The sequence below is a fragment of the Mytilus edulis genome, chromosome 13, assembly GCF_963676685.1.
Source record: "Mytilus edulis chromosome 13, xbMytEdul2.2, whole genome shotgun sequence".
NCBI lineage: Eukaryota > Metazoa > Mollusca > Bivalvia > Mytilida > Mytilidae > Mytilus > Mytilus edulis.
Window position 1 is genome coordinate 4932878 of NC_092356.1, and position 72089 is coordinate 5004966.

Genomic DNA, 72089 nt, shown 5'->3' on the forward strand with positions numbered 1-72089 from the left:
ATTTCACTACATTTAAAATGTCTTTAAACACCGTGAACTGTCAAGTGTCTATTTAAAGTACACTGATATCTAAATATTTTGTCTTAAGTTTTGAGCTGCTGTGCTTCTTTACCAGTATGTTGACTCATGTCTTCCCGCAAGTTTTGTGTCTGAAAAGAAAATTTTACGGACGCAATCACGAGTTGGTTGACCGTTATGGAATAACCGTTTCACAAATGATATCGGATATGTTCCTTACGTCGTAACTACAATCCCCTTCCCTTTCATGAATTGACCTACCGAATTAGACTGTTTACCGGATTTGTTATCGCATAAGCAACAAGAAGGGTGTCACATGTGGAGCAGGATCAGCTTACCCTTCCGGAGCACCTGAGATCACCCCTAGTTTTTTGGTGGGGTTCGTGTTGTTTATTCTTTAGTCTTCTACTTTGTGTCATGTGTGCTGTTGTTTGTTTGTCTTTTTCATTTTTAGCCATGGCGTTGTCAGTTTGTTTTAGATTCATGAGTTTGACTGTCCCTTTGGTATCTTTTTTTCCTCTTTCACAACATATAGCACATGCGTTTGTTCACTGATATGTGTTCTTATGTGTCCTTGCTAGTCTATTTTGATAATAAAACTTTTACCACAAACATAACATTCAAGAGGTCTACCCCCAGTGTGTATTCACTTTTGTTTGCGTACCCTTTTCTTCGTTATGAAACCGTTATCTCCAACAGAACATTTATCAGATCTTCATGGCTCCATCATGCCTTCTCTTATGTCTCTTTAGGTTTCGAGACCAACCAAACTCTTTACATCAAATATCATATTTAAAAGGTTTATTATATGTATTATGTGTCATTTTAAGTGATGTTATGAAAAAGTTCTTTATTAATACATAAACTCATTATAGATACCAGGACTGAAATTAAGTATTTGCGCCAGACGCGAGTTTCGTCTACATAAAGACTCATTAGTGTCGATCGAATCAAAACACGTTACCATAATGTTGTTCACTAGTATGCATTCGCATAAGTCGTTCTAACTGTTCCTTCCTTTATAAAACCTTTACTTCATACATCACAATCTCCATTTTGACAGGAATTGGCTGCAAACTTGTATATCCCGTAGTCAAACGGTTTCCAACTTTTGAAAGAAGAAGATATATAAGTGACCCTGTTTCTATGTATTAATCACCGTTGGAAAATGAAGGATCATGTGAAAAAAGGACATGAACGAACCAACAAACGACGACCTATAGTTGTTAATTTCTGTGTCATTAGTCTCTTGTGGAGAGTTGTCTCATTGACAATCTTACCACATCTTCTTTAGAATAATTTTATTTAAACAATCGATAAGTTTGCACGATAGTTTCTGAGCTGCCGGGCAAGGTAAACAACATTTCCGTAAAAGTAAGGATGTGCTATCCCGTTTGAAATAAGTTTTCTACAAGTTAAACCAAACTTCAAAACAAAATCTTTATGTTTATGGAAGAATTTAGTAAAAGAATATAAATGGACTTTTGTAAAACCGAAATATTTAAATCTAGGAAAGGACAGTCATTACTGTTTAAATTTATCTTAATTAAGTAAGTTCCTTTTGGTAAATTTTGCGAGTATATTTAGAAAGTTCATGATTATTTACTGAAAAAATATCCTCAAGATAACGGTAGGTATTGTTGATTTTATCAATTGAAAGCTATTTAGACGGCTGTTTACTGACTTTGGTCATAAACTGTGATTCATGAGAGTGTACAAAACAAGTCTGATATTTAATGAGCGCAATCAGTGTACCCTTTACACAAGATGGCATGAGAAGATATCAAGCCAAGATCCGTGAGAAAAGACCAACTAATTCCATGTTGATGAGGAGTTGAAAAAGAGAACGTTGCGCTAGATAGAGCACACACTGAGGAAGCCAACGAATAACATAGCAAGGCAAGCCTTACAGTGGAACCAACAAGGAAAGCGTAGCAGAGGCAGACCAAGATACACGTGGAGAAGAAACGTTGCAGCCGAGGTGGAAAAAGAAGGATACATTTGGCATGATCTGAAGAGGCTAGCAAAAAAACCCAGAACAAAGTGGAGAAATATCCTTAGTGGTATATTCTTCTACAAAGATCTAACAGAACTCCGACTCGGACGTCGCCCCATGTTCAAGAATATTGGACATTTCCAAGCGAGATAACCAAAGTTGTTTCAGAAATTTTTATAAAAACTCGGATAGTTTTAAATTGCTCACCAAGATATAATTTTATTATGACACATGATATCTCGTATATGTATCTAAATCAAGTCTCCATAATTTTTGTAAATTAACATTACCTCGGTTTTGAATGTATCTGTGTTATTCTATTGTTTATTTTTTTATCGAAATATATCATGGCCACTGTATATCAAATTCATAAACACAATACATTATTTTGATACATTTTTTTTTGTATCAAATCTCATAAAAGAGGGATGAAAGATACCAGAGGGACAGTCAAACTCATCAATCGAAAATAAACTGAGAACGCCATGGATAAAAAAAAGGACAAACAGACAAACAAGAGTACACACGACACAACATAGAAAACTAAATAATAAACAACACGAACCCCACCAAAAACTAGGGGTGACTAAGGTGCTTTGAAAGGGTAGGCAGATCCAGCTCCACATTTGGCACCCGTCGTGTTGCTTATTAAAATTCGATAGAGCTTTCAATAACAGTTACCACTTTTCATTTCTAAATAATGAAAGTTGGCAAAGCAGACACTATAACAAAGTCAACCTTTCTACTATGTCGATCCATTTGTATACTGTACATACCATGCATATGACATCTGTCGAACGGAGGTTTTGAGTTAGCATTTCAAAATGCAGTTGACAACAGAAATTTATAACATTTTTTTCTTGATAATTAGATTGTTTCATCAGTTTTCAATATTATCTGTTTTGGTAAAATTAACTGCGACGACTTTATGACTTTTTTTTTTAAAGCATCAACCCATAGTCAAAGGTACAATAACCACAAAAAAGAAAAAAAAATATGAATGTTCTTTTCAAATGGCAATTGATAACAGTAAATGCTGACCTAAATTTTTTTTGGGGGAAATCATATTTCGAAATGTAGAAAAAAAAAAAGCTGCAAAACGTCTGAAATTGTAATAACAGATGATAAATTAACTAGCAATTTGACTTATTTATCTATAAATGTCGTCTTCTGATTACAGTGTAACTTTTGCAGATCGGTTTACGTCGGTGAAACGAAGGGAGGCTAAACAAACGTTTGTGCGGCAACAGATATCAAGGTCAATGCCAACGACATTCTATATATACAAGTATTTAATCAGCCTGATAATTCAATCGTTTCTATGGCAGTTTTATATCGAAAAAAAAATAGACCACAAGACTAACAATCCGAAACTCGCAACCCCTCTCCGTAGACACAAAGATGACTACTGGATTAAACAATTGGGAACTGCGACACCATATGGTTGCAATGACAAAATTGATTGTATAGGTTTTCTATCTAGTCCTTCCTGTAGCTCGGTCAATGTGATAAATATTTTTAACTCTACTACTCGACGTAGACGCAGTCATGGTCATCGTCATTATACATCACCTACTTTGCTTGATATCTCTATTAATGACTTGCTGCCATTTACTAGCATACAAAAGCCGTTAGGTATTCATCACATTCGCACGAAACTTTATTCATTACCCCTTTTAAAACTTCATTCTCTGTTCAATTTATGTTTGGGAACCACTGTTTCAATCCTTCATTCAAACCAATACAAACTTACAGCTATCATTTCGGATATTAGCCTACTTTTCGCAGATGATATTGTTTTACTAGGGAAAACTGAAGAAGAATTACAAACCCTATTAGATATTGCCAGTGAATTTGTTTCTAAATGAAATCTACAGTTTAATGCCAACAAACCAAAAGTCTTAGTGGTAGGGAAAAGACTTAACGCAAATAAAAAATGGTTTCTAGGGGATGTTTTAATTGATGAAGTAAACGAATACAAATACCTCGGAGTTTATTTCTCAAGAACGTTAACATTTAATCATTATATCGAGAAATACCTAAAGGAAAACTTTGAAAAGAAACTTAACTTTATTATTCGCGTCTTAGGAGAACACAGCGATTTTAATCGGTTTAATTTTGGCTGTGCTATGTGGATTTCGGTTATGCGTCCATCCATAATTTGCTCATGCTTGTGGTTTATGGTACCCCACGTCAAAATCCAAATGCCAGACAGCTGGCAGTACAACGTCGCAAAAGTTATAATAAACTCTAAAAGAAACTTTCCAAAATGCTCTGTGTTATCGGAATTAGGGTGAGAATCTTTAACAAATTTCATGGACCGTCAAAGGATCGCATATTTTGTTAGGTTAGACACTCTATCTAAAAATGAATGTTTTAATTATATAAATGGCATACATTGTGTTCCTTTCCACTGGACTGTACCATTATATACATGGACACGTTAATATATAAACATTTAATAGGTTTTTTGGTATTGATGCTTATTCTAGAAAAGCGAAGCCTATGTGATTACCGTTCTTTTTATGTAACACAAACACGACAATCGTATTTATCAAACGTAGATGATTTTTGGGCCTCTCGTCTTAAATTTCTGGCTAGAACGAATTGTTTTCCATTGAATGCTGTTTTATACCGCATGAAATTGAAAGATAGTAATGAATGTGAAACGTATTGTACTGAAGAATCCGTCTTACACGTACTGTTAGAATGTCAAGCATATATTGTTATTCGAGAACGTTTCCTTTCTGATTTGCACGATTTTCCTCTTAATGCAGTTACCGGCGTATTTTTCTCAGAGTTGCCTCGCTTTAATAAACTTCAATTTATTATCGGCGATGATATCGGAAAAAAGGTTGATAAATTGGGAAAACAATATCTGACCAATATCATTACAGCTCACAAAAACATGAGTTGTCGCATACTTATGTATTAAAGTTTGAAATTGTGTCAAGTTTATGTGAATATGCATGTATTTTTAGGAAAAGTCTATGTTTATATGTGTAACAGTTTTAAAAATGTTCAGGATATCGCAAGGTTCTTTTAAGGTTTCTTTTATTCACTTATTTAACCATATGTTGGATTTTAATAGAAATAGTTTTACGAATATATTGACATTTTTAATGATAGTGATGTTTTTATTTATGTACTGTTACACTGTATTTATTGTATTTATAGTTTGTATGACGCAAACACTGATACCCTGTTTGTGTTTGCCCCCGATGTAAAGGGGTAGTTTTATCAATAAATATATATATATATATATATATATATATATATATATATATATATATATATATATATATATTACATTCATCTGTAAACCAGGGTTTTTCCGTTGTAGTTTTACATTGTTTAAAATCATCAGTACATATATCACAGTAGTTCTTATGTCTAATTTCTGACTTTGTAAACTGTTTAAAAATATCAGACAAAAGTTTATTTGATTCATTCACGCAGATATTGGTGTCCCTATTTTCCTCTTTATTGGTCAACATATCCTCAAACTGCTGGGTGTTAGACAACAAATTCTCTCTGACATCATTTTCGCCCTCGTTTCTTCATTTAAAAGTACTATAAACATGATTACTACATGAGCATTGGTCTTTGATCAAATTTACAGTATTGTCCCTAAATTGAACTGACGATGGAGCGTGACATGAAAAACTAGTAAACATTCCTACGTTAATACTTATCAAAGGTACCAGGATTATAATTTAGTACGCCAGACGCGCGTTTCGTCTACATGCTCTTTGCAATCTTAAACATATTCTCAGATAATAATAAATAGTCAATTACACTACAACCATTTTTACTATCAAAAGTTATTTTACCACTATTTTCGTCAAAACGTCTGTTACAAATGCGTAACCCGGAGGATTTACATAATTGTAAAATTCTTTGTTTTGTTTAACATCACACTCCGCTGATCCCTACTCCTTCCACAATTGACCGTTAACAATTAAATAGATTATTGCCGAAAATATATGCCTTCTTATGATTTTCCGCTGTTGTTTCATTATCAACTCCTAGGAGTCGAGATTAAGAATTGAACGATGGACAGTTAGTGCGTGAATTTTTCTTGCTACCGGAATGGAAGGTATTACGAGACGTGAATAATCAAAGTTTATTGATTGCGGTTAAGACAATCCAAACCTAGTAAATGTCCTTCAATCCCGTAGAGTATCGGATTTGTCCTCTCTATTTTAGCAAGTAAATTTTGCCTGGTCATAATCATGCATATTGATACACAGGTAACTTTTATCTATAAATAGCCGAATCTTCTGGAGTTTCGTAAACAACAACGTTAAACGATATATAATACTACTTCAACACGTGGCTATTCTAGTGAATGAATTAATCTACAAAGCGAGAGCACTTTCCATTTTCCTCAGCTAAGAGTTGACTTTAGCCCTTTTTGAAAGGCTAATGCTTGTATATCTATAATCCTTAAACTAAATGAAATCAATACTGAACTCTACGCCAGGTCGGCTGTTGACCTCAATTTACTTGAGAATGCAGACGCATATTTAAGTGCATCGGCAACACATTTGCTTGAAAGGTGAACCAAGTGGAATTAAGATCTAATAAGAAATAAAAGGACGACCATTTGATATTCTGGGGGGGGGGAGGGGGGACAGGTTATCTATTTTCTGCACTATTGAAGCAAGATTTTTCCTTTTCATAAAACCAAGGGACTGATTGTTTATTTTCACAACTATATTTATAATATTCGAAAACATACAATTTTTAAATTATTTGTTTATTATAAATTATAATACATGTATAAATTAGTCAAGCCATTATGTACCATTAAATCAGAATTAATCATCTTACTCTGCAGAAATGAATCTTCTATAATCTGAGCTGCATATACATGTATTGCATACATACACAGTTTTAAAGTTTAGTTGTTTCTAGCCCTTTTTAAAAGTATTGGCAAACATGTTTCGCCGAGCGGAGCGATGCAAAATAAATTTTGAAGGGTTTTGAAGCCACTGAACCCCACAAAGCTATAGCACAAATGATGCAAAATCATGCTTTCTGGGTGTTCCCCAGACCCTTTCTTAATCTGAAGATGCAAGTTCTGTGTTTATAATTTTTTGACAATCTTTTGGTCTCAAAGCAAAATGTATAGATTCAGTACTGTAAGACTAAAGTTTCTAGGGAAAACATCAAAAGACCAATATGCATGATAAAGCAAAAATATAATTCACATAGTTTAGTCTGTGGCTTTAGTAGAGGGGCATAATGTTTTCTGGTCTGTGCGTCCGGTCGTCCGTACGTTCGCCCGTCTGTCCCGCTTCAGGTTAAGTTTTTGGTCAATATTGTTTTTGATGAAGTTGATGCCAAATTAGAGTTTTGACCCCAATTTCACAGGTCACTGAACATAGAAAATGATAGTGCAAATTTTAGGTTAAAGTTGTTGGTCAAGGTAGTTTTTGATGAAGTTGGAAGTCCAATCAACTTGAAACTTCGTATACATGTTCCCTATGATATGATCCTTCTCATTTAAATTGCCATATTAAGTTTTTACCCAAATTTGACGGTCCAATAAATATAGAAAATTATAGTGCGAGTGGGGCATTCGTGTACTATATAGACACATTTTTATTTTTATTTAAACTCATGATCAAGTTAATTACAAAATTACTAAATTACAAAAGGAATGACACACTAACAGAATACAGAAGGGCATCATTGAACAAAAGACGAATAAATAAGAAACATTGATCCCGAAAAAATTAATGGCTACGTCTGTGGGACAACATAACTTGCTTCTTGCAAGGCACTCGACGTGAACACAATTTGATATGGAGACAAGCGTTTGATTTTGAAATTTTCACATGAGGCATTTGCCTCAATGAAGTTATGGCCCTGTAATATAAAAGTGAGGCAAGGGTTACTGAGACAATATAACTTATGTTAAATGATACCTCATGTTAAATGAATTCAATTTTAAGTCATTTCAAGTATATTTAAATAATATTTAATATACTTTTATAAAAGATCTGGGAAGTTTTTTTTTTTGGCTAAAACAACATAAAATAAGTGTAAAATACACGTTTGCAACGGTGCCTGACGCGGGACATGTATATTTTACAGTTAAAGTGTAAGGGTTGGACATTTTTTATGTCGTATTCTCCAAATTAATTGTCTATTATGAAATGATTGGGTAGATCCTATGGATGAAAGCTTTATAAATGTATTTGATGTGGGACTTACCAGTAAAAATGTACATCGAAGATTTTCATTTGTTGTATGTGTAGGTTGCATAACGTCACAGAATTATAAGCCGGGCTATTCAATTAAATTTACTATAATAAAATTGAGAATGAAAATGGGGAATGTGTCAAAGTAACAACAATTCGACCATAGTGGAGACAACAGCCGTAGCCTACCAAAGGTTCTTCAAAGTAGCCTGAATCTCCCGCACACGAGAGAAAGACAAACAAGCATTGTTTATCCAACTCGAGTTAAAAAAGACAAACAAGCAATATGTATCCGACTCGAGTTTGGAAAGACAAACAAGCAATGTTTATCCAAATGTTTGACACCCATCAAGGGAAGTGAGGGGTTCCAAATCAACCAAAGGCTACAAATGAGTTTGAAATGACAACGAATTTATGAATGACGATCAACAAATGGAGACATAAAGGCCACCCAGCAGCTGGCAGGTTGCAGTCGTGGCTTGAAAAAAAATATTCAATATAGCAGTCCGGCAAAACAGACACTCTAGTCAGATATGGAATTTGCATGCAAACCGTTAACCCAGGCTCCCAAAAAATACGCCCGTTTTTTATTCATCATGTTCATTTAATGCTAGAAATGTTTGTTTCTAATAGCCAAAAAAAAAAAAAAAAAAAAAAACCGGACAAGATTATTGTTTTCATTGCATATATATACAGCCAGACTTGTTGTTTAAGGCAAAACTCAGACTGCCTCTTTAAATCAAATGGTTCTTACCTTAGAATCAAAATATATCTAGAGCTTACTGACTGAGGATCATTATTCAGCTATGTTATTATTAGACTGGGGCGTGTGGGGTTAAAAATTGCTTTCGTAGGTAAATAATTTTGATGTGGAACTTTTTTTCACGAGAGTGTACTAATATAGTATTTCTTTCTGTTTAGTAAAATTGTGAAATAGAAGTCACTATGTTCTTAATAAATCCTTTGTCGCTTTGATGGTGTCATGCTTTTCAACTCAGCCTTAGCAATGTGTTACATGTACTTACAGTAATTTGAATTTCAAAATGACTTGAGTAACGCTTTTTCGACGCACGGGTCAACTGCATCGTTTCATGACTTTGACATTATCAATAATATATTTCAGTAAATACGAGCGAAAATATCTTTATAAGTAAAGAATTGTCGCATAAAAATTAAATACACGGGGAATAGCAAAGTTCACAGTCTAGTTTGATTAATCATTTTACACCCCCAAAAAAGTGCAAACAAAAGGGGGGTGTACGCCCTCTACGTACCCCCCCCCCCCCCCCCCATGGATCCGCCACTTCAAGCACACATCTATAGGAAAGAAATTCTGAAACAGAAAGAAGATATCATTAGAAATGACCTTGCAATAACCTATTGAAACCAAGATAATTACGTAGCAGAAATAAATTCAAATATTGTAACGTGACCAAGGTGAGGAGCAACACCGACACAGACGGACGAACATAACCATACTATGATACGACAATGTATTCTATAACAAATGTAGCTAGAAACGCCTGCTCTATAGTCGGGTTGTTGTCGCTTTGACACATTATTCATTTCCATTCTCAATTTTATGGGAATTCCCATAAACTAATTTATAATACGTTATCTATTTACAAGAATTTTTTTTTTTAGTTTATTCACAAATTTACATTACTTCAGATGCATTGACAACGTTAGCTTCAAAGTTTAAACATATAAACTTTAAAAACCAAGTCCTTCCGTATCTTTACTGATTAAAACAATCAAGGAAAATCCTTACCGTCGTGAGAATACCACAGCTTCTAGTATCTTGACCAACTGACCTTTATCATAGAGTTTAATTACTTTCTCTTTAGACAAAACAAATAGCATAGCTAATTTCTATTACCCTACACACAAAGACATCGTTACTTTTCTTGATCATTCTGACAGTTCAACTTTAAACTGCAGATAACAAGCGATAGCCTTTCAAAAAGTGCTATATTCGACTCTTAGCTGATGAAAATGGAAAGTGCTCTCGCTTTGTAGATTAATCCATTTACTAGAATAACCACGTGCATCAATCAACAAATTTTACCACACACGTGAGGTCACAGGTTATGAATAAGTATCGTTTAACGTTGTTGTTTACTTCAGAAGATTCGTCTATTTATAGATAAAAGTTACTGTGTAAAATCTAATTGGTAAAAAAGAGACGACAAATCCGATACTCTACGGGATTGAAGGACATTTACTAGGTTTGGATTGTTCTAACCAATCAATAAATTTTGATTATTCACGACTCGTAATATCTTCCAATCAGGTAGCAAGAAAAATTCACGCCCTAAGTGTCCATCGTTCAATTCTTAATATCGACTCCTAGGAGTCGATAATAAAACTAGCCATTTGTCAAATAAGCCTTGCGTCATTAATTTTCTGTGTACACAAATAAACTAAAATATTTCTATATTAAAAAAGTATTGGTTATTTATATTTTGCAAAAAATGCTCCTGTTTCTTTTATTTAAACTTATCAAAGTAGTGTTGAGTGGAAACCGTTTTTCAAAGAGTCCTATTCGTCCATTATTTGTTTGGTAATTGTTGGCTAATTTTGTTTAGCCTTTTTCTAATTATTATTCATTACTTCAATTAATAAATTAGTATACATGTCTTAATATTATAATAAGATATATAACATCTAAACCAGCAGTCAATCTTCACAGAGGTAATTTGAGGCAAAGAGACTTCGTGACAAAGAAACGGCGGGAATCGAAATCAGAATTTTTGATGTGAGAATTTTGAGTTTTGAATTATGAATTTTGAATGATCCTTCTCGGCTTTCGTAAAAATGTAGTCATCTACTCTGTTTGCCTACATTATCACATTCTATAGCTGATGTTTATTATTAGAAAAATATATTTCACGGTACCTTCCCCTCCTTCTTTTTTCTAAAAAGAGAATGTCAATACACAAAACAATGTAAAAGGCAAAAGAAACAAATCTCTACACGTGCTACGAGACAAAACAAGCCACATCTTTCAGAAGTTAGAATACGATGTAAAAGATTTGATAGCCATATATAGTACACAATTTGTAAAATTTCCTCAGAGAAGGTATTGGCAAAACTCTGGTTAGTTTGTGTATGTATTATATACGTTTTCAACTAGTCTCATATTTCTAGTAAGTTAAGAGGGGGTGGGGAAACAAATCTTTCGTCTAATCCTGTTACATTTTGTGAGTATCCCATGTCAGGAACGTTGTCGTACACATGTATATTATATCGACGTAATGTCCCCCCTCCATTATTCAGAGAATTAAGTGTTAACAGTAGATCTTTGATTGCTTTTATTGTATTTATTTTTTTTGTCTTTCATGGAATCGAGACGATTAAGAGTGAGACATATGTTTGGTGACTAGTCTATTTGTCCGCGAAGACTATATGTATGCATCACGAATTTGTTTTGTTTTTCCTATCCTTGGGCTGCTGTTCCATTGACGTATGTCCCACATCTAAATTTCCTTCTATTATCACAAAATGGAAGTTCCTACATAATATAAGTTTCAAATGGAAAAACTATTCTGGAATATTATTTCCACTGGAATAAATATTACAGTATATGTTTCTAACGGAATAAATGGTAAAGAATATTTGTTCCAACGGGAACAGATATTATGACATTGTTTATAACAAAGTTTCCAGTGGAACTTCTGTTAGGCGGAACAAATATACGTTGACACTTAATTTTCCGTGTACACTACTGGCTGAAAAAAATTATATATATAAATCTGATAGCACTTACATGACATAATTTTTATGACGCCTGTCTCAGTATTGGTGACGAATAAACACGTCTACCTCTAGATGTTTTTCTGTTATTTTTGTAGTTGGATTGCTGTCTCATTGACATTACCTCATATCTCATTTATTAAAGCAGCACTTAATTTTCCTAGTTCACAAGCTGGCTGAAAAAAGTATCATAAATATCCTGTTACAAAACTTTGAAATTTCTTATCCCAGGAATATATTACCTTAGCCGTATTTTGCACAATTTTTTGGAATTTTTGGTCCTCAATGCTCTTTAACTTTGTACTTGTTTGGCTTCATAACTATTTTGATCTGAGCGTCACTGATGAGTCTTATGTAGACGAAACGCGCGTCTGGCGTACTAAATTATAATTCTGGTACCTTTTAACATATAAATCTGGTAGCATTTCTGATAGCAGTACCAGTTTTGCTTTGAATCAAACATAACGGATTGATATTTTTTTCTCCTTAACTTTCAGTGGCAAATACTTCTTAAATATTAAACACATTGATTCAGAAAATCTAAGGGAAACGATATGACATATGTGACTACTTTGACACTTTGCTGTGGTGTTTTCTGAGTGATGAAAGAACCAATTGTCCTGAAACGCAAACACGCACTTGCTTCAAATGTGTTTTAGGTGTCAAACAAAAAACAACAGAATTAAAGGGTACACAATTTTGTGAAAATAACGCAGACGTCCTTGCAAGCTCTACATAAGTCTTACTAATTATCTTGAGACAAATAAACATGAGTGCAAACTAAAAGAACAAGAAAAGGAAACAAAAACACAACCCTGTTTGCGTGATTATATTTTTTAAACACCATGGACAATAACACAATGACGGGGTGTATTAGGACAAAGCCACGTAATATGTAACAGAGGAACACAATAAGGCATATATAGACAAAAACATATTAGCAATAATAAAAGACAAAAATACAAAATGTATTATAGAACAATAACACAATGACAGGATGTTTAAGTACAGAGCCACGCCATTTTTTACAAACAAATAGGGAATAATGAGGTGCTACAATATAAACCATGATAAAGAATAGAAAATAATGAACAAACAGTATAACGAATAAAAAAATGAAGAACCCCATCCACACCCTCATACCACACAAATGAAAGAAAAAAGAAGTATCAGTCCATAAGACAAGCAACCCGACGACACCACATAAATGAGAATTTACTCTGATTTTAATTTGCAAAATACACATCCGACAAATTAATAAGGAGACACATATAATTAAAATTTAAAAAAAAAAGTTTTCAAGGATATGATGAAGTCTATCTTCAGTCATGGTTTTCTCTGAAACAGAAAGTGGATGTAAATCAAAGAACATTATGTCTTTGTAACATTTCTCTAAATTTATTATAAAATTGATTTGTTGTCACAGATGAAATTAAAGCGTTTATCGCCCAATATACAGCAACCCAACGACATACTACGATGTGTAATTTATTTTGAATTTTTTTAGAACCATAACATCCGTATATGTTTCGAATAAACAAACTATTGAGGACATACATATGACTAATATTAAAATTTCCTCTTAAACTAGTGATATATGGTTTAAAAAGATATCATGAAATATATTTTTAACTTTTTTTTAGTTTTCAACTATCAATTGGTGTTAATCAATAAAACAATTGTAATATTTCATTAAATTTCCATATCAAGTTACCCTTTTGTCACACATGAAATAAAAGTGTTAATTTACCCCAAAACATGTACATAACAAAATGTGTTAATTTTGTTTTTCTGTACATAAAATGAATATTCATTTAAGTTAGATTGATAGTAAAGAAAACAAAAAAATGATACTAGTTATTTTGAATAACTAAATGCACAAATAGATTCGAGTTTGAATCAACTCATTTTCTAAAAGAATTATTCATGTTTATTTATGTTAATTTCTTTATCACGTCAAAAAGAAATGCATTTCCGTCTCTTTCATTACAAACAAGCAGAATATTTTCAGTTTTGTCAAAATAAATTCCAAACGGCTCATTCAATCCATCTGATTCAGTAAGAAGTTCTTTATAATGTTCACAATCATCAGATACAACTATTACAGTGTGTGTACTCGCATTAGTCACATAGACATTCCCCTCATCATCTGTTGTCACACCTTGTAAATATTGAATTTCATCATTTTTATAAACATTCCACATTGACTTTCCATCTAACGAGCAGCAGTATATTGATGTATTGTCAGAATTATAATACAACTGTACAGATCATGACAAGAAAATAAGTTAAACTAATAGTAAAGAAAAAAAATATACAAAATGTTATTAAGATTGATAGTATAGAAAACAAAAATTAATAGAAATCATTTTGATTGACAAATACTCAAATAGATCCAAGTCCAAATAAACTCATTGTCTGATAGAATTATTCATGTTTATTTTTGTTCTTTTTCACGTCAAAAAGAAAAGCTTTTCCGTTTATTTCATTACAAACAAGCAGAATATTTTCTTTTTTGTCATAATAAATTCCGCGTGGCTTGTTCAATCCATCTGATTCAGTAAGAAGTTCTCTATGATGTTGACCATCATCAGATACAACTAATACAGTGCTCTTCCTGCAATCAGTAATATAAACATTCTCTTCATTATCTGTTGTTACACGAGTAAAATCTTGAAATCCATCCATTTTAAACTTCCACATTAACTTTCCATCTAACGAGCAGCAGTATATTGCTGATGTAGACAAGTCTAAACAGATCAACCTGTCTCTGTCTACTGTAATATCGTAGATATCGTCTGTAGGTACCGGTATAGTACGTATTACTTTACCTGTCAGGTTCATCACATATATTATACTACCAATAACAACGTACAGGTTATTATCATTATATGATATTCCCCAGCAGTTACCACTGGTGTTGATTGTACTGGTGACAGAACGTGTAGATATATTTATTATCAGTATGGTGCTGTCATATACACAGGATACTGCTACAGTGTTACTATCTATCTCTGTTATATAATGTGGTGTATCGGACAGAGGAATGTGATGGATATCAGTACCGTCTGAATTACAAATAATAAGTCGTCTATTAATATTGTCGGTAAACACTAATGTATTGCCTGTTTTGATACAACTATTAATGACCTGACTTTCATTCTTTGACATCTTTATATTTATCTGTTTACGTAAAGTGACAGAAACAGGAAGGTTGTTTTTGTCAGATGCTTGATCATGGGTGAATGTTTCTTCTTTAATTGGTTCATTTTCTAAAAAAAATAAATAATGAAGTATTGAATTGATTATAACAACAATCGATTGCTTAATCTATAATGCAGTTTATCGCTATTTATTAAAATGAATTGAATGTTGTAAAATTTCTTATGCTTTGCACACTATATATGTAATGTTTAATTTTTCACGACCTCACATTTTCTCTCAGATGTTAACGATTTAATTGAGTGTTATTTTCACTATTGACACATCAAGCTTAGCATGATTCAACGACATCATGAAGTAAAAGGAAAATTAAAAAAAGTTTATAAATGACAGAAATAGAAAAACCTTTGAGTGTAGAGCATACATGTAGTCTTGTATTGGACATACCAATGCAGTGGAATAATATATGTGTGAATTTGTTTGGCCTTCCAATTTTAAATCATGAGCCAAACAAAATGTCAATATGATTCCTTTGTCCTAAACCTTAACCACGGACAGAAAAATGGACAGAAAAGGGTGGACTTTTCTTTACGAGTGTTTGTTGGTTGTTTAACGTCCGGTGGCAAATATTTCATGCATGTTCAGAAAGAGAACACATAATGATAAATACTACATTGGAAAGTAGGTTATGTAACGGAGGCCGTACGGGATGAAGGTCGGAGAAATTAAGACTGCCACTAAAAATGAGGGTTAATTGAATAGGGACAGAAATACCTTGTAAAATGCCTTATACGAACCCCTCGCAGAGTTGTTGCAAGGGTTCTTAACGAGCAGAGAGCATGGCACTCTATTAACACGAGTATTAGATTGAATGTCCCCATTCACACCGGACGTGGCAGCGTACTTGTACATCCCACACCTTTAAACGAACGCTCCGCTTAGCCAAAGTGTTTTGCTGTCAATCGAAAGACATCAGATGTGACAACAATTATATTCCCTAGTCACCCTTGAGGGCTCTTTAGTTTGAAAACCGCTTTCAGGATCGGCTTACCGTTTCGAAGCAAATGACATAACCACAGGTTTTGTTGGGCTTCGTGTTGCTCAGTCTTTAGTTATATAGTATGTGTTTTGTATGCTATAGTTTGTTTTAAATATCTTGCCATGGCGTTGTCAGGTTATTGTTGACTAATGAGTTGAATATTAAAAAGAAGATGTAGTATGATTGCCAAATAGACAACTCTTCACAAGAGACCAAATGACACGGAATGTCCATTTGGTATCTTTCGCTTCTCTTATCAACAAGCCTTTGAGGGATCCGTATTTGGCATGTTACAAGGCTACACTTCTGACATCTGACCTCTACCTTACGTCGAACTTCGTATTGGGACGCACGATTTTATTTCGAGTCCGGATGCTTTTAAGAATCAAATATAGAATATCGTTTGAAGCTATTTCGATTAAACATGAGAACAAACCATATTATTCAGAAACTTAAATTTCTGTCCTGCACAATGTTCTTCATCTCTTTCTCCAAAACGTTTAGTGAAGCACTTCTTTTCCGTACTCTTATTGTACATTGTGCATAATATTTCCTTGTTACCATTTATTCAATAACAATTAATAATGATATAATAGCATACAATTCCAAATTCAATTTCTGCTGTTTGTATGTCCCATTATGTTTACACCATTCACCACCAGGGGAACAAATTAATACATATTAAAGGTAAATCATGTAATAGTGGTCGGCCGGGATGATATTAATTAAAACTGTATAATGACCTCAATACATGTATGTCTTGGTTTATTTTTTGCGTAAAATTGCTGTCTCAATGATTTTTACTCAACATGTTTATCATGTTTATTCATGATAGAAAAACAGATGATCGTCATGTATTTTTTTTATATTGATATTTGTCATTGGTGTTAATTGTATTGCAATATTTACGAAAGAATATTTAACAGTTATGTGCTTGCAAGTTCAAAAACAAAGGATGCTATTCGTTTATCTGCATTGGAAACACTCTGTTCCCGATAAGATTTACATAAATGGCGCGTCGACAGAACAAGCCTTTCTAACATGTACCATCCATTAAGAAAGCTAAGCTATTGATTGATATAAAATACAAACAGCAATGTTCCAGACCATATGAGTATTTGGACCGTACGCGTACGGTCCGGACCGTATACGTATACTCGTACGGTCCGACCATACGCGTACGGTCGGACCGTATGAGTATACGCGTACGGTCCAGCTGATGTTTTGGGATCATATTGGTTAAATTTAAATAAATATTTATCAAAATCATTATTTTTAGTTATACAAATTGATTTTATTACATGTATATGGATGAAATGAGTAAGCGAACAATTGAAATTAAATGTGTGTTTATTTTTATATCCGTGATTCCTATTTTGGTACTCAAGGTGACACTGACTTCCACAAAGAACGTCATATTTTTTTTACAGTAACATAATTTGCTTATGCACGTTGCTTTGTATATTTTTTTGTAAAGTTCCTTAATATTCTAAAACGATTGTCCTCCCACTCTAAGTTTACTTCCGATAACTTCAATTTTAATTAGCATACTTGGCTTCAATATATGAATTACTGACATGCTAAATACAGGAGATTAACAGATTAAATATATAAACGTGATTTTTTAAAATAGTTATAACATTATTTTGTTTTATTTCAATTACTATTGAACTTTTTACATTAATTTGAGATGTAAGCTATGTTGATCTGTTATATACATTTGTATCTGATAAACGTGACCAACTTCTTAATATTAGTAATATTAGTCAAAAATATACTGGATCTGAACATGAATGAAACATTTGCCCCTGGACGTTCGGCTACAAACAAAATCCTGCATTTTTCTTTGCCTTCTTCAAATTATATTAAAAGTATACTATTCCAAGAAGAGAACTTCCCATACATGTACTTTTTATTTTATTTTTAGAATAAAGAATATGAATCAGTCATGTGAGTGTTGGATGATGCCATTAAATAGTTTTGTTTAAAAAAAACCCATCACAAACTACTGACTTAAACATGTTAAAAGTCACTTTAGCATGTTTAATGACGGTTCATTATTATGGATACAGAGAGGAAATAAAGGCACGCTAAATTCTTAGATATGGTATAAATACACCTTGTCGTCGCTATTTGTCTGCCATTACTGGATATCACACAGGTTCCCATAAAATTTTGACGTCATAAAACAAAATATCTAACGCCACAATGGAAAAGTCATTGTTGTATGCTTCAAAAGTTCGAGAGGCCGGGTCAGCCAGGATTAGCGATAAGGTGTATTGTGTTTCAAAGTTGGTGTCATTTTTATCATACGATCCGTCCTCACATAGAAATAATATTGGTTTACCATGTTTACAATGAGGCCATATACATGTATATTTACATGATAAAGTGTAAATAAGTTCAGTTTTGGTTGATGCGGTCAAATAATTTTGTTAAAACAACTATCACTCAGTCTGATATATCGAAACCACTGAAATGTATTTACAATTCAATATTTTGAATAAAAAAAGGACTTGAATGACTTGCTGATATTCTAAATTGATGTGGAAATTTTTTTGTAGCCAATGTGTTCCAATATTCATTGATATTACTGTCATTTGAATTATACAATCCATCGTAATATGTATTACTATAAGTGATTTAGTATGCGGCTATATATATATTAAGATTTACATAACAAAGTGTAATTATGGTCAGTTTTGGTTGATGCTGTCACATATGGTCAGTTTTGGTTGATGCTGTCAAATATGGTCAGTTTTGGTTGATACGGACAAATAATTTTGTTATATTCACGAGTCAGTCTGAGATATCAAAACTACTGAAATTAGTTTACGATTCAAAATTTTGATGAAAAAGAGGACATGCTGGCACTATAAACTGATGTGAGCATAGTTTTATTTTCCAATATTGCTTTCATTTATATTAAACAATACATCCTGATATCAAAATATAGGTGATTTACTTTGCGGCTATTAAGATTGACATCATGTACATAATAAAGTGCAAATATTGTCAGTTTTGGTTGATGCGGACAAATTATTTTGTTATACCAGTCAGTCTGAGGTATGAAAACTACTGATATTTGTTTATGATGCAATATTTTGAATAAAAAGAGGACATGCTTGCATTCTAAATTGATGCAAATGAAATTAGGTAGCATTGTGGTCCAATATTTCTATCATTTCTATTTTCATGATTTTACAATCCATCCTTACATAAAAATATTACAGATTTACTATTTGACTATAAGAGTTACATAAAAAAGAGCAAATATGGTCAGTTTTGGTTGATGCGGTCAAATATGGTCAGTTTTGGTTGAAGCGGTCAAATATGGTCAGTTTTGGTTGATGCTGTCAAATATGGTCAGTTTTGATTGATGCAGACAAATAATTCTGTTACATGATTACATGTTACTGTCAGTCTGAGGTATGAAAACTACTGATATTTGTTTCTGACGCGATATTTTGAAAAAAAATAAAAAATGATCATTGATTTCCAATATTGTAGTTATTTATATACTACAGTGCCTCTGGACCTAAAATTATAACTGAATTACTGTGCAGCTATTTAGATTTACATAAAACTAGAGGCTCTAAAGAGCCTGTGTCGCTCACCTTGGTCTATGTGAATATTAAAGGAAGCAGATGGATTCATGAAAAAATTGTTTTTTGGTGATGGTGATGTGTTTGTACATCTTACTTTACTGAACATTCTTGCTGCTTAAAATTATCTCTATCTATAATGAACTTGGCCCGTTGGTTTCAGTGGAAAATTTTAGTAAAAATTAATAGATTTTATGAAAATTGTTAAAAATTGACTATAAAGAACAATAACTCCTAAGGGGGTCAATTGACCATTTCGGTCATGTTGACTTATTTGTAAATCTTACTTAGCTGAACATTATTGTTGTTTACAGTTTATCTCTATCAATAATAATATTCAAGATAATGACCAAAAACAGCAAAATTTCCTTAAAACTAACAATTCAGGGTCAGCAACCCAACAACGGGTTGTCCGATTCATCTAAAAATTTCAGAGTAGATAAATGTTGACCTGATAAACAATTTTACCCCATGTCAGATTTGCTCTAAATGCTTTGGATTTTTAGTTATAAGCCAAAAAATGCATTATACCCCATGTTCTATGTTTAGCCATGGCGGCCATCTTGGTTGGATGGCCTGGTCACCGGACACATTGTTCAAACTACTAACCCAAAAAATGATTCTGGCCAAGTTTGGATTAATTTGACCAAGTAGTTTCAGAGGAGAAGATTTTTGTAAAAGATTAAGATTTACGAAAAATGGTTAAAAATTGACTATAAAGGGCAATAACTCCTAAAGGGGTCAACTGACCATTTCAGTCATGTTGACTTATTTGTAAAACTTACTTTGGTGAACATTATTGCTGTTTATAGTTTATCTCTATTTGTAATAATATTCAAGATAATAACCAAAAAGAGCAAAATTTCCTTAAAATTACTAATTCAGGTCCAGCAACCCAACAACGGGTTGTCCGATTCATCTGAAAAACTTCAGGGCAAATAGATCTTGAACTGATAAACAATTTTACCCCATGTCAGATTTGCTCTAAATGCTTTGGGTTTGAGTTATAAGCCAAAAACTGCATTTGACCCCATGTTCTATTTTTAGCCATGGCGGCCATTTTGGTTTGATGGCAGGGTCACCGGACACATTTTTCAAACTACTAAACCAAAAGATGATTGTGGCCAAGTTTGGATTAATTTGGCCCAGTAGTTTCAGAGGAGAAGATTTTTGTAAAATATTACTAAGATTTACGAAAAATGGTTGAAAATTGACTATAAAGGGCAATAACTCCTAAAGGGGTCAACTGACTATTTCAGTCATGTTGACTTATTTGTAAATCTTACTTTGCTGAACATTATTGCTGTTTACTGTTTATCTCTATCTATAATAATATTCAAGATAATAACCAAAAACAGCAAAATTTCCTTAAAATTACCAATTCAGGGGCAGCAACCCAACAACGGGTTATCCGATTCATCCGAAAATTTAAGAGCAGATAGATCTTCACCTGTTTAACAATTCTACCCCATGTCAGATTTGCTCATAATGCTTTGGTATTTGAGTTATAAGCCAAAAACTGCATTTTACCCCTATGTTCTATTTTTTGACATGGCAGCCATCTTGGATGGTTGGCCGGGTCACCGGACACATTTTTTAAACTAGTTACCCCAATGATGATTGTAGCCAAGTTTGGTTTAATTTGGCCCAGTAGTTTCAGAGGAGAAGATTTTTGTAAAAGTTAACGACGACGACGGACGACGACGGACGCCGGACGCCAAGTGATGAGAAAAGCTCATTTAGCCTTTTAGGCCAGGTGAGCTAAAATAAGCAAATATGGTAAGTTTTGGTTGATGTGGTCAAAAGATTTTATTATACGACTCAGTCTGAAGTATGAAAACTACTGATATTTGTTTTTTTGACGATCAATGCATTTGAATGGGAACATATAGTTGGAACTCCCCCCCCCCTTTTTTTTAAATTGCTGGATCTGCCCTTGCATACTGGCACTATAAATTGATGCGAACAAAATTATTTTCCAATATTGCTGTAACTTGTATAGTACAGTCCCTCTTGACCTAAAATTAAAACTGAAGTACCGTGTGCAGCTATATAGATTTGCAGAAAGAAAGAGCAAATAATGTCAGTTTAGATTGATGTGGTCAAAAGATTTTTGTTAAACAGGTCCGTCCGAGGTATGAAAACTACTCGTACACAGATATTATATTTGGTTAATGCGGTCAGATAATTTTGTTATGTGATAACGAGCCATGCTGACTCCCAGAATAACAAATGTAAAACAATTCAAATAATACCCCCCCCTTTCCCCCCACCCCCATAATACTAATTAACGGCCTAATTTATGTACAAAAAATGAAAGAAAAACAAATATTTTATGTTACACATCAACCAAAGTAAATCACTGAATTTCGGGCTCCTGACAGGCACATACATGCAGAATATGGCGGGGTTAAACATGTCACCAGTCTCTTGCCGATTATAAATCTGAAATAAAACCGGCAAAATAGCTAAACTCGATATGATATTAATCGCTATTTTGCCGAAGCCTTTATATTAAGACAAATATTTCTTAAAACTTATAAATCAATTCTAGCCGTAGAATTTATAAATCAATTTTAGCTGTAGAATTTGTAAATTAATTCTGGCCGTAGAATTTATAAATCAATTCTAGCCGTAGAATTTGAAATCAATTCTAACCGTACATTTTGTAGAACTGTTCTAGAAGTAGAACTGACTGGTCAGTTCTAGCTAGAACTGTCTAAAACTGTTCTAGGGTAGAACTGTCAGGATCAGTTCTAGCTAGAACTGTCCAAATCAGTTCTAGGTAGAACTGTCCAAATCAGTTCTAGGTAGAACTGACCAAATCAGTTCTAGCTAGAACAGTTCTAACCTAGAACTGACTACAAGGTGTCAGGCTGACAGTTCTACATACTGTTCGAGAACAGTTCTCCTGACAGATTTTGACAGAATTTATGAGAGGTTAGAACTGATCTCCACTGTACGGGGGTACATTCGGTTACGTACAATTCTTTGATACATGGGGAAAAAAAGGAAAATGTGTAACTAAGTGGAGGTACTTTCCTTATTGCGAATGAATCTTAATTTCAATGAATCTATTCTAGGTCAATTACCAATACTATTCCGTGGATTATTTTCAGCCAGTTCTGTATTTAGTTTCGCCATTACCTGGAAAAGAAATGAGTAACTTTATTGAATGCAGCAAAAGAAAACATGAACAATTAAACGATAACGTTACGTGATGCAACTACATTGTCCTCTTTAGTTTCAACTATACACACATTATTATTGACAAGCGATCTCGAGATAAATTGATCAAACAAACTATATCATACAGGATTCATACTGATATACTTGAGTTACTTGCATAGACAAAAGGGAGTTGTGTCTTTCGTAGACATAAATGCCGTGTTGAAGGCCGAACTTTGATCTATAATTATTTACTTTTAAACACTGTGACTTAGATGGAGATTTGTATAATTGGCATTCATACCACGTCTTCCGATTTCTACTAACCGTATCCTACAGAAACAAAACTAAACATGTTAACCAGAAAAACCACTAAGCGGTATTTCTATTTGAAAAACGAAATCAAACCTCGCTACATGTGCATGTGGATGCTCCGCGCCCGTTACAGTTACAGTCATATTTTATTGGTTTTGTTATGAATAACTGGACTTAATGACTTGATTGTCTCTGTAAGATGTATTTGTAACTGTTGTAGATTCGTGACGATTTATATGTTTACATTTGGCGTTTTGTTATTTTTGCAGTTTGTCCTATAGATGTGGTTCATTTTGTTTGGTTATTTTGCTTTTTTCTCGTTAGAATATACTCGACATCTCAATTTATTTATGTACACATACGATGGAATGACAGTTAAACATGCTTACTTATTTGCCGGCAATTTAAAATGTTATGAAACGATTAAGTATTTTATTCTTATACAAAACACATATCACAAGTTGGTATTCGTCATGTTGGACAGACATGTAAACATGGTGCAGCTGAAAACACTAATTCTGAAATTACAACGATCATTAAAATGTTAATTATGTTAAAGCCTAAACTGACATCAAAGTTTTTTTTTAATTGATATGTTGCATTTAAGTTTTAAATATTGGCAGGATAACTTGGTGGCAGATCCGTGATATATATCGACTAAAATGGATTAGGTACATATAAGAAAATTGGACGAAAGATACAAAAAAAAATTACAACGCAATAAAAACAAAGAAAAGGACCGAAAAACAAACAACAGTATCATTATTAGTATAGGAAATTATATAGGAAACACAACATAGAAACCCAAAGATTAAGAAATACACGCCCCATCAAACATCCCAGATCGTGGTTACTTCGGAAAGGTAAGCCGATCCTGCTTCACATGTGGCACCCGTCTTGTTGATCATATAAGTACAAATCTGGAGATAAGTCTTATTCGGGGAAAAGAGGGTCTTTAAAAATATTGTGAAACTGTTTACTCGCGTAGTGGTTTTAGATATATTGATGATGTTCCTTTTATTAACAATTCAAACTTTGCAGATTTGGTTCCCTTAAAATATTCTCCAGAAATTAAAGAAAGGATTGACACGGCTTCCTCCGCCTCATTTTAAGACTTATAACTCGAATTTGATTAATCGGTCATCTCCGTACAAGAATCTTTGACACACGATACAATTTTAATTTTGATATTATAATGTTCCCCCACCTTAATAGCAATAAACCAACTTCACCTGCATATGGGATATACATTTCCAGACTCATTCGATATTCAAGAGCGTACAGCTGCTTCTCAAACTTTGTTTTACGTCAACAGTGTCTAACAGAAAGTTCGTGAACCATGGTTATATGTCAAAGAACGTCTGGTCTTTTTTTTCTAAAAAGATTCATCGGAAGATACATGTACCAACACCTTGTTGATAAATATTCCATATCAACTTCACAAATAATGCATGGTGATCTTGAATCATAGTTTCTAGGTACTGATGTTGTACATCATCTTAATTACGTGTTGTAGTTTTCTTTTAATTTGTCGTTGTATATTTTAAATCTTTACTGTTAAGTCCATTGTTGGTTTATACTTTTGGCGTGGCTAGGTATTTATACATCCCGCCATTGTGCTACGGTCATATTTGTACTCTAGTCTTTCATTGTACATTGTCCAAAGAGTGCCTTTATGTCTTTTTTGTTTTTCTTTTGTTAAAATAGTTGGGTTGTTATTATTTTTAATTTTAGCTCACATGGCCCAAAAGTCCCCAATGAGCTTTTCTAATCACTTTGCGTCCGTCGACCATCGTCGTCTGTTTACTTTTACAAAAATCTTCTCCTCGGAAACTGCTGAGCCAAATTTTACCGAACTTGACCATAATCATTTGGGGTTTTTAGTTTTAAAAATGTGTCCGGTAACTCCGCCTGCCAACCAAGATGGCCGACATGGCTTGAAATTTATCATAGGGGTACAATACAAGTTTTGTCTATTATTTTGAAAAGCGTTATAAATAGAGAAAATCTGACAGAGCCAAAATGTTTAGAATGCTGAGCTCTAATAGTTGTCCTACGTCAAAACGTTCAGGTTTCTTAAAGAAGATATTGTCCTGAAATAACAAAATTTACCCTTTTTCATTGTTGTCTACTATATCGAAAATTATAATAGATAAAAAGACGTTTTAGATTGCAATAATGACCAGTAAGACGAGTTTTACAAATAAGTCGCCATAGTCGAATCCATATTAGAGTTGTTGCCCCTTGATGACGATTTTTTTGCGTTTTTGCCTTATATCTTAAAAAATTACAATAGATAGATAGAAACTTAAATAAGAAAAAAATGATCAGCAAGACACGGTGTACAATTAAGACAATCATGGAAAAAATTGTCTGGTGACTCCTTATTGGAATTATTACCCATTAATGACATTTTCACCATCTATGTATTCGTCTTGCCTTATACATGTATAAACAAGTATAAGTTTGCCGATATACTTAGTAGACTGTCACTCTTTATAGGAGTAAATACTTTTAAATGAGGATTTTTAACTCTCTTTTGTGTTTTGAGCAGAAACCAAAGAAGATCGATAGAAGTTAAACCGACTAGAAGATCAGTATTTAAAAACAAATATTATATATTTATATTAAGAACACATTGTTTTACATTGCACAATAAAAACGACGATAATCATAAGATCGAAAAGAAGATGAAAGTATGATATATACGAGAAAGTTACACATATATGTATTGATTCGGAGAAGATGTCCGTGTAGTGTTTTATTTCTGCTTCAAATCATGACCACTCCTGGAAGAATGTTATGAGTAGCCCTTACATGTTATAACTAGTGCTTTACGTACATGTATATACCGATAACACAACTCAGTGGTTGATGACATGAATGAAGTATTTACAAGGTACAAAATATATACGTTCATTTACATTTAAACGCATGATTCAGTAAAAAAATGTGTAAGGGTTCCGCGGAACCCAGGGTCTCGCCTACTTTTGCTGTAAAACACAGGCTCAACAAAAATGAGGAAAACAATCAATAAAATATTCCTTTTGATACTATCTTTTGATTGTAAGAAGCTTTTGTCTAAGTTTGGTAAAAATCCAGGATAGTTTATGAATCTAAAAAATGATTTAAAAACTTTAACTACAGACTGTATGTAATGTTAACTGGAAGAAAATCTAAGTCCATTTATAAGTAAAATACGGGAAAATTTACTTCTGGATACTATCTTATGATCATAAACAAGCTTCTGTCCAAGTTTGGTAGAAATCCAGTATAGTTTAAGAAAGTTATTAAAATTTCAAAAACTTTAACCACAGAGTGAATATTTGTGGACGCCGCCGACGACGACGGAAAGTAGGATCGCCTAGTCTCGCTTTTTCGACTAAAGTCGAAGGCTCGACAAAAAGCATTATGATAAATATTAACAGAAAACTTCGAAATAATAATAAAAAGCATGCTTGGTGATCCAGGAAATTTTACATATCGAACAGGTTTTAATTATGGAAAAAAATCCGTGATAATTTTTCGTTAAAAAGGATGAATCAACAACATTATGACCATTCAATTAATATTAATATTTTTCAAAAGTATTAATTCAAAGATGTTTTATAAGCTTATTTTGACGAAATTGAAACAAACAATGAGTGATAAAAGCGAATTGGCATTTCTTTCTTTCGCGTTTATAAATGAATGATTGTGCCTTTATCCAACAGGTAAATAGTGAATACTAACATCGTTATAATACATATTCAAAAGTACAGCTATGAGAATATTACATATCATCACAAGTTATTGCAATTTATAGTCACACATATTCATAAGTTACTACCATGGGATCGGTGCTACCTTCTATCCATTAGTTGGTGCTTTGTTATTTGCAAGATTCAATAGCACACCTATTTGATAGTAGTTATCACTTTGTTTATAGAATGAGTTTTGAATCACGGTTCATTATCAATACAGCAATTACATAAAACATTTCCGTGGTTATCGTTAGGTATATGTTGTAAAGATTTGGTTTAAAAAAAAAGGTTTCGACTAATGTCAATCGCTGTTACTCAAATGAAGGGGGACAACACAGATAACTTACAACACATATGGTGAATATCGAATTCTAATAATACGATTAATCAAAGTATGTGTTTACAGAGTAGTAAAATTACTTTGAAAACCATTATCTGATGATAAAGAGTTAGGTTTTGACGATAAAGTGAAAAGTAGATTAATGGAAACAAATTAAACGAAGTTTATTCGCAGAAGAAAAAACAACATTGAGATTGGTTGGTTACTTTTAAAACATATAAGTATAATGTTGTTTAGAAACGAAAATTACTTTAAATCACTGATATTTAACAAGTTTGATGTGTCATTAAACATGTAACAGATAAGCTATATTAGTTTACATGTTTACCAATAATGAAAATGAGGAAGAGAGGATATGTTCAAAACCTATTATATTTATTCATATTTCATGTCATATAAGTTGATGATACTGATAGAGGTCTTTATTAATATTTAAATTCATTCTCTATTAATACAAGCCTTATAATAGCTATTAATGAAAGCCTTATAAAGGCAACCTCAGGTCAGGAAAATACAGGCAAACCAATAAAATAGCACACACATGTGTACACTCAAACAAAATCCTACTTACTGTATCAGCATGCTGTAACCAGGTATTCTCTACGTAGTCCTTACTATGCATTTCTCTATGCTCACCACAATAGTAGCGTCCTGCTACACAGTTATCACCTAGTTCTTTATAAGTAATTCTGCCTTGTTTGTTAGAGTAATCCCCATTTCTGCATTTTGCTTTTATATCGTAAGATATGTTCTGGCTTAATTTTTTCTTTAACGTTTGAATTTTTCTACATAGTTCTTCTAAAATAGTGTCATATCGGCTGTACTCGACAACAGCTAATCGCCATATTTGTAAGGCTATAACATTCTTTGAGAAACAGATACATAACTTTCTGACTCCGGTTTTATCCAAATTGACCAATGCCTTTCCTCTATATAAAGTTGTTTGCCCATCTTTCTCTTCACACACTGTATATCTTGTAATATAATAGAATAGAATATGATTGAAATAAGCAAGGGGGAGAAATTTAAATTCAAGTATCAACCATGGTGAAGAACTAAAACTACTCTTTTCACTTCCGAAACTTTTCTGAATAATATCGAGAGAAGTCGATTCCGTTGTAATCATGCATGGCATATAGTATGAATTTTGTATCAGACTTGAATCGTTGTTGGTAGCTGTTAACTGGGGTTTTACTATAATATCAAATTTTTCCATTACATGAAGTATGTGAGTTTTATATTTTCCAAACTCTAAGTCAGGTTCTTTTTCAAAAAGCCTATCGATAATATTATCTGATAATTGTCCGGTCTTTTCCAGATTGTGCCAATCAGTTAACTGTACTATTTCAATATTTCTTTTTTGTGGATGGTTATCGCATACTAGGCACCTGAAACACTTGACTAACCAATCTGGCTGTAAAACGATATACTCTTTTATGTCAGCGAAAAAAATAATGTTCCCAATTTTATGCTGGTAAGTTAGGAAAGGAAGAAGTTCATTTTCTTTGATAGAAAGCATTTCGGCTAATTCCACACAAGCCTGCCATGACAATATATTCTGTTTCGACTCGTCTTTCAACACGCTTAACGCATTTTCAAGTTGAATCCAATGCATAGGCAGTTCCTCGGTAAAATACATCATCTTTTTTGCAACATCAGAAATTTTGTTTTTCAATTTGTTAAAGTCGCTTTTAAGAAATTCTGTATTAGAAATAAAGAAGACGCCTCTGTTGTGATTAGCTTTATCTTGATCTCCAAAACATTTTTTAAATTTTTTGATATATTCTTTTTTCCTATCTTCAACCTGAAATAAAAATCAAACATAAATTGAAATACTTTTGTTATACATGTTAAAACAATGTAACACATATTACTGTGAGTGTTCTAAACATCTTATCATCAGAACAATTCGATTTCACAGAAATTAATTTCTAGACTTTCACAAATAATTACTTCAAACTCTTCAAAAGCTTTAACACGTTCATCGACAGCAAGACGCGGGAATGTACATGCTCATGCAAATCAAACCTAATTGCAAAATTCAAAGGACAACATACTGGCACCCTAAATTCATGCAAACAAAAATGTGTTGTTATTGTATTGCAATATTGTTGTCCATTGTATTAAACATTGAATCCTGACCAAAAAAAAATATGGCTGATTCACTATGCAGGTATATAGATTAACAAATTAAAGTGCACATATGGTCAGTTTTAGTTGATGCAGTCAAATAATTTTTTTGTAAAAGTCAGCTACATGAGCATGATGAGGTATCAAAACTACTGAAGTTTTGTTACGTATCAATATTTTGAATAAAAGGACAACATGCTGGCACCCTAAATTCATGCAAACAAAAAATTGTTGTTATTGTATTGCAATATTTCTATCCATTGTATTATACATTGAGTCCTGACGTAAAAAATATGGCTGATTTACCAAGCAGGTATATAGATTTACAAATTAAAGTACACATGTGGTCAGTTTTGGTGGACATGGTCAAATACTTTTGTTGCACAAGTCAGTAAGAGGTATCAAAACTACTGAAATTTTGTTAGATATCAACATTTTGAAAAAAATGAGGACATGCTGGCACCCTCAATTCATGCAAACAAAAAATTGTTCTTATTGTATTGCAATATTGCTGTCCATTGCATTATACATTGAATCCTGACATAAAAATATGGCTGATTTACTATGAGGGTATATAGATTTACAAATTAAAGTGCACATATGGTCAATGCGGTCAAATAATTTTGTATAAGTCAGCATGAGGTATCAAAACTACTGAAATTTTGTTACGTATCAATATTTTGAATAAAAGGAGGACATACTGGCACCCTTAATTTATGCGAACAAAAATTTGTAGTCATATGTTAAAATGATGCTTTCATTTTGTATAGTAAATTCTATCCTGAAATTAAAATATTGCTGATTGTTGCTACATAGATCAAGAACATATAACTAACAAGGACGTATAACTAACATTTAAAATGCATCCTTTCATAGAATGATAGATATACATATAAATAAAGTGCAAATATGGTTGAATTTGATAGGTATTGGAATATATATTCAGTGCCCGTTATCACTAAACCAAGATCGTTTTTTAATTTATAGATTAGGAGATCACAGATTTATTTGTGTTACAAGCAACGTTTTATGCGTACTTTATTTTCAAATATTTGTATTAAGTCCTGTTTATATAACGGTATTAATTTTACCTTATTTTCGATGTTTGTACAACGAAACAAAGATATTAAAAAATATTTTTTTAAATCGATGTAGAGTGGTCCTGGTTAGAGGTTAACTTAGTGTTGAGCAGACCAGTCAAAAGTTAACTAGGGAACAGGTCTGATTTCGATCGGATTTGTCAAAGCAAAAGTTAACTTATGTTAAATTTTGTGGCAGGACTGGTTTCGAAGTTAACTTATGTTAACTTTACGGCAAGACTGGTTCGAAGTTAACTTATATCAATAGCGGACCTGTTTCGAAGTTAACTTTTTGGCAGACATGAAAACAGTCCTAGAACCAAGTCTGCTTTTCAAGTTAAATAGATGTTGGTCCAAGGACTGGTCAGAGCAGTCCTAAATCCGGTCACAGGTTAACTTTGACCAGTCCAAATGACCGGTTATCAATTAAACTTGCTGTACAGGTTAGTACTGCACCCATCTGTAACTGTAACGGAATCCAACTGAATATTTATATGACCAATAATAAGTTCACAAACTAATATCAGGTTGTTTTCGTTAAAAAAAAGTGTCAATTCAGATATATTCTGAAAATACTTATACATGTCATATAATGATGATTCTAATATGACGTTCTTCAAACGCTTTTAGTACACACCCGTGGTAAAATATAAATATAATGATACGTCAGCTGAAATCAACGTCATGGATTTTTTGGGCTGTTCTAAGCTTACTCCCAGAACTAAACCAGAATCTGAAAGGCCTAAGCGGAAAAGCCAATCCTTCTGTATGTCAACATGTCCTAGTGGGTATGGATGTCAGCTTTTTGTACGTAAAATTCCTCAATTTATATGTCGAAAAGATACAACTACTTTTAATCTGAACGGAAATGTTTATGTAAACAACCGAGCAATAAGTTATTTAAAATTTTAAAACTTTCCATGTTCAGACTGTTAGGTAATGTAATCTACCTCCTTAAACTGGAATTTGAGAAAAGCTACTAAACAGTACTGAATTAATTATATTAATTATATCTGAACAGTAGTGCATCTACCGTAGTGGGTAAGTTTGATAATTGGCTAAATAGTCTATTGTTTACGATTGTGTTAAGCTCAAAATGACGTTAAAGAATTCATATACTCGTGATGGTACCGTTCGGAACTCACATACAGGATCAATTGACACTATACGTAAAAAGACACTATACCATGTAATAATCTGTAAGGTGGACTGGACAACGTACGATTTGGTCCTAAATTAAAAAATGAAATGTAATGTTGAATTTGCATGTTAGTGATAGTAAATTGCCGAAATATAATACGCTTTGTCTCACAGATCCTTATGAATCATATAGAGCACGTTTACTCCCTCAAAGGTTAAGTGAACATTCTTTCTTACATTTTATCATAATCTATGTTTCGAAAAAAAAAAAAAATATGTGTGTTTATATTCAGAAATGTCAAAACATTTCGGAAAGAACACAATGCATGTATCATTATACTGTACCTCCTTTTCTGTCTTGTACTCGTCAATATGAGTGCACACTACAATAACAGGTGGATTTAAACCATGTCCCGGAGAACTGGTACGTAGACAGTGAATACTGTCAAACCAAAAATCGATGTATTCTAAAATGTAAAGAAGAAAAAACTGAACTTTGTTTTCACCGTCTATCTTCTATTAACACGAATTAATGTAAAATTGAGAATGGAAATGGGGAATGTGCCAAAGAGACAACAACTCGATCATAGAAAAAAACAACAGCAGAATGTCACCAACAGGTCTTCAATGTAGCGAGAAATTCCCGCACCCGGAGACGTCCTCCAGGTGGCCCCTAAACAAATATATACTAGTTTAGTGATAATGAACACCATACTAATTTCCAAATTGTACACAAGAAACTAAAATTAAAATAATACAAGACTAACAAAGGCCAGAGGCTCATGACTTGGGACTGGCACAAAAATGCGGTGGGGTTAAACATGTTTGTGAGATCTCAACCCTCCCCCTATACCTCTAGCCAATGTAGAAAAGTAAACGCATAACAATACGCACATTAAAATTCAGTTCAAGCTCCAGACTTCAATTAAACTGACTGAAAGATTATGATTTCATCATATGAACATCAGGCACAATCCTTCCAGTTAGGGATTTAGTATCATACCATCATAACATATATGAGAAGAACATAACCCGTGTCATGCCAACAACTGGTTTTTGAATAAATGTGTTTAGTTCCGATGCAAAGACCCTATAAGTGAATCAATATTAACGCCAAAATATGAAATCTTTAATGACCTGAAAACAGTATCGTAACTATATCCCATCTTAATAAGTCTATTCAAAGGTTTTGTTAGTTTTTGAGGTGAATACTGACACCTTTATGCTTTGTAAAGAATATTTCCATAAAAAATTGGATGTGAAATACCTGAACGTATAAGAAGTCTGCATGTTGAGCTATATTTACGAATGATGTCATTATACCGATGATAAAATTTAGTAAATGTTTTGACTAGTTTGTGATATAGAAAACCCTGGTGTAATAATTATTCAGTAATACATAAATTTCTCTCGTTAAAATCTAAAACATTGTTACATACACGAGCGAATCGTACAAGTTGAGATATATAAACACCGTAAGATGGTGACAAGGGAACGTCACCATCTAAAAATGGATAATTAACGATAGGAAATGAAAAATCATATCTTTTATCATAAATTTTAGTATTCAGCTTTCCGTTAGTGATATAGATATCAAAATCGAGGAAAGGGCAGTGGTCATTGTTAGTATTAGCTTTATTTAAAGTAAGTTCAACAGGATAAATTTCTTTAATATACATACTGAAGTCGTCATTATTAAGAGCCAAAATGTCATCCAAATATCTAAAAGTATTATTAAATTTGTTTATCAGATGTTGTTTCGATGGGTCTTTGCTTATTTTTGTCATAAATTGTAACTCATTGCAATACAAAAACAGGTCCGCAATAAGTGGTGCACAGATAGTCCCCATTGGAATTCCGATAATCTGACGATATACGATATCCCCAAAGCGAACAAAAATGTTATCTAGTAAAAATTCAAGGGTATATATAGTATCAAAGCATGTCCAATTGACATAAGTTTTTTTTTGTTTATTGCTACTAAAAAATGACCTAAAAGAGATTGAACATATATATTCACATTTTGACTTTTTAAATGCCCATTTAATAAGGTGTGTGCATTTGTTCTTAATGAGAATGTGAGGTAATGTGGTATACAGGGTAGACAAATCAAAACTTTGAACAGATTCAAAATCACCAATATAAGCATGCAATTTATCAAGTACTTCCAACGAGTTCTTGACACTCCAAAAGTAATTAATTCCACTATTTTCGAGGGCCTTATTTGAGCAATTTATTATCAGGTTTTTAATTGTACCAAGTGTGCTGGTAAGTAGAATATACAATTCAATAGTGGAACAATGGCTTGAAGACGAAATAAATCTATATTTGTAAGGTGTTTTGTGTAGCTTCGGAAGCCAATACATAGTTGGGACTTTCATTGTATTTGGCTCTGCTTGTAAAGTGGTAGCTAAAAGTTTATGTTTGTTACAGATGTCGTTTTCTGAAAATGGAGTCAGTTGGAATGTTGGTGAATTGGTGATTTCTTTTTTCAGAACCTCAATGTAAAATTTACGTCAAATAATAATAATATTATTAGCAGCTTTATCGGCCGGGACAAACACAAATTTCTTTGCTTGTTCTTTTAGTTTATGTTTGATACGAGAAATTGGTTTATTGTGGTTATTGTTAATAGTAAAATGTTCTTTAAAATGTTGAATACGTATATCAACTATCTTCATTACTGAATTAAAAAAAGAGTCCAAAGATTTTTTGTCAGCTTTCCCGTTTTATCCATTTCATACAGTAAGTATGGAGTGAGTCGTGGATGATATTACGACACTCATTCCAATTAATAATTGACGGGGGGGGGGGGGGGGGGATTTTTAGGTCCTTTACTGAGGAATGATTTTAACTCTCGGTCTTGAACGATATTAAGATCTCCTGTTATAACATGGGAAATGGGTCCATAAGTATATGGAGAGGTACTATAATTACATGAAGTAGGTGTATTTTCACTGATATTAACATCTTTACACAATTGACTATAATTAAACACAAATATCCGGGTAGATTTCTTGTAAATATAACAAATAAGAGGTAGCTCAGTATTGTCAAAATATCCAGGAATTTGTTCTTTAACAGAATGGTCGTTAAATATTTACAAAATCAAAACCTTTATTGACATACTTTTTTTTAATAAAATATTTTATATGATCTTCAGGGCGATCAATTTTGGGAAATAGTTTAGAATAACAATATGCTATAATAATTTGAACAATTTCATACTTAGGACTACTATATGAAATTGTGTTGTAATCCTCCAAAATTTTATTTAACTTATTAACCGGTAATGGACAGAGTTTTGTTAACAGATAATGTCTGCCGTTGGTTTTTGAAATAGAAATTAGGTCCGAAATATTGGTATGATTGGTCCGAAATTTTCTTTGATTGCGATTTATTCTACGACCTTGAGAACGGTTTTTACGAACAGTTTTAGAAACTATATCCAAAATGTTAACGGAATCGGATCTAGATATACTACCAATTCCCATGATATTATCATTAAGACCGAGAGGGTAGACTGTTTGTAATTTTTTAATCCAATTTAATTCAATTATTTTTCGTGATCGTACAAACTTTGAATGCGATTCACCAGGCTGCTTATTTGCTACTTCTAAAGGTTGAACTGCTAAATATTTAAAAGGATGGTTGTGCTTCTTAATGTGTTGGTAAATGATACTTTTGAATTTATTGGGTCTTTTAAAACGATACAGATGTTCTTGAGTGCGGTTAGATAAATATCGTCCAGTTTCTCCTACGTACTGAATACCACATCCCGGTTTGTTTCATGTGAGTAAATAAATAATACTTTTTGTTTTTCAAGTTATATCAGTTTCAAAATTCAAAGAAAATGTGCGACCATTAAACGTGGACCTTACCGTATTGTTGGTGGAAAGACGGGGACATGTAAGTCATTTTTTGGCATGACACTTATCGATAGAAGGGTAACCAAGATTTTTGTTGTTTAAAATGTTAGCGATGGTAGTATTTTTAGATAACCGATTTTGAAGATTGAGACGTGTAGATACCCTTTGAACAAGTGTAGTATTTAATATTTTCCCATTTCTAAGCTTCATAATTGTTTTTTGTTAGTGAATTATTTATTTTCTTCACAATGTTTATTACTTTTTAATTCTCATGACTACTTGGCATTTAACAATCGTATTTTATTATATTCTAGTTGGGTAACGTTAGTGTGACACACACAAAAAAAGAAAAAGCGTCCTCCTGACCCACAGTAAAACCATTGCAAAATTGGGGCGTTAGTTTGGCTTAGCTACAACTGATGGAAACGTTAAATCCGGTGCCTCGTATAAAGACAGTACCACTGTTGCAAAGAGAAAATTTCGTGTAACAATCCAATATACCCGCATGTTCACGTCGCAGTCCACATTTCAAAAATATTCATCCCGGATGGCCTGCATTACACGAATAAGCTACTGCATTTATTTGTTAGTTGGTTCTTGAACATGTATGAAATAATTTAAACTGTTCTAGGAATAACACATGTAACAAAAAAATGACTCAAGAATATGAACCTAGGATTAAAAGGATTAACGTCTAAATATCACAACTGTTTATTCTATAATTTCAGTTATATATAAAATAAGGAAAAATCAATTCAGTATTGTCCTGGTTTAATAAGTTAAATGTGTTAATGAATATTGTTTTCGATTAGTCCATTTTGTTTTCAAACAGAAAAAGATATCTATTATTTACAATACATTTGCTATGTTTGTATGTGTATTTAAACAGGTAGATACAATGATAAATTTACTTATAAAAGTCTACAGATTTATTGAACGCTACTTACAAAGATAATAGTCTACGAACAAGATGAAATACAATCGTATTGACTAATATTTAGTTACAGTTAATTTAAATATGTTAACATTATGTTAATAACTGCTGTTGTCATGGATTCGAATATTCTAACATAAAATTGTTCTACCTGAAAATATAGAAATGCTATATATCAAATTTGTAGAAATTGTGTAGACTTTTTCCGTTCAGCTACAATTTAGATGATTGCGAGTAAGCAATGTATTGTGTTAACCAGTACTGGCTACAATTATCAAATGGTAATAACTATACATGTGTTATTTTGTTATTGACGGAGGTCTTAACATCTTACCTTCAATTGAATCAAAGTTTGTATTATCTTCTGTAGCTGCTATGTCGTCAGATATATTTGTAACAAGAAGATAAATGGCATGTGGATTCAAAAACGTTTGATGTGTGGCATAATAGTCTTTCTGGCCAGCAAAATCCCAGATGCCACATTCTACCAATCTCTCAGATGTCATTTGGTCTTGATCTTTCTGAACTTTTACAAGAATTTCATCCATTTGCTCGAAAATCTTTTTCCTCATATCGTCAATTTTTATTGAATCTGCGGATTTTTGAAAATCATTAGTAGACAGGATAACACTATCTTTTATAGGTTTGTCAATATTAGATTTTTCTGCAACCGAGGTAGCAGTCTCCGTTATGTTAACTTTGTTTTCATTTGTCGATGATTTGTCGATTGAAACAGTTGCAGGCTGGTTCTCTAGTTTTCTTTCAATTTCAGACAGCGGTCCTTTAGACGGAATTATGTCTTTTACGTTGGTCTCTTTTTCAGATGGAATAACCTGATCAGAAACTAATTCACTTTGTTTTTGTTCTTTATGTAGGGTATCTAGTATCCTGTTTATTATTTTCTTCCTCTCTGTTTCAACTGTAATAAGATATTTGACAATAAAACATGATTAAAGATATAAATGTTGTTGGTTTTTCAGCAGAATGCGTAATTACAAAGCTTAGACGCACTAAGAATATTGGGCATGTAGGAACTATGTGCAAAATTAAAAGAAACAAGTTGAAATAAATCTATATAATTACGTAGAATTGTTTTCACAATAAAAATATTTGACGACATTTACACCAACGTAAATTTCAACTAAAATTGCGAAATATTCACATAATTTCTTTGAAGTAAGCATTTTATTAGACTAATTTCTGTGTATTTCCGAAAAAACATTTCGTAATGAGGAACTTATCAATTAGGATAAAGACGCCGATAGAAAAAATCACTATTGCTATACATGATACATATATTATTATCTTTGTTTAAATTAGACACAACTGTCCTTGTAAAGAGTACAACAAAAATGGCTATTCATGTATACAAACCTTGAGAGCTATACCTAACCGGAAGCTATCACCAGTAAAATTGATATTTTTATATAAGTTCAAAAAACTAAATTTTGGAAAAAACATAGTTTGCTAAAAAAAAAACACCTCAATGTTGCACTTTGTCAATACAGCTGTTTCTCAAAGCACGCCTCTTTTGGGGAGATTTATAATATTCATAGATATGTTAATTTGTTAACGTACTGGTTCCAATATATGATCTCTGTGTTTCATCTCAACATCACTTGGGAATGTAACCAGTATAGAAAAAAAAATGGTAGCGCCTACATTTTAATTCTTAGGAACTCCCAACATGGAGGTAAGGGTAGTATAGAATTTTAGTATAAGTTTAAGGGCATATCAATGTTGAAAAAGGAAGCACAGCCCTATATTTTGACCTCTGAATAAAATAGAAATGCATGAAACATTCTGTTCTGGGATATTATTTTTCACGAAACGTCATAGTAAAAGTGTCACAGTTTTAGCCGCAAAGGGAATTCGTATGGAAATTGCATTGTCTGTATTCATAGAATTGCAACCTTAATTAGTAATAAACTTGTTGTTTTGCTATAAATTTTTAAATAGCTTATTAAAAAAAATGTTGAGTATAGATCTCAAACGGACTTGTATAGAACAGAGGAGATATTGTATTTTTTATATACGTGCGCTCCTGTAAGTTTTTTGGCCATGCATAACGAGTATATTAAGACCTATTACCAGATGGTTATAGTGTTATTCATCCTGTAGTAATTGGAAAAATACACACTTCGTGACATAGTTTGCGTCTAGAGCATACATGTACACCATACGTTTATCTATAAGCTTTAACAATGCTTCCGATGTTGTGCTTTTAAAAAAGCAATTAAAAAAAAATGAGTCAGAGACATTCAGTAAATAGGAACGTCTGATAAAAATCTTTAGCAACTAACTGTAAATAAAATCTTTTTTTAAATTTTATGTTTTTTTTAAACTTTAAATCATGCTTGTCGTAGAGTCCTGATAAATATCTAGTGACAAGCATGGATGTTTTTATTTGACGTTTTGTTAGAGGAAGGCTTTGTACACGATCATTCCTCAGGTTTTGATTTTCGTTTTTCCTTCACTTTATTGTAAAGTTTTGCCTGATTACTATGTACTGCTAAACAATAATGTATGGCCAACTCCCATCGCTTATTCATGATTTATAATGTATTACAATATTTATCAAGGGCATGGATGAAAAATAAAAGCAAAAGGAAATATAAAAATTCTATTTTAATTTAAAACCTTTAGATGTTGTCCAATGACTTATTTTGTATGATATGTGTGCTTCCAACATTACTAAAGAGGGACATTTATTAAGGTGCCTGGCTCTACAACAAACATATTTTTTTTTGTACATAAATAAGGCCGTTAGTTTTCTCGTTTGAATTGTTTTACATTGTCATTTCGGGGCCTTTTATAGCTGACAATGCGGTATGGGCTTTGCTAATTGTTGAATGCCGTACGGTGTCCTATAGTTGTTGATTTGTGTGTCATTTTGGTCTCTTGTGGAGAGTTGTCTCTTTTGCAATCATACCACATCTTCTTTTTTTACATAACTTTTTTATAAGATGTGAAAGTTAATCTTCATAATCCTGGTACCTTTGATAACTATGCATGTAAAGCATTTTTTTTTTAAAGTACTATTTAAGCATTATAGAAAATCTGCAATGAAATTTCCATGAAAAATCAAATAACAAATTCAAATATTTATTGCTATAAAAACTTTAAACATTAAGTTTGTCTCCAAAAGACTCATCAGTGACGCTCGAATCAAAAAATGGTTATAGGGCCAAATAAAGTACGAAGTTGAAGAGCATTGAGGACCAAAAATTCCTAAAAGTTTTGCCAAATACAGCTAAGGTAATCTATTCCTGAGGTAGAGAAACCTTAGTTTTTCAAAATTTCAAAATGTTGTTAACAGTTAATTTATAATTATGAACATATCAATGATAACTCAAGTCAAGACAGAAATGCTGACTACTGGGCTGGTGATAACCTCGGGGAAATAAATCCCTACCAGCAGTGGCATCGACCCAGTGGTTAAACGATATAACTATAATTCACATAAATAATACACAATCACTCATTCACAGTAAATAGTCTAGTGTCCCTTGTCCTCAGTTCTAATGACCTTTTGATGTAGGACCCCATTTTTTTACTTGTGATGGTCGTGATGGATTGAGTATAAAAATCTACTTTTCTTCAATAACACACAAATAAAACAAATTATATTAACATAATCAGATAAAAGGAACTTTATTTCACTAACTAATCTAGAAAATTGCTACATTGTCATTTAGCAAGACAACTAGAGTAGAAAAAACACCAACTTCGTATAACTTACAAAATGCTATACACAAATAGAAGGGTAGATACTAAACAAGTTGAATTTCCATATGTAATCGGGAGTAACAATTGTAACTCACCTCTACCAATGACCCATTTACCATCAGTTGTTCTTATTTGGCACTTTTTAACAATATCGATTCCATCCGTGCTATGTACTTTCATATTAGAATCTCCAACTAATCTACGTACAAGGCTAGACTTGCCAACCCCATCTTTACCAATAACTTGAATTCTAACATAACGTCTTATCTCTGTTCTATCTTTGATTAAATTGTCATTCCTGTTTGTTACTTTTAGACTTTTTGTATGTTGTTTCTGGATTTCTAACAATGATACAAAATAACACAATCAAGATATGTGATTTGAAACTGGACATTTTTTGTAACATATTTCAGACAATATGACATGAGCTCATTTACCATGAAATTAATTAATTATCACCACAATTTCGTCTTTTCAGTTTTGTGAATGAATAACGTGAAGGAGAGACGAATGGTACCAAAAGGACATTTAAACTGAAGTAACAACATATCTTGAGCAACATGAACTTCACCATCAACTCGGGTGTTATCAGGTGTTCCGGAAGGGTGAGCAGTTCATTCCCAACATGTGGCACCTGTTGTATTGCTCACATTAGTACACACCTAGTTAATTATCTTATTTGGTAGGTAATATTCAAGGAAAAGGACATTGAATTGTAATTACAACAATTGGAAGATATCCGTCGTCATCTGTAAAACAAATATTCCATGTTGTAGTTGGTCGACATACTGACCCATAACATAGTTGTTGCAAGGGTTCCTAATGTGGTAAAGGCTAGACAGAATCTCTACACAAAGCATCGGACTGAACATCTACGTATATCTTCACCATGCATAATCAAATGGATGTCAAACTTTGGCAAGGGTTTAACAGCCGGTCGGAATAGAGACTAAACATGATTACATTGTTTTATTCCCAGTCATCCTAAGAGGTCTATATAATGTTAACGTACTTACCTCTACAAAATTGGATTCCTGGCCGCTTAATTATATAAACAACTATACACACAGCAACTAAAATAGATCAAATGTCACGTTTAGAATAAAAGTATGTAAATGGTATTGTATTTCAGAAAGAACCGTATCGCTTTAAGACATAAGCCGGATTTACTACTACTTTTCTATAAATTCATCTCAGCATGTTATCAATAATCAGTTAGATATAACTTATGTGGACACACTTTTTTAGTGGGTCACTATTTATAACCAGATGTTGACCACAAAATGATAAGCTATAAACTTATATATCTCTGTGTCTTTCCTCCTGGCTTCAATGTATTTCTGAACAATAAATATGAAGAAGAAAAATTGTTATCTTAAGAAAAAATATAATACTAATAATAATAGTATACATATTTAGTTTTTTGCAATATTATTGACAACTTTCCCTGCATTTATATGACATAATTGTGTTCCTCAACTTTATTGTGTTGTCTTTCTTGTATTTAAACTTAAAATAAATACAATAAATAATGATTAAAAGTATTGATACATTTATACTTCATACATTTTTTATTAGTGTTTTATTACGTTAGATAATTTCTTTCAATGTATTGAATTCTTTCAAACTGATGTGAATTTAGGGAAAACAAAAAATTACCATAAACGATTATCCTAACCGTGACAAATTATCTGGTCTATGCCATTAACCTTTTTAACCCTTTTTAGCCCTCCCTTCTATTTAAATTTGGTATTTTTTGTAGTTTTGTATCAATTGTTTTTAATTTTACGTCGGTTTTTTTTCTAAACCATATGAAAATAAACATATTCTACTTAAATGTTAATGGCTGCTTACTTTCAATTTCAAATTAACTAATCACAGCAAGAAATGAATAGAAAAAAAAATCCAAAGATTTAAAAAAAAAAAGGAAAAAAAGGAAAGGGCCTTTAACACTTCTTGTCCTTCAGTACTAGGATCTATGCATGATGGTGCCATATCCCAACATTTACAATGATTTCCAAAATTCCGGTAAAACAAGAGGCTGTCATTATGACGGCAACTCTGACGGCAAACCAGATTTCTTGCAGAGGTCGAACACAGAACAGCCCAGAAAGTATAGACACAACATTTAAGCTTAAAACAGTTCTTAATTTGAATTGTGATTGAATATTTGACATATCATAGGTTTGTGACACAAAATCGGTGTGGTCAAAAGAACTATTTTTTATCAAAAAACACTTTGATAACCAGAAAACAAAAAATAATAATATCCCCTCCAAATGACAATCTCCCTTCTTTCTTCAAAACAATACAATGTGTTAAGCAAGGTGTTGTCTTCTCTTCCATCATACCCATTATTGTTTGACAATATCATAATTATGTCATCCTTTTAAGTGTGTAATAATTGCTAATGTGCAAAACAATTAACAAAGTACATACTATAAATTACATTAATAACTTAATCCCTTTAAAATATTAACATAAATTATAATATAATTACAGTAATTTTTTTTTTTTAACGTTAGCAAATACATTCTTCTAAAAACCAACATCAATATTTCGTTGGTTTTGGTTTTTGAAATTAAAAGTACAATTATGTTAAGTTAAGTAACAGTTAATATAGGAAATGATATTTCCACCTCCGGCATTGAGTTTCAATTAATATAGGAAATTATTATTTCTTCTCCGGCAGTGAGATTCGAACACACGATCTTTCCACCTTGGGTTAGTTCAAAATACCCCTGCACCACTTTCATCGTTTGCAAATTGTTAAAATTGAAGAACTTAATAAGTCTACTTCTTAAGACGTGCAAAAATACACATATGAAGATTCTCACCCAGCTTATTTTAAAAAACTAGAGGCTCTAAAGAGCCTGTGTCGCTCACCTTGGTCTATGTGAATATTAAAGGAAGCAGATGGATTCATGACAAAATTGTAATTTGGTGATGGTGATGTGTTTGTACATCTTACTTTACTGAACATTCTTGCTGCTTAAAATTATCTCTATTTATAATGAACTTGGCCCATTAGTTTCAGTGGAAAATGTTAGTAAAAATTTACAAATTTTATGAAAATTGTTAAAAATTGACTATAAAGAACAATAACTCCTAAGGGGGTCAATTGACCATTTCGGTCATGTTGACTTATTTGTAAATCTTACTTTGCTGAACATTATTGTTGTTTACAGTTTATCTCTATCAATAATAATATTCAAGATAATGACCAAAAACAGCAAAATTTCCTTAAAACTAACAATTCAGGGTCAGCAACCCAACAAAGGGTTGTCCGATTCATCTAAAAATTTCAGAGCAGATAAATGTTGACCTGATAAACAATTTTGTGAGATTTGCTCTAAATGCTTTGGGTTTTGAGTTATAAGCCAAAAACTGCATTTTACCCCATGTTCTATTTTTAGCCATGGCGGCCATCTTGGTTGGATGGCCGGGTCACCGGACACATTTTTCAAACTACTAATCCAAAAGATGATTGTGGCCAAGTTTGGATTAATTTGGCCAAGTAGTTTCAGAAGAGAAGATTTTTGTAAAAGACTACTATTTACGAAAAATGGTTAAAAATTGACTATAAAGGGCAATAACTCCTAAAGGGGACAATTGATTATTTCAGTCATGTTGACTTATTTGTAAATCTTACTTTTCTGAACATTATTGCTTTTATAGTGTATCTCTATCTATAATAACATTCAAGATAATAACCAAAAAGAGCAAAATTTCCTTAAAATTACTAATTCAGGGCCAGCAACCCAACAATGGGTTGTCCGATTCATCTGAAAATTTCAGGGCAGATAGATCTTGAACTGATAAACAATTTTACCCTATGTCAGATTTGCTCTAAATGCTTTGGGTTTTGAGTTATAAGCCAAAAACTGCATTTTACCCCATGTTCTATTTTTAGCCATGGCGGCCATTATAGTTTGATGGCCGGGTCACCGCACACATTTTTCAAACTACTAACCCAAAAGATGATTGTGGCCAAGTTTGGATTAATTTGGCCCAAGAGTTTCAGAGGAGAAGATTTTTGTAAAATATTACTAAGATTTACGAAAAATGGTTAAAAATTGACTATAAAGGGCAAAAACTCCTAAAGGAGTCAACTGATCATTTCAGTCATGTTGACTTATTTGTAAATCTTACTTTTCTGAACATTATTGCTGTTTACTGTTTATCTCTATCTATAATAATATTCAAGATAATAACCAAAAACATCAAAATTTCCTTAAAATTACTAATTCAGGGGCAGCAACCGAACAACGGGTTATCCGATTCATCTAAAAATTTCAGGGCAGATAGATCTTCATCTGTTTTAACAATTCTACCCAATGTCAGATTTGCTCTAAATGCTTCGGTTTTTGAGTTATAAGCCAAAAACTGCATTTTACCCCTATGTTCTATTTTTAGCCATGGCGGCCATCTTGGATGGTTGGCCGGGTCACCGGACACATTTTTAAAACTAGATACCCCAATGATGATTGTGGTCAAGTTTGGTTTAATTTGGCCAAGTAGTTTCAGAGGAGAAGATTTTTGTAAAAGTTAACGACGACAACGGACGACGGACGACGGACGACGACGGACGCCGGACGCCAAGTGATGAGAAAAGCTCACTTGGCCTTTTAGGTCAGGTGAGCTAAAAATGTGTACAGATCACAAATTTTTGTTGCCAAACGATGATTTTTACGCAAATATAGAAGAAATCCACTCATTAGACTGTCATTTGTATTGAAATATAAATGTTCATTCATTCAAACAAAAATGTTTTCAATTTTAGCATACCCCAACACTTACGAAATTATGTTTTGTACATGTAACACATATTACAACTTAGCCAAAACAATCAGGATATTGTAGTGAGTGTTGTCTTTTTTGCGATAAAATCTGTAAAAAATGACTACGGATTTTTAGCGTATTTCAAGTTTTTAATTGCGCTGATACACTAAAACTACACGTTTAACTACCTTACAAGAAATAAGTTTTATTTTAATACTATTCTTCAAAAACTCACTACCTACTTATTAAAACAAAATCATAATTCCCCTAAAATGAGCAGTTTGCTATGCACTTCTTCATGTCTTTTTTTAAATATTCTTTAGAATTCGAAGAAGAAAAATAAAAAAGAGACGCGAGATACCAAAGGGACAGTCAAACTCAAAAATCGAAAAAAAAACGTGACAACCCCATGGCTAAAAATGAAAAAAGACAAACAGACAAACAATAGTACACATGACACAACATACATGACATAGACAACTAAAGAATAAACAACACGAACCCCACCAAAAACTAGGGGTGATTTCAGGTGCTCCGGGAGGGTAATCAGATCCTGTTCCACATGTGAAACCCGCCGTGAAATATATTTAAGAATACTTACAGTATGATAATAACAATGTCACTATCGATATGGCTGCTTTGTTGCGATCTACAATTATACGAAGGTTTTTAAGTGTAACTGAGCTATATTTGGATGTTACAACATATTCATGTTAATTTTTAATTAATGAATAGTTTTATTTCATTGTAACCGACCAGTTAGAATTCTACTTTGTCAATATAATCTCCCCATTACGTCAACTAATGGTTATAACCGTAACAATGGAAGACATTGTAGTGATGACGCGCTGTCAATTCAGCTTTTGAAAACCGAATCTTATTCGAACACGCCTACTATATCGTTATGACTCAGCCAGTTTGCTCATTTGAATTGTTTTACATTTGTCATTTCGGAACCTTTTAGAGCTGACTATGCCGTATGGACTTTGCTTAATTAAGACCGTACGGTGACTCATGGTCTCCTCAAAAATAAATAACCATTCTTTGGTTCATACAAGAATGATCATTAATGAAAACGAAACTTTAAAATGTGTATTTTGCTGTATTGGTAATATATATTATATATAAAACAGTTCCGTGAAAGTTATCAAAGGTCAGCTTTGATATAAGAAGTTCATGAAACGACGACCTGTCCAGGTATTGAGCAGTTTTGAGACATCAACATGATCATGTTAACTTGCTTTTTTCCTATAAACTTATTCAGTAAACTTAAAAAAACCAACCAATCAACAAATAATCACATAACATGTCTGCAGTATACGTAAAAGAAAGTACAACACGAATCTGTATATTTTATTTTTCAATAACGGTCGACATTTAAATAATATGTTCTGTACAATTGCTTCAACAGTTCCTTGAAGGAGCTGTTAAGTATCAACTGCCTGCAACTAGTGATTGGTAAACTGATTTCATGAAAAAGAATGTGACAATCATTGCTTTACGGAATCTAGTTCCAATATTAAATCAAACAAACATGTTGTAATGCTGAGAAATGAAAATGAGAATTGTAATAATTCTATTCTGATATGTTTCCTGATATTAAAAACAAACTTCACCGTGTAGAACGCCACTTGCGGGGTGTCGGCTATGTTTGACATGGGGTGGCAATTTTGAAGCGACGAAAAAGTAACAAGGTAAGTTCAAGCATCAAAATTTCTTATTTCTAGAACTCTCAGTACCATATAATGTATTGCACGGAAGGAACCGCAATATAATCTATTTCCTGAAAGCAGAAGCAGTCGTTTTCAGTGCTCAGTTTTCTCAAACACCTCGCCCTAGTTTTCCGTGTTGCAGATTTTGAGGCTTTATATGCAAATTTCGGTATAAAAAACTACTTTACACAGTCATCCCCCGTATCATTTATATAGAATTGTATTCCTCTCATTGACTTATACCAAATACCAGTTTCTTAGTTAAAATTAATTGATTTTAAAACTGTTATTCATCAAAATATAAAGTGTCGCTCGGGGTGTCAGATTTTGTGTCGCAAGGGGTAGAGGCTTGTCATGCAAACATTTTCTTATAAATCGGTCTCTATCTGATACTTTTAATTCAAACACACCTACACAAATATGAACATAAATGTAACAGAAATTCAACCTAGAAAAACAAAGGTTACATCAAATTCTTCAAATGTTATTCAATTCCGGTTCGTTTAGAGATATGTATATAGTCAGAGTAGACCTTCAAAGTAGATATGATATGATAGATGTGTAACAGAAAACGGATAGTTCTAGCTGGGCGATTACGACCGAAATAACTGTCTTGAATCATTTTTTCTTGTAAACCTGTTTCGTTGTATATTTGTGTACAAGTCGTTGTTTTCTCATTGACAATTGTAGTATCATCGTCTTCAGGATTACTTGAAGTTGTGTTGTCATTCGCTGAAAAAGATGCCGGTGAGTGTTTCATTGGAGAGAGTGTTCTAATTCTTTTAGGAGTAATGGATTTTTACGGCGTGCACGAGTGCTTTTTAGATGAACCTGGTGATGAACTATGATGCATTTTGGCTGGTGGAGGCTTCGGGCATATCTTATACTGAGGACTATTTTGTGATGTTTTGGTTTATTGAGTCATAGCCTTGACCTTTTTTTACCATGATATTGACTGAAAAGGAAAAGAAATCGTTTACCAGCTTGAAAACTAAATATTTTAAGCCATTTTCTTTACTATGAATGAAATCAAAAGCACATGTTTTATAAGACCAAAAACAGGCAAGATGAAAAACCCTTATTTTGTCATGGTAAAGTAGATGTGAATGAAATCAAAAGCATATCTTTTATAAGACCAAAAACAGGCAAAATGAAAAATCCTTGTTTTGTCATGGTAAAGTAGATGTGTTTGAAATAAAATGTATCATATGAAGACTAATTTACAAGCAAATATGTATTTTTTTTATGACAAGCCTCTACCCCTTGCGACGCAAAATCTGACACCCCGAGCGACACTTTATATTTTGATGAATAACAGTTTTAAAACAAATTAATTTTAACTAAGAAACTGGTATTTGGTATAAGTCAATGAGAGGAATACAATTCTATATAAATGATACGGGGGGTGACTGTGTAAAGTAGTTTTTTATTCCGAAATTTGCATATAAAGCCTCAAAATCTGCAACACGGAAAACTAGGGCGAGGTGTTTGAGAAAACTGAGCACTGAAAACGACTGCTTCTGCTTTCAGGAAATAGATTATGTTGCGGTTCCTTCCGTGCAATACATTATATGGTACTGAGAGTTCTAGAAATAAGACATTTTAATGCTTGAACTTACTTTGTTACTTTTTCGTCGCTTCAAAATTGCCACCCCATGTCAAACATAGCCGACACCCCGCATGTGGCGTTCTACACGGTGAACTTGGACAAACATGAACAAACTATAACTTTGAAATTGAAAGTATTGTTATGGTTATCTTTCCTAGAACTTATTAATGCTGAGTGATTTATAATTGCGTCCAATGTATCAGTTGGGTATTCTTCCTTTATAAAGTTAAAACGTACTTGTAGGATAGATTAGGTTGTATTTGAAGCTGTCAAACTCGATGATCTTTATTGTCCGTGAACTATTAAACCTGAAAAAAAATCTATACACTTGCATATTGATACATAATTTTGTACAGATTCAATGAGAAAAAATAACACAAGAGTGCACACGCAAAAATGTCTCCCCTTCTTTACTAATCATTGATGCTTTGTTGATAGTCCTAAATATAACGCTTTATTACAACTGTCACATACAATTAACATTAACCAAGAAAAGTAAACAATGACCAATGAACCAGGAACATGATAGCAGGGTAAGATGTACCATACCAAGCAGACATGTACCGCTAACAATTTTTCTATACAACAAATATTGCTTATAGTCTAAGAAAAACAGACCAAAACACAAAAACTGATCAATGTAATTTAACCGTGAAAAAGAAGTCAAGGTCAAATAAAACCTGCACGATTGACATATAGATCATGAAATATTTCCAAACACCAAATACAGTTGACCTATTGCATATAGTTTTAGAAAAAAAGACCAAACTCAAAAACTGAACTTTGACCACTGAACCATGAAAATGAGGTCAAGGTCAGATGACACCCGCCAGCTAGACATGTAGACCTTACAATAATTTCATACACCAAAATAGTAGACTTATTGCATACAGTATACAAAAATAGACATGAGCACAAAAACTAAACTATAACCACCAAACCATGAAAATGAGGTCATGGTCAGATGTCACCTGACGGTTGTACATGTACACCTTACTGTTCTTCCATACACCGCATAGATTAGACCTATTGCTTATAGTATTTGAGATATAAACTGTACCACTGAAACTTAACCTTGTTCACTGATCCATAAAATGAGATCAAGGTCAAGTGAAAACTATGTGATGGGTATGACGACCTTGTTAGGTACGCATATACCACATATAGTTATTCTACTACTTATAATAAGAGAGAATTCAACATTACAACAAATCTTAACTTTTTTCAAGTAGTCACTTAAACCATGAAAATGAGGTCAAGGACATTGGACATGTGACTGACGGAAACTTCGTAGCATGAGGCATCTATATACGAAGTATGAAGCTTCCAGGTCTAGCACCTTCTAAAATATAACGCTTTCAAAAAGTTTGCTAACCCCGCCGCCACCAGAACACTATCCCTATATCGAGCTTTCTGTGACAACAGTTGAAGGCTCGACAATAAAAACAAATATAATTTTTAATAATAACGGAGTGTACAACTATGTAAAGCAAAGAAGCTGCTAGCAAAATCCGTCGTTTTTTAGATAGGTTAGACAGAAGAATTTTGTTAAACTTCAGGATCTGTTCGTCGTAGGCTAAGTTAATACATATACATCTATTTGGATTTTATATATGTAGGACTCGGAACCGCGATGGTACCCCGAACCGCGATGGTCACGCTGAGGTGCGATGGTCTACGCTGAAGTGCGATGGTTAACACGCTGAAGAGCGATGGTGACATTGTGACGTTAACTTGTTGATATTTACGCTGAAGTGCGATGGTGGTTACGCTGTAGTGCGATGGCCAACCTAAGAATTTGTGTAAAAGCAAAATGTATATGAGCTGTTTCATTAAAAAAAACACCAATAAGATTTGACAAAATAAGATGCTATAGCCTCTAATTTGGAAGATGGTTTAATATCTGTTTAGATCATACCAAAGACTTTTATTTTAGTTTTAATCTAATTTTCTAATTCTCCCATTCTACTTTTAGCACGCAAGAGTATGGAATAAGGTTTTGAAAGGGGGGGGGGGGAAAGATTCAGCGTGTAGGTCTTTATAATAGTACTAAGAAGTGTATATATCATTTACAGAGGCGGATTTAGGGGGGGGGGGGGGAGGACAGGGCACCCGATCCCTCTTTTCTGTGGCTTATATATATAGGGAATCACTGAAGCATGACTGGAGCGGACCCCCTCTTAGGCAGTCAGCGGGCCTCCGCTTGTGAAAATTTCTGGATCCGCCACTGATTTACTTAAATATTATGATAAAACTTAGTAATTGTTCACAACAATTCTTCATCAGTTTATATATACCTGATGACGAAACAGTATTCACGAAGTAAAATACCGCCAAGGAAATATATGCTTCATTTATAGCGAGGCTTGTCAATTATTTCACGAAAAATAAAAGAATAGAATAATCAATTGGGAAGTACACATAGGGTTTAGTCAGGTTAATTTCTGTCTAACATGTTGTAGACCATTAACACTGAAACCATAAAAAAAACAAGACTAGAGCGATTGTGTTCTCTTTCAAAACTAAATTTATCTCGTGGAATAAAAAAACATTATATGAACTTGAAATAGCAAAAACATTGAAACATTGCTAATACTTTTTTATTTACTTATTTTTTTTTATTAAATTGCCCACATAAAATCATGTGCCGATTACGTAAAGATGAATTAAGATTAGTATACTGTATTTGTCGTACAAAAAGTCAGTGGAATAATTCAGAATACTGGTTATCACATTTGGTGACCAAGTTCATCTTTCAGACGCTTTGCTGCCTAAAATGTTTAAACATATGTTTGTAACGTTTAAAACTGTTCGGGACTTGAATCGTTCGTTTCATTCCCCCCTTAATTTCCTTTATTAGCATGAAACTTTCATCTACAAAACCTATTCTCCTGCCTGCGAATCCATGTTGTATTTTGAAAACGTCACATTATTCAAACGTCATATGATACACAAAACCATCGCACTTCAGCGAAAGGACCATCGTACTTCGGCGTGGACCATCGCACTTCAGCGTGACCATCGCACTTCGGCGTCCCCATCGCACCTCCGAGTCCTACATATATATTAATTTGCAGAACAAAAAATTGACAAAATAAACGAATACAATTTGAGAAATAAACAAAAAACTTACATTTCTCTTAAGTAAGGAATTCTTGTCATTTTCATGTCATTATAACATTTGATGTCTGAAAAAAAAAAATTGAATAGTTGAAACGTTTTAATTTCTAATAAAAAAGAAATCCCTACAAATCTTCTACGTCAGTGTTAATGGTTGGAATCTCGATAACCAGCAGGTATTCAAACATTTTTAATGTTTTCATTACATTATACAAGTGTGTTGGTTTTACTCATTCACAAGATATTTCAGAACTTAAGATGCTATTCACTTTATACTTGCGAGCAACATGTACGTATTTTAGTATATAATTGTGTACATGTTTTTAAGCTAAAACCAGATGACAGAAATATCAGAAAAACCATTGGAAGGCAACCTGATGTCTATAATAATAGACAGGAATCTTTACAATATGTCAAGTTTTAAAGCGTCCCAAGCTAGTTGGGGGTATGCATAAATTCCATAGAAATAAGCCTAAGCTCCGTGTTGGAAACTATACATTCACTTATAATGGTTTACTTTTATAGATTGTGACTTGGATGGAGAGTTGTCTCATTGCCACTCATACCACATCTTCCTATATCTATGTAGCCTTGTAATTTTTTTTTAATTACATTAAAATATTTGGCATATACCGACGGGGAAACTAACCAATACATGAAAAACGACAAAGTTACTTAACATAGGTGTTGTAAACCTGACGAATGTTTCTCTAAAATTGAGTATTATGAACCATTAAATATATAATGAACATTGAATATGCATAAAAATAACGTATCCATTATTAATATTATAGATATCTTCTGGAAAGTGATGACTGTTTGAATATTTTTTTTAATAGATAAACACGTTTTTTAACAGTCTCCTGAACGTTAAACCTTAAATTAATTTGGATTTTTAATAAACAATCTAAATACAATATTGATAGAACTTAAATCTGACTAAAACAATACTTTACTTTACCTGTCAAATCGTTCGTTTTGTTGTATGGATTTTTTACGAGATAACAGGAGCAATCTTCAATTAAAGGATCGCAGTAACACTTAGTTTTCAGTTTCTTGACAAACGAATATCCTCTATCGGTATTGCAAATACATTTTCTATCGACCGTAGTGTTGCCGTCTTCATAAGTCTCCTGACCTAAGATGTTACAAAGAGATTTTTGATAGGTGCAGTCACTGTATCCAATTGTGTCAAAAATAAAAGGCTGATATCTAGATGCACTGCATGTTGCTCTGTTTAAGTTCGGCTGAAAGACGTATTTATAACCTGCAAATGTTAAGTACAGAAAAATGCTTGTTACTTTTCAAACAATATTAATTATTTCGCTGCATTTGTCACATCTGAATCTAGATACATTTAATTAAATACGTTCTCAACAAAGTTATTTATTTACAATGAAATACACAAATTAATAAAAACGACTATTATTCATTGAATAAACTGTACTTTAAAGTTGTTTATCAAACATGTTTATTATATGAAAATAATTGTTGAACATATGTGAAATATTGGATGCAAGTTTTGCTCAAAACCATGCTATTATTAACAGTACAACTATTTAGATATTGACGACTTACCAGGACCTATAATTCTAGGTCTGTTACATGTATCTCTGTATACATTTACTCTAAACGTTACGTTAAATAAGCAAGTATAATTTCTTTGAGGTTTACACATGGATTTCGCCCGAAGATTCCAGTGGGCCTGCGATGGACATGTGAAGTTGTATGCTCCATTTAAGGATATCATCTACAAAATAAATAAATGCATATCCATCAATAATTCAAGCAATTATTCTATTCAAAATGTATTTTGTCGACACAAACGCATAAAGACGATGGTGTGTGAGCACATACAAGTCATAAATACATCAGACTTAAAACTGTATACTAGTATTTAGACGCGCGCTGAGTCTAGATAGTACTCGACAATAATGTTGGTTGGCCAAACAAGTACGACAGTGTACGGATATAATGTTATAATACTATGCTGTTACAACATTATGGAAAGTATTTTAAAGTAAGATATATGTCTCTCCCGTGCAAGCTCTGGTTCCTGGCTTTGCTTTTTGTCATACTTCAAAAGGGAGGCGGAAGATATCAAAGGGACATTCAAACTTATAAGTTATTAAAAAAAAGATGACAACACCATAGCTATAAAAAGACCAACAGACAAACAATAGTACACAACACACAACATATAAAACAAAAAACTGAGCAACACGAACCAAACAAAAACTTTGGTTGATCTCATATGCTCGAGACGGGTAAGCAGATCATTTATGAACCGGATATTTCATTACGGTCAACCAACTTGTGACTGTTTTCGTAAAATTGACAAAGGGATACATTCAATTTCATCACTTGCAACTCTTGTTTTTTATAGGATTATTGTGAGCAGCAATCCTTTTTTAAGGCAATCATGAGAGGTAATACAAACCCTGAAATATTGTATCAACTTGGAAATATATACTCCGCATGTAGACGCTGCTGGAATGTTGCTACATAGAAATGGAAAGTTCGCAATTGGGAACCTGAAATCATCTCTTTTGTCGTGTTTTTTTGCAATCGACCCTGATTGTCAAAGTCTATATGCAAGTAAAGATTAGAGATATACCTAACTGTATCTGTTGTTTCCTTTATCACAAGTTCGATGGAATAGATACCTTTAACTTAGTCATCAAATCGTGAATTATTCACCTATATAGCATAAAGTAAAGTTAAGAATAATTCCATCTTGTTCGGCTACTCTTTTTTTATGTAAAATAGTAAGACCAACCCTTTCAATTGTTTTTTAATTTGGAATGGGGCACTGTAGTATAAAGTGTGGATGAGTATAAAAAATTTTAATACTATTGCAAGATGGAAGTTATAGATTGTAAGTACTCTATAAGATCTTTGGATTTGTTTAGTATCCTCATACGATTCAGACACCTCTAGAAAATGTCTCGTTTATCATGAAACAGACGGGTTCCGTCGAAATACGCATCTGGTGATATCGTCAGTTTGCCAAAAAAAAATCCTTCTTACCGTTGCTAGTGGCGTCTTAATCGGGCATTGAGGTGAGACTGTTTTTGCTTTTGCTCCATTGAAAGACCTTGCTGTGACATAAACAAGAACAACAATAAAGGCGATGTTCAATTGCTTTTTTGTTTGTTTTTTGTCTTTTGCTGTGTATTAACGGAGTTGGTGGGTAACCCCATATCCTTTCCTTTTCTACTACATTAACATGACTATTTCTACAAAGATCAATATTAGTGTCACAACTTCGTGGTCAACTTCCTTAACCATACTCCTTAATTCGGAACAAGACGGAGATACAGAAAATTAAACATATGTGTCAGATATAAATGAAACATACCTGAAAGAGAGTCAGTAGGATCAACATGTCCAGGATGTTTGTTCTTCATTTATAATATATGCCATCTAAAAAGAAAATAATTAAAAAATCTAAGGTTGATTAATTGATCATAAACTGTGCATTACAATACTTAATAATTCAACCTTTGGTTTTTAAATGTTTGTATATATTTTATGAATCGTTTGTCAATGTCAAGATGTTTGTTATATTTCTGTTTCCTGGTAAACATATCTTTAAGTTATTATTGCTAAAAAGATGGATGTCCTTAATTCATAACATGCAGGCACATGAGTATGACGAACATTACGGGTTTAACAATACACAGTTAAAACCATTGACTATGAGAGTATTATTAACTCATAACCTATTAACAAAAGAAGCAGTGAGCGGTGCTCTTTTCATTAAGTCGGTTTGAAGAATTGTATAAATCTGGATGTATACGTCTGGAATGTTTTAATGCATTAGGAAAACATATTTTGTTCTTTCGTAATTAATATCAAGAAAACACTAACAATTTTAAATTATTCTTGTTTATGATCACCGATGATTATGTGATCATACAATAACAATTATTGATGTATAAATGGCAAAGATCTGTGATTATAATTGTAATTCATATATGACCAATAATTGTTTTCAACAGTTAACACTTGATTTACATATATATAGATTTAAGACTTGTGGAAGTATGTTAACAAATGTAGAATTCCATCTGCCGTGTATTTACAATTTCATATGTAAACATTGTAGACTTTTAGTTTTGTAGATTTTGCCGAATGGGATATAAAAACTGCTCCTACAGAATTATGAGGAAGACGCCTGTGAAATTTTACGGTCACAATCACTAGATAATGACCGATATGATACGTCTCAATACTCTAGCGACATGCTGCGTGGTCTTTTGAGATATCAGAGGGATTGTTCTGTACTGTTTATCTACAGGTTGTGATCATTTTAAGCGCTTGTTTATTAACATAGTGGATATGTTTGATTGTTTTAGAATGGCGCTTGTCTGTCGACGAACATGAAGTTCTTGCGATTCTCGCAGGTTTTGAATGTTGCTTGTGAGGATATGTCGTTTGCATTTATCCTTCAAATATTCACCTTTGATACAAAATAACTTCTGAAATTATCCTAGTTCTAAAAAAAGACTGATCTTGAGGCATTTAAAATAATAAGATAGCATAATTCTTTACCAATGCAACAGAAGAATAATTTTGACAATTTTATACAATGCAAACAACATTTAAGTATATTTTCTAAGATAATCTTTTATTTCTATGAGAAGCAACCAATCCTTAACTATAAAAAGTAGAAAAATCCAATGCCAGTTAATGATTTCCATTAAAATGAAGAAATATTTGCTTTCTTGATCAACAAAAACAAAAGTTTATGCATATTTATCCTTCAAATATTCAGATTTGATAGAAAATAACTTATGCAAAGGCATTTTTAATGACTGATTGCAATTGACGTTGCATTTTTCCAAATATGAGAAGACATATTTGCATTTTAGGCAACGCGTACAAAACTTTAGCATCTTTTCCCTAAGATCAAGCATTTTTGTGAAAAACAACTAATCCTGCTGTACAAAAAGTACTGAAATCTTAAGGCGGTTTCTGATTTCTTTTAAAATAAGACAATAACTGCATTTTAATTTAAAAAAAGACTTATTTTATCATTTTCAATTATATTTTTTAATATTTAATATTAATATATATATAACAAGGCATCGGACATCAACAATGACGGCCATTACTTTAAAGTTTCTCTGTTATATCATATCTATATCTGTAGAAAATATATTGATTAAGTAGTTCTTGTTTTATAATTAAACTATATCTATAAGGTTGTTAAAACGAAATGTTATATGACGATTTATCAATAGTTAGTGTAGGATAAGGAACGTTGTGATTGGGCATGTTCACACTGTACTAACAGCATTTACAAAGGTGCTTCAACAGAATAACGTTACAAACTTGTTGACCAATTCGATTTATCTACGTCTCAAATCACAAGCAACTTTTTTCGTGGCCTTTATTTCTTTTTATTCTGCAATTGGGTGTTGTATTATACAGATACAGCCCTACAGACATCGCTAGGCTCTTTATGTATACTACACAGATATCACATTAAAGCTCCGCCCACTGCCAGACTACGTTGTTGTCGATTGTTGTATTAACCTGCGTGAAATCCGTGTTCACGAAACTGTGAATCTTTATAAGTTATTGCAAGAAATAAATCACTTAGAAAGAATTATAACATTTGGTGACCACTTGGTTATAATGCATGATGATTTGTGTAGCGTTTATCAAACAACAAACAATTGATCAATATGTTACTGTGGTTGGTTAAGGCAACTGTAGATTTTTAACTTCGTGGCGACATGGATAATACTCTCATTCCAATGGACTGAAAAAGTAATTTTGGAGGACAACACAGGATAATTATTAAAAACCTTTTGCGTGCGTTTATTTCTCAGCTGTTACTTGTAATTTTGTCCATCTGATGAGTTAAGCCTTTTTCAACTGATCGTTATAGTTCGCTCTTATGTCGTACTGTTATACCACTGTCCCAGGTTAGGGGAAGGGTTTGGATCCCGCTTACATGTTTAAACCCGCCACATTATTTATGTATGTGCCTGTCCCAGTCAGGAGCCTGTAAATCAGTGGTTGTCGTTTGTTTATGTGTTACATATTTTTTACATGATTTTCGTTCATTTCCTTATATAAATAAGGCTGTTAGTTTTCTCCTTTGAATTGTTTTACAATGTCGTATCGGGGCCTTTCATAGCTGACTATGTGGTATGGGCTTTGCTCATTGTTGAAGGCCATGCGGTGACCAATAGTTGTTAATGTCTGTGTCATTCCGGTCTCTTGTGGACAGTTTGTTAATGTCTGTGTCATTCCGGTCTCTTGTGGACAGTTGTCTCATTGGCAATCATACCACATCTTCTTTTTTATGTTGTCTGCTCTATGGTCGGGTTGTTGTCGCTTTGACACATTCCCCATTTCTATTCTCAATTTAATTTTAAGATATTTGAGAAATTTATTTAAAAAAAAAATACTCAACTTGTTATGCACTTACTGGAAATTACATCTTTTCAATCCATTTTATTAGTATATTTATATTAGGAACATTTTTTTGCAGTCATGGCTGTACTGTTTTTATTTCAAGATGAATTCCATTTAATTGTAACTTTACATTATAAACAGATTATCGAAAACAAATATAGACATATTAAAGAAGTGCGATATATTAATTGGATTGTTTAAAAACAAATGTTATTTTGATTGTTTTGTTTATCTTGTTTCAGAAAAATTATAAGTTAGCGTCCTTTTTTTTTTAACAAAATCAAAATATGAAAGGAAGTAATGTATTTTTCTATACATTAATGAAGCAACAATTCATTTGAACAATATGAAGCCACACGGGAAAGAGGTTAAAATACAAAACGAATGATTTACAAAGTAAATGGAAAAAAAAAAAGAACTAAAGGAAAATTAATGAAAATGATGAAGAAACAAGTCAATTAAACATTGGAATCACACGAATAGGAAGACAATAAACTAATTCAAAAAGAATAAAACAAAGACCACATATCTATATAAAATGATATTCTTCAGAAAATAGGTGGGAGCGATTTGAAAATCGTCAAGTGAAGAAGTGTATATCAATCAGGTAAAACAATAGAATTCTTTTAACTGTTTCATTTCAATAAAAAAAACATATCAACGGGCATAACTGACTAATATTCCGACTAATGAAATCACACAAGTGAGAAGCCAAACGCCATTAACATATCATTATTTTAAATCGTTTATTTCTTTTGTTTAACAGGGAAATATAAAAAGCTAATGTCTCTTTTTATTCAACAAATTCAATTATAAAACTTGAAACGAACCTGAAGAAAATTAACAATTCGTTTAAACAATGAAATCACACGAGTTAGAAGTTTAAAGACAAGCGATAACAGATTTAAAAAAGGATACAACAAAGATCATATACTATATAATTTACTATTCAGAATTAAGGTCGGACCGAGTACACAATCGTTCAGTGAAGAAGTATAATATCTTCCACATGAGAACGATTTTTTTTATAAAAGGAAACATTTCACTTGAAAACATATTGAGGGACATAACATTCTTATATTCCAGCTGAAAGGTTTTATATTATTTTAACAACTTATCTAAGACATAAAATGCAGCTGCCATTTACGAAATTGCATGCACAAGCAGTGCACAAACACCTCACTCAATTGGTAATCAGTACCATACACATGTCTAACTATTTTAAAAGATGAATCTGATTTTCATTTTTGTTTGTAGTAATCAAGTTAAAAATATGTTTTCTTACTTAAAAATGTCCCGATATGTATTTAAGAAGAAGTTTAAAAGCACCTTGGAGAGAAGTTCAATTCGAACCTGGAATTTATAGAAAATCAAATTGAGATTACGAATCTAGAAATATTACAAAATCGTAAAAACGGATTTAAATCACCATAACCATATATTGAATTAGTTATAAAAGATTTTTGTAACTTGTGATCACGGATGTTATTCTTTATCCCAAATTGTTATATTTATTACAACGGATTTTATTCCAAAATCTGTACTATCAAATTTAATCTATATTCACGATTTGGAGAGAGAATTTATTCAATATATTTGGTACACGTGACAAGAAATAAATAGGTGAGATTTATTGTGACAATTTGCTCCTAATTCGTTAAGATAAAACTAAAATCAATCAATCTAACTTATTTGCAGTAATGAAAGTTTGACTTGTCTTTTCTATTTCGTGGCGGTATCATTGACTCATACCCAAACCTTTTATCGTTCTATTGTTCAAGCGTTTTGGACCGGGGGACTTATGTTCGAGGTCATCACACGATAACTCATAAAACTTCTGTTTTCATTTATTTTTGCGTTTCTAAAACAAACATTTTAAATGAAATATACAATGTTGTACAGATATTTTAACAAATAATTTTTAAAAAAACTACAATAATACTCAGCTCATTGAAATCTGATTGTCTGCTGTCACTTTTTTTATGCACACGTGTTAATGTCGTCTTTTCCTTTAAAAACATGCATTTTGTGAGCAGTATGTTTCCAGTCACGGTTGTCATTTTTTTTATTATTATTATATCCAGAAATATGAAATATGATATATTAATCGGTGTGTCGTTTCAAATATTTCATTTCTGCTGATTAAAGGTATAGTTGTCAATAAAATAGTTTCTAATAAGACTGTCATACAAGTGAGAGGTTTAGCTCCCTTTAAAATTAGGCCTAATACACCATTTTCTAAATAAAAAAAAATGCCTGTACCATGAAAGTAATATGACAGTTGTTATCCATTCGTTTCAGCTTTCGATTTTGTTATTTCATTAGGGACTTTCTATTTTGAATTTTCCTCGGAGTTCAGTTTTATTGTGATTTTAATTTTAATTTTTCATTTAGCATATGCGAGTGTGTCTTTTGTTTTAACAAAACCAAGAAAAGCATGAAAGGAACCAAAAAATAATCAATGAAGGAAACAATCATGTAAACAACGAAATCAGACAAGTGAGAAGTTCAACTGAAATAGTGATTGATAAAAAAAAGTCAGTACGGTGCTTGTTTTCGCTCAATTATATTCGTTGTCTTTTCAGATCAACTTGTATAAAAAAAGTCAATTGGCGTCCGTCTTCGTCGTCGGTAACTTTACAATAATTTCTCCTTTGAAACTTTAGCTACATTAAATCAATATTGGAGTATTGCGTTGAAAAAATTCTGTTCGATGACATCGCCCGCCAACCAAAAAAGGCCGACATGGCTATAATAAGTACATAGAGGTAAAATGAAAGTATGTTTATTTCTTTAAAAAATATATATAAATAGAGAAATTCTGAAGAGCAAAACTGTCCAGAATGTTGACCTTTATGAATTAGGCTATATGTTTTAGGTATTTTTGTCATATAGCTCTTCAACTGTTTCGGTACTTATACATTTTCGGATTTCAAATGTTTGGCGGTAAGTCCATACAAAAAGCGCTTCGGACGCATGAAATCATTAAACATGTTGATTTTTGTTTTGCAGTTTACCAATTGTTTGTGATGGCAAAATTGTCAGACGACTGTTTGTAAAAGTTATTGTCCTTAAGAAGAATGGAGGGTCTTTATCAAAATCCATATGATTTATGTCTACAGTAAGTCACAAATATAGTTTTTATCATGTCTTTTTCCAAATTATCAAAAACAAAAATCACCAGACTTTTTTCACGCTACAGTTTCGGGAAATTTTTCATTACAACGTATGTGTCATTCTTTTATTGTGTGTAGTTAGTTAGTGTACTGTATCTTTGACGGCTTTAGATGTGCTACTAAAAAAACTGGCTCATTGACGAATATGCCACATTTTTCTTTATCATTTGCGTCGTTAGGATATCGTCTAGTTGACGTATCTAACACATTTCTCTTTATCATTTGCGTCGTTAGGACATCGTCTTGTTGACGTATCTGACACATTTTTATTTATTTGTGTGTGTCGTTAGTGTCCTGTCTCATTACAAAACATGCGACACATAATGTTTCAAATATGTGTAGTTTGAGTACTGTCTGATTGACCTACCTTCTACTCTGTTTAGCGACGTTAAGGTACTGTCACATTGACTAATACGATTTTTGTTTAATTTATGTTGAACATGTATCATTACTGTGTCATTCGTGTATACGATACATCCTAATTAAGTATATGTTACAATAACCTATTACATGTTTGTTTTATCATATGTGTCGTTTGAGTGACATTGAAGTATACGCACACCAGTTTACTGTCAGTGATAGTTCAGTCTGACTGTCGTCAATAACCTATTACGTGTTTGTTTTATCATGTGTGTCGTTTGAGGGACACTAAAGTATACGCACACCAGTTTACTGTCATTGAGAGTTCAGTTTGATTGTCGTCAATGCCCAATTGTTGTAATAATTTCGTCGTTAGTATACTTTGTTGTTGTTGAAAATGCAACAGCTTTTGCTTATTGGTATCTTTGATTTACACTTTTTTTTACTAATCACTAATCAGTGTCACCAAAGGCATATACAAAAGAACTGAGTGTATGGTATGGGACGAATAATTGGACACTTCATTGATGAGCTTATCCCCAAACTCCCGTCTATAGATGGACTGGTCTTCAATGGGCGAACTTCTTAAACTCTGCTCAGTCAAGTGAAATAAATCTAGTAATACATCCCGCCATTGTTTTATTGTGTAATGGTCGTATTTTTGTAATATGATCTTTCAGTTATGCGTATGTTCTTGTTTTTTTGCCATTTTGTTGTTTCCGTGTTCACTTATTTTTTTTAATTTATTTTGGTGATGAAGGTTTTGACACAATGGGGACTGCTGTTTCCGTTTTTATTTGGTATTTTGTCGTATCATGTCTGCTTGTGACAGTCACACATTGTTGTCAATATAATGGAATTGTACGTGACTGTCATACAAGTGAGAGGTTTGTTTAGCTATAAATTCAGGTTTATATCCACCATTTCAACAAAAGGAAATGCCTTTGTCAAGTCTGGAATATGACAGTGGTTTTCGATTCGTTGTATGTGTTCGAGCTTTTGATGTTGCCATTTGATGAATGTCCGGGATGCATGAATTCGATTTATTGTGTTAAGTAAATAATATATAGATGTGGTATGATTGTCATTGATAGGCTGTGTGTGGTGAAGCATTTTATTGCCTTTAGGTTTGTACATTTGTAGTTGTGAAGTTGCAAACATAAGAGTACACAAATTGCACCTATAGTAATACTTGTCATTTTTGTCGAGCCTGCAACTTTAGCTCGACATAGGGATAATGATCCGGCGGCGGCGGAGTTAGCTTACTTCTTAAAAGCTTTATATTTTTAAAGGTGGAAGACCTGGATGATTCATACTTTGTATATAGATGCCTTATGTTACGAAGTTTCCGTCAGTCACATGTTCAATGTCCTTTACCTCATTTTCATGGTTCAGTGACCACTTGAAAAAAAAAGTTCAGATTGTTTGTAATGTTTAATTTTCTCTTATTATAAGCAATAGGATAACTATATTTGATATGTGCGTACCTTGCAAGGTCCTCATGTCTGTCAGATAGTTTTCATTTGACCTCGACCTCATTTCATGGATCAGTGAACAAGGTTAGGTTTTGGTGGTCAAGTCCATATCTCAGATACTATAAGCAATAGGGCTAGTATATCCGGTGTATGGAAGGACTTTAAGGTGTACATGTCTAACTGGAAGGTGTCAACTGACCTTTACCTCGTTTTCATGGTTCAGTGGTTATTATTAAATTTTTGTGTTTTGGTCTGTTTTTCTCATACTGTATGCAATATGTCTACTATATTAGTTGTATGGAATGATTGTAAGGTGTACATGTCTAGCGGGTAGATGTCATGTGATCTTGACCTCATTTTCATGGTTCAGCGGTCAAAGTTAAGTTTTTGAGTTTTGGTCTTTTTATCTAATACTATATGCCATAGGTCAGCCATATTTGGTGTATGGAAATATTTTATGATCTTTATGTCAGTCGTGCAGGTTTGATTTGACTTTGACCTCATTTGCACGGTTCATTGCACAGTGTTGAGTTTTTGTGTTTTGATCTATTTTTCTTACTAACTATAAGTAATAGGTCACATATATATGTTGTATAGAAGAATTGTTAGCGGTACATGTCTGCCTGGCATGGTTCATCTGACCTTTACCTCATTTTCAAGGTTCATTGGTCTTTGTTTAGTTATCTTAGTTAATGTTAAGTTTATGTGACAGTTGTAATAAAGCTTAGCTTTATATTTAGGACTATCAACATAATATCAATGATAAGTATAGAAGGCGAGACATTTCAGCGTGTGCACTCTTGTTTTCACTAAGTTAAACTTTATTTTATGAACCAGGCAAAAGTCCATTCGGTGCTTATTTTGTAGACTATCCTTGTTTACAATATAGTTACACCAATTTAATTTTGAGTCCATGTAGAAACATATGCAGATGAACATAAGTAGTCATGGTCCACCAGTGCACTGGAGTTTACCCCGGCATGCCGCATGGCCATTACAGAACAAAAAAAGATCCGAAATGTATCGCTTGCAGAGGTTTTTTCTGTGTTCCCATGGCTGGACGGAACTTTTACGCTAAACATGTTATCAGTAATTATGATTTTGTGACTTTTAAATGAAGTACCTGTGATTATTTGGGAAATTTGTTTTGACCTCACTGATAATGGAAAAATGATGCAGACGAAACATGGCGTCAGATGTTAATGTCCAAACTTCTTTATTTCCGTGGTACAATCAAATTTAAATAAGCTATAATGTACTTAAGTTACCAAAATTTCAAAATTCTTGATTTTGTAAACAAAAAAAAATCATGTCGTATTTAACATCGAGATTATTAGATCTGTCCCGTTTTTTTCAAGTTTACGTTTAAACGTTAAATTTGGCAGCCATTAACAAAAATAATCGTACGAGATTTAACGAGAGTGACGAAACTTTTCAGATGGGTCGTGTATGGGAGAGAGTTATCGTTCTTTATTCCAAAATGATGCTTCTACCACAAGTGCCAGCTAAAGCTGGCATATTATTATCTGCGTCGTAAAGATACAGTCTGATTGACGTATATTCAACATCTGTTAATTATCTGTGTCGTAAGGGTTAGGTCTCATTGGCGTATATTCCATATTTTTTTATTATCTGCATCATAATGATAAAGTCTCATTGACGTATATTCCACATTTGTTTATTATCGGCATTGTAAAGGTAAAGTCTCATTAACGTATATTTCACATCTTTTTATTATCTGTTTCGTAAGGATATAGTAGTATTTACGTATATTCCATATATTTTAATTATCTGCGCTGTAAAGGTATAGTCTTATTGACGTATATTCCACATTTTTTCATTATCTGCGTCGTAAGGTATAGTCTTATTGACGTATTTTCCATATCATTTTATTATCTGCATCGTAAAGGTAAAGTCTCATTGACGTATATTCCACATCTTTTAATTATCTGCGTTGTAAAGGTAAAGACTCATTGACGTATAGTGTACATCTTTTTATTATCTGCGTTGTAAAGGTAATGTCTCTTTGACGTATTTTCCACATTTTTTCATTATCTACGTCATAAGGGTAGTCTCATTGACGCATAGTCCACTTCTGTTATTATATGTGGCGTAAGGGTAAAGCCTCATTGACGTGTATTCTACATCTCTTCATTATCCGCATCGTAAAGATAAAGTCTTATTGACGTATATTCGACATCTTTTTTTATTATCTGCGTCGTCAGGGTATAGTCTTATTGACGTATATTCCATATAACTTAATTATCTGTGTCGTAAAGGTAAAGTCTCATTGACGTATGTTCCACATTTTTTTATTATCTACGACATAAGGGTAGTCTCATTGACGCATAGTGCACTTCTGTTTATTATATGCGGCGTAAGGGTAAAGTCTCATCGACGTGTATTCCACATCTTTTTGATATCTGCGTCGTAAGGGTAAAGTCTCTTTGACGTATATTCAACATCTTTTTTATTATCTGTGGCGTCAGGGTATAGTCTTATTGACGTATATTCCATCTGATTCAATGAACTGCGTTGTAAAGGTAAAGACTCATTGGCGTATGTTCCACATTTTTTTATTATCTACGTCATAAAGGTAAAGTCTCATTGACGCATATTCCACTTCTGTTTATTATCTGCGTCGTAAGGGTAAAGTCTTAATGACGTATATTCGACATCTTTTTCTTATCTACGTCATAAATGTAAAGTCTCATTGACGAATATTCGATATCTTTTTATTATCTGCGTCGTAAGGGTAAAGTCTAATTGACGTATATTCCTCATGTTTTTATTATCTGCGTCGTAAAGGTATAGTATCATTGACGTATATTCCACATATTTTTTTATCTGCGTCATAAGGCAATAGTCTCTTAACATATATTCGACATTTTTTGTATCTGTTTGTGTAATGTATACTAGGTGTATATGACATACCTGTTTTGTTTATTTGTGTCGTTTGGTGACTGTCTCATCTACATATGTCACATCAGGTTTTATGTTTGTGACTTTGAGATACTGCATCATTGACGTTTATTTCGCAGAATTTGATAATTTTTCGTTTGTGTATAGAAACATTGACGTATACCATTTCTTTGACCTTTGTTTTCGGAAGGACGTGAAATATTCAAGGTTGGTTCCAGGACGTCCAATGGAAATATAGGAACAGACGGGGGAACATAATGTACTGCATACATTTATGTCTATCAGAATTACCAGGAGGTAGGGTCTATGAACTGAAGAGTAATAATGACACATTTAAATTTTAACGATGTTAAATAACAATCTTCATTGCAAAAAGCCAAACCCAGGCGGCGGGTTAAAATACAAAGATTACATTGTATTATATGTACAAAATGTACACAAAAAACACACAGTACACTTCAAAACGTGAATATTAATAATATATACATTGAAATATAGTTGCAGGTTCGTAAAGGATGCTCTGAAAGAGCAAATGGAAATGGAACAAGAACAACACGTCCTTGGCGTATGCAAAATTTCCTTCAAATTGCATATAGAGCTTCAAGGGACAATCACTTAATCATACATGCACAACAAAATGCATTTAGTATTGAACCTTTACAGTATTGTAGTAATTATAATTGATTAAGTTGAATTTGTACTCAGTTGATAACATACTAACCCATACAATCTATTTCGAATGAATATATGCAAAAACAAATCTGAATCGAATAAACTAAATAATGTTCATATTTTGTCCGTTTTTTCTAATGTCAAATAAAACAAACAAACACACCTGCCGTTATTTATATTACATACGAATAGAATAATTTCTAATGTGTAAAAATAAATTCCAAAAATAGCCTATTCAATCAATTTGGTTCAGTAAAAATGTTATCGTTTTATAGACGACACCGCCTAACATTTCGTTGAATAATATCTTCCCATAAGAGTATGAATTATACATAAAAGATACAACATAGACATTGTTTTTAACAAAAAAAATAGAAATATATACATGTTATAGGACAAATAAATTTGCAATGTTTCAAAAATGGCGATTTGTTTTATTTCAAACAACGCTAGTCAAATACGACAGTCTATGAAAATTCAAGTTACATTTTCAAAACTATTTTTAAAAATATTTACAACTTGCACATCAATATAGAATATTTATTCCTAATTTACAAATGATTTTAATTAAAATTTCATCTGTTAGAATTCTTTTTAAAGATTAGGTGAAATATTTATTGATTTTTTTGTTCTTTATCTATAAAACAGTAATTGGACAGTCTCTTATCACACCATGTTTTAAGACTTTGCAATATTTCTTTAAATATCATATAAAGTTGAAATGCTGTAGCACATTAGATTAAGGCGTTACTCCTCAATTAGAAGGGCCTACATAACATAATTGTAATAATGTCTTTAAATCTGAATATGGAATACAGCAGTGCAGATGATGGTAATTCATTTTATTTGATTAAAAGTAAAGAAAATTAATAGAAATCAACAAACAGATCCGAGTCCAAATAAACTCATTGTATATTTGTCATAGTTTATTTTTCACCTCAAAAAGAAATGCCTTCCCTTCATATCTATTACTAACAAGCAGAATGTTTTCTTTTTTGTTAAAATAAATTCCATACGGCCTATCCAATCCATCTGATTCAGTAAGAAGTTCTCTATGGTATTTACCATCATCGGATACAACTACTACAGTGCAGGTTTGGTAATTAGAAACATAAACATTCTCGTCATCATCTGTTGTTACACTAATTAAATCTTGAAATTCATCCTTCTTAAACTTCCAAATTAGTTTACCATCTAACGAGCAGCAGTATATTGATGACCGATCTGTATAGACCAACCTGTCTCTGTCTACTGTAATGTTGCTGATACTGTCTGAAGGTACCGGTATAGTACGTATTACTTTACCTGTCAGATCCATCACATGTATGATACTCATATCAATAACAACGTACAGGTTATTATCATTATATGATATTCCGTAGCAGTTACCACTGGTGTTGATTGTACTGGTGATAGAACGTGTAGATATATTTATTATCTGTATGGTTCTGTCATTCTTAGAGGATACCACTACAGTGTTACTATCTATCTCTGATATATAATACGGGGAATAGGATAGATGAGTGTGATGGATATCAGTACCGTCTGAATTACAAATAATAAGTTGTTTATTACTGTAGTCGGTGAACACTAATGTATTGCCTATTTTGATACAGCTAGTAATTTGTTGACTTTCATTCTTTGGCTTCTTTATATTTAACTGTTGACGAAACATGATAGAAACAGGAAGGTTGTATTTGACAGATGCTTGATTATGGCTGAATGTGTCTTCTTTGCTTGTTTCATTCTCTAAAAAAATAAATAATGAAGTATCGAATTGATTATAACAACAATCGATTACTTAGTCTATAATTCAGTGTATCGCTTAAAGAAATTGAATGTTGTAAAATTTCTTGTTTAGCACACTAAATACTGTATGTTATATTGAATTGTTCACGATCTCAAATTTTATCTCAGATGTAAACAATTAAATTAAGTGTTATTTTCACTATTGACACATCAAGCTTAGCATGATTCAATGACATCATGAAGTATAAGGAAATTTGAAAAAGTTTATAAATGATAGAGATAGAAAAACATATATGTGTATAGAACATACATGTAGTCTTGTCCTGGACATACCAATGCAGTGGAATAATATATGTGTGAATTAGACTGGCGTACCCGTTCTACATCATGTGCAAGATAAAAACAATTCTGTATACATGATTCCTTTGTCCTAGATCCTAACCACAAACAGAAAGGGTGGACTGTTTCTTTACGAGTGATTGTTGGTTGCTTAACGTCCAGTGGCAAACATGTCATGCTTGTTCAGAACGAAAACAACATAACAACACATACTACATTGGTAGGTAGGTTATGTGAGTAAGCCTGTGCATGATGAAGGTCAGTGAAATTTTAACTTCGACTGACAAGCGAGGGTTAATTGTATAGGAAAAGAGATGCCTGGTAAAATGTAATATATGAACCCTTCGCAGAGCAGATAGCATGGCACTATATTAACACGAGTCTTAAATTTAATGTCTCCATTCTGATAGGACGTGGCTGTGTACTTTTACATCCCACACATTAAACTAACGCTCCGCTTAGTCATGGGGTTTACTGGCAATTTGAAGAAATCTGCTGTGACAAAAATTATAATCCCTAGACTCCCTTGGGGGCTCTTTCTTTACGAAGGTATACTCAACCTTTCTGCTGGAATGTGAAATTCCACCAGATTGTAAAGATAAAGATATAGAAAGATGTGGTATGAGTGCCAATGAGACAACTCTTTATTCAAGTCAAAATTTGGAAAAGTACACCTTTATCGGTGAAAGACCGACCTTCAACACGGAGCCTTGGCTCACGCCGAACAGCGAGGTTTAACGGGCTCAAACAATGACTAGTTTAAACCATTCTTACAGGAAAACCAACAGTCTAATCTTTATAACAAACGCGACACACTTATGAACTACATCAACAAACGACAACCACTGTGCATGTAAACAGGGCAGTAATGTTCCTCTTTCGAGTAGATATCTATATATATGCTGTTTTTCCTAATAATCAAAAAAAGATGTAAATAAATGGAGAATGCCACCATGGTACATAGATGAAGCTTCCGCTTCCATATGACGTTATAAAGGGTATAACTCGGAACGTGTTTAGACCTTGAATACGGATTGAATAATGATAAACATACATGCTAAAGAGAGTATTCTGTTGTGTTGTACATCACTTTTGAAATAAAACAACTGATACTGTTAGGTTACATTTCAAAAGGCTTCAAAAAAACTATGTTTGATTAAGGGGAAAGTAAATTATTTTAAGTATGAACACCATACTAAATGTCTTCCGGTAACGAAAACACCTGACATGGAGCAAGTCGTGCAAGGAATGGGCTTCTTTACTAGGATTAAGAAAGCGGTACAAATGTCTCATTGTGAGGGGTGTATCATTGGGATGTATAAATACGCATCTACGTCAGATCGTGTAGGGTATTTACACGCTTTCTATAGATGTATCCTTCAACCAATGTGTTTATGGAGTTGCACCCTTACAAAAGGCTGCGGGGGATGTTTAATTACGCAACCACGTTCAGTCGGAATGATGAATCTGATATCTTGGTAGGTGATATGTTTCAGTTTATTCAGGTTATACATTGGTTTTCTTACTCATTCACTAGCGTAGATATTTTGATATCAACACTTCGTAGGGCATGTCTCCTCCTAACAGTATTGTAAAACACGTAGGGCATTTACGTCGTATACAATCATGTATTTAAAAAAAAAAAGATATTTTATTCCTTTTATTGTAATTTTTATATAAAACTAGATGAATGGCCCCGTCTCAAAAAGTTGAAAAATCTGCAATTTCAATAACACATGTGGACAAAAACACGATGGTAGTCTCTAAAGTCTGTATAATTGTGATTTTCAACAATGTTCAAAGTTGTAAGCCCTTAATTTTGGCACAAAATAGCGGAGCGGAACGAAACTTTAACTTGATTTGTAACTCAGCATGGTTAGCTCACATACTAAAAATCAGCCCAATATCTGAAACCATTTAGAAAAGCGGTCCGAATAACCGTGATTTTCAAAAATTTATCAAAGTTCAAAGTCCGAAATTACAACAAAAATTAGCTGAGCGGGACGAAATGTAAATTTGATTTGTAACTCATCATGAGTTTCTCACATACAATGTACCGAAAATCAGCCCAATATATGAAAGCGTTTAGAAAAAAGTCCGTATCACTGTGATTTTTAACAATTTATCAAAGTCCAAAACCCGTAATTTCGGTGAAAAATTTGCGGAGTGGAACGTAACTTAAACCTGATCTGTAACTCATCATAGTTAACTTACATACCGAAAATAAACCTAATATCTGGAGGCGTTTAGAATGGTTTGTTGTGGAATGACAGAATGACGGACAAGGGAAAACTAAATGGCACCGACAACTTCGTTGCGGGACCAAAAACAAATGTAGCTTTACTTATTAACTCAAGGGTGATTTTATGGAATATAAATGAGTTTGTCCTAGTCTTAAACAGAGATAATAAAATTAGGAAATGCAATGGGGAATGTGTCAAAGCGACAACAACCCGACCATAGAGCAGACAACAGCCGAAGGGCACCAATAGGTCTTCAATGTAGCGAGAAACTACCGCACCTGTAGGCGTCCTCCAGTTGGCCCCTTAAAAATATGTATACTAGTACAGTGATAATGGACGTCATACTAAACTCCGAATTATACACAAGAAACTAAAATTAGAAATCATACAAGACTAACAAAGGCCATAGGCTCCTGACTTGGGACAGGCGCAAAATTGCGGCGGGTTGAAACATTTTTAGGAGATCACAACCCTCCCCCTATACCTCTAGCCAATGTAAACGCATAACAATACGCATATTATAGATAAACATTTTTAACAGGATATTATGAATCAGTGACCTACGGGGTGAATTCGATTACGAACAAAGTCTTTGCTATATGAAAAAAAAGGGAAAATGTGTAACTAAGTGGAGGTACTTTTCCTAATACGAAAGATTCTTAATTTCAATGAAACTATTCTGTGTCAATTACCAACAATAGTCCGTGGATTATTTTCAGCCTGCTCTTTATTTAGTTTCGCCATTACCTGGAAAAAAATAAGTAATTTTATTGAATGCAACACACAGAAACATCAACAATTAAACGATAACGTAACGTGATGCAACTACATTGTTCTCTTCAGTTTGTATATTGATGATTTTTCGTTAAGTTATATAAATCAACAACAAAATATGCCGGTTTATTCTGAAATTATGACCAGTCAATGAATATTAGTGATATTCACATGTATTAGTTCAGAAATGTTTTATTAGTTTATTTTGTCGAAACTGAACCAAACACTGAGTGTTAAAAGATAGCGAATCATTATTTCCTTATTTCTTTTATAACTGTTTGCAAAAACAAAACAAAAATGATTGTCCTTTCATCCAACATTTTAGTGTACACTGAAATCGTTATAATACATTTAAATGGAAGACTATTTCTAAGGATTTGAAATTTATTTGAAATACATTTTTCTGGGGCTGAGAGAGCAGAACAACAACTAAATAATATATTTAAAACATTAACCATTCGATCATGTAAAGTTATTAAATTCTTT

The 72089-nt window shown here is 32.8% G+C and overlaps 1 protein-coding gene across 1 annotated transcript; it reads right to left on the minus strand.

Moving 5' to 3' along the window:
- Nucleotides 1-13360: 13360 nt before the first annotated feature.
- On the minus strand, nucleotides 13361-54919 carry LOC139501619 (uncharacterized). Its single transcript, XM_071290739.1, has 14 exons — nucleotides 54820-54919; nucleotides 53037-53208; nucleotides 52420-52725; nucleotides 51472-51526; nucleotides 48576-48646; nucleotides 45619-45666; nucleotides 41252-41308; nucleotides 40331-40576; nucleotides 36841-37425; nucleotides 32049-32170; nucleotides 27926-29158; nucleotides 22881-22935; nucleotides 14646-15254; nucleotides 13361-14143 (listed from the first exon to the last, which is right to left on the minus strand). The coding sequence occupies exons 1-14, from the start codon at nucleotides 54844-54846 to the stop codon at nucleotides 13917-13919; spliced, it is 3813 nt and encodes a 1270-aa protein (XP_071146840.1). The 5' UTR covers nucleotides 54847-54919; the 3' UTR covers nucleotides 13361-13916.
- Between the last annotated feature and the right edge of the window lie 17170 nt (nucleotides 54920-72089).

Excerpts from the sequence above, each read along its gene's own strand:
- LOC139501619 (XM_071290739.1), bottom strand. The coding sequence starts at position 54,846 with ATGTTGATCCTACTGACTCTCTTTCAG. Across the intron at positions 45,667-48,575 it reads CAACCTAATCTATCCTACAA|ATCGCAACAAAGCAGCCATA; the intron begins GTACGTTTTAAC and ends GTATAATTGTAG. Across the intron at positions 29,159-32,048 it reads AGTACAAGACAGAAAAGGAG|GTTGAAGATAGGAAAAAAGA; the intron begins GTACAGTATAAT and ends TTTTTATTTCAG.